Source organism: Patagioenas fasciata, chromosome 6, assembly GCF_037038585.1.
Source record: "Patagioenas fasciata isolate bPatFas1 chromosome 6, bPatFas1.hap1, whole genome shotgun sequence".
In the NCBI taxonomy this organism is placed as follows: Eukaryota; Metazoa; Chordata; class Aves; order Columbiformes; family Columbidae; genus Patagioenas; species Patagioenas fasciata.
This window is the reverse complement of record NC_092525.1, coordinates 46,286,011-46,357,680: the sequence shown is the minus strand read 5'-3', so window position 1 is coordinate 46,357,680 and position 71,670 is coordinate 46,286,011.

Here is a 71,670-nt window from a genome sequence, read left to right as displayed (position 1 = left end):
ACGGTCTCTCACACAGACAGGACGGTGGCCGCATGGAGCAGCGCTCCAGCCCCTGGCGGAGCTCGCGTGGCTGGGTGAGGGGACGGGACCCCCCCTCCAGCCTTGCTGCCTGCCAGGGAACCCCCTTCCCCTTTTCCAAACCTCCCGTTCCCCCTCAGCTCAATCCCCCTTTCCCAGCCAGAGGGAACCCGTTCTCTGCCCGGCCACCCCCATCTTGGGGTCACTTGTCCCTGGTTCCTGAGGTTCCGCCGAGAGGGCGTGGGGCGGGTTTGGGTCGGGCTGAGCCGAGGCCCGGCTCCCGGGGGGATGCTCTGCGGGGAACACCCCCGGCCCCAGGAGCACTGCTGCTCCGGTTTATTTTCATATTTCCCGCCCCTAGCACTGCGCCCCAGCAGTGAACCAGCAGACTGCAGGTACCGAAGGGATCTCCTCCTCCTCCCCACCCCTTAAGGGGCGGTAATCACTGCAGGAGTAAGAAAAGGATGCTGCAGGAGCTGGGGTTGCCTTCTACATCTGTTCAGAGCTGCGCCGGGGCTGCAGGGCTCTCTGGCTGTGATGGTGAGTGGAAACAACTTTACAACCTGTCAAGTCATAAAACTTCCCAACTCACAAGGTTATAAAGCAGGTATGTTCATTTCGACGTCGGGCGCAAGGGGGATCGTTCCACCGTTCATGCGCAACTTCTAACAATATGAGGTGTGTTTAAATACAGTAAGGTGTTACGTATTCATAATGACCCCAGGAACACCTCTACATATTCATAACTTTTCCCGCTTCTTATCAAAATGAGTCCCAGGTGATCATTTCCATAGTCTCCTCCTTGACCCCTCCCTGTTGCACCTGCACAGTGCTATCTGGTGGTCTTGAGGAGGGGTCTTTGGATGAAGGCTCCTTCAGCCTCGTCACAGTGACCTCTTTACCTTTGGCTCATTATGTTGAATGGACTGGAACCCAAGCTGCCAAGTCGATTGAAATCAGACTGGTTCCCCCCTTTTGCTGTAAATCTTCGTTATCTCATCTTCTCAAGTTTACATCTAGGTGCTGTAAAACCTCTTACCTTGGCATTCGACGAGGTTCTGTTTTTTCTTAACATAATGGGTTAGTTAGTTAGTTAGTTCCCTCTATCAGTTCCCCCTTTTTCGGGAAGGTTAGTAAGTTCTTGTACTAACATGATGATTTCCTATTTAACCTTTTCTCGGACCACAAGTAAGAAGGCTGCTTCGACAGGAGAAGACTTACCTTTCTCCCTCAAAGAACAAACAAATTCTCATGTTGAACAAAACATTCGTGTTGCTCTTCTGGGGCAGCTGATGACCAGGTGGCTGGTGCCCCAGCAGCAATGGCATCTGTTGGGCTGCAGCGGGAGCTCGCGCTCTTTGGCGTGGTGACCCCGCTCACTGCAGTTCCTAGCACTTTCCTTTTGGGTTTCTTCTTCCCAGTGCGATGGCCAGGTCCAGTTTGGTGTTATCTTTTAAAATCATTTAAAATCATTCTGCAAGTTTTCTACGATTCATTTGTTATCAACTAATTCTCTCTCTGCTTGCTGAAGTTTACTCCATTGTGCTTGTAAATCTGTGTAAGGTGATTTAATGACCTCTTGCTCAGTTTGCTTGTTGTTTGTGGCAGCTATCAATGCTGCTTCCAAAACAGCAGAGATCTCAAATCTGCTTTCTTTTGCCAAGTCCCTTATTTGCTCAGTTACAATATCTGGAGCCGACCAATGTCCAGAAGCCCTCCTAAGACCCTCAGGAGTCCGGCAAGCCTTATAATCTTTCAGTAAACTCAACATCAGGGAGCAGTCCAGGCCTGGCTTGACCCGGGATGCCATGACCCACTGCCGGAGAACGCGGCACAGACCGATCAGTCCTCCTTTAGAGCCTCTGGCTCCTATCCCGCCCGAACCGCTTCTCACAGAATATCCCACTTCTGACACCCAATAAACTGTCCCGTCCCAACAGGTGGGATGAGGGATGAGTTAACTCTTGGTTTCTCCTTAGCTCTTTGAGTTTTTCTAGTTTCTTTCTTATATCTCCCCAGGACTTTGTTACAAACTGGGGGGTCCACTCCAGGAGCCTGTTTATCCTTTGCTTTTTCCTTGGGTGAACTTCTCTTCATCCCAGAATTGTAGCATGATCCTCCCCAAGAGACTGTTGGGGGGTCCAAAATTCTCACGTGACCCCCTCACCAAGGGACTGTCAGGGGGTACCTCTGGCAGGTCACTCCCCTTCGACCTCTTGTGAGGATCAAACCCACAAAACCTGGCTCACAACGTGGGGCTCAAACCCACGACACAGAGTTCTTCACTCACTTTGTCCCTTCAGTGGCCAAGGCCCTCGCGGGGTGTTGGAAGCGCACTTAGAAGGACTCCACGCTCCCTTCGCAACCAGGTTGCGTCTCAGCCAACACCAGTCACACAGTCAAACTGCCCGACCCGGCGGTACTTACAGTCCACTTTTCCTGTCGGGACCGTCGTGCACTCTGGATTATGGGTAAACTGCAGTATTCAGGGGGAGTGAGCTTCTTTCTTTTGCTTTTGCTTTAATTTTGAATAACGTTGGTAGCTCTCCGCACACCCGAGTGCAAGGGCCACTGTTAATGTGGGGCGCCTCCCTTGAACCTGAGGTAACACAGAGCCATCCAGGGTTGTCACGTCGAGGTCACCAATTGAAATAAATAGCTTACACTTTTTCTATGGATAAACAACGTTTAATCCAATTCCTTAGTTGTATTCCTTAAATACGTGTTCATTAGAGCATAAGCAAAACAGCGCTGGGTGCGCGGGGATTCGCTCTGCCCAAGACATACATCTTTTAACAATGGGAAGTGTGATTAAATATAGTAAGGTGTTACATATTCATAATGACCCCAGAAACCCCTCTACATATTCATAACCTTTCCCCACTTCTTATTAAAATGAGTCTCAGATAACCATTTCCATAGTCTCCTCGTTGACCCTCCCCAGTTACACCTGTGCAGTGCCATGAAGATTGGAGAGCCGCGGGTCAAAGATGAGTCCTCATGGAGGGATGATTAATGCTCGTTTTATTACAATTCTGATTCTATTCTATAGGGTTAATCCAAGGTTCACGTGGTATATGACACAAGGTAATTAGTTACAACGTAATGTTCACCCGTTACAACAATAGCACGTCTTTGTTCTACAAAATAGCACGTCTTTGTTCTACAAGACAGCATACCTTTGTTCTACATCCTCTTTTCGTGTTTTACTTCTTAATAAGTTTCTTTCTATTGATTACCCAAGGACAAATCCTTGCTGTCCGACACGTACGCTGGGTTGTGCAAGTGGGACTGGAAAAGTACCAAGTGCCCTGTTTCTTCAAGCATATTCTCTACAGTGTCACTTGGTGATTTTGAGGAGGGGTCTTTGGATGAAGGCTCCTTCAGCTTCGTCACAGTGAACTTCTTACCCGTGGCTCATTATGATGAATTGGCTGGAACCCAAGCTGCCAAGTCGACCGAAATCAGACTGGCGCCCCCTTTTGCTGTAAATCTCGGCTGTCTTGTCTCCTGAAGGTTACAGCTGGGGCTGTAAAACTTCTTATCTAGGCATTCGATGAGGTTCTGTTTTTTTTTTTTTTTTTAACACAATTGGTTACATACAGCTCTAAACTGTAAAATTCATTATGTGGCTTAAAGTGTTAGTTTGTTAGTAGGCCCTTATAATGGGGTTGGGTAACCCTTAAAATGTTAGTTCCCTCTATCAATATAACTTCATAAACAAGTTTCATAACTTGTTACATAGAACTTAACCAGCTTTTCCTTTTTCCAGGTTCAGAGCCTGTGCCTCATTTGGTTATATCTGTAAACACTGAACATCTCCTCAGCAGGAATCACAACTGCATTTCTCACAGATCCAACTTTCTGCTATGCCCAAATTCACCACTTTATCCTACCTGGCCTCTCTCAGCTCTCAGTCGTACTCTAAATGCTCGTGAGGAGTGTTTGCAATACGAAGTGATGCAATTAACTCTTTGAGATACTTCCCACTGCTTTACTGAGAGGATGTAATTCACTAGGGGGGCCTTAAGAACAATCCTGCCAACGCTTTGCTAAGCTGGAGCAGAATGGAGACGCTGCTGCTGTGATACATTATCAGGTCTTGTCGGTCTCCCAACTCTCCTGAAATACGAAGCATGACACTAATGGGATGGTATAGTCTTCTTAATCAATCCAGCTGTCAGTCAAGTTCTGCCCCTTCCATACCCCCTTCCTTGGTGCCTTCCAAATAATGAGCATGCTAGCTGTGATAAAGAAAGGTTTCTAACTGCAGGAAAGAAATAAACTCGTTTTCAGACAGAGCTGTACAGCCACTGCAGACAAGGACACACAGGGCTCCACAGCTCTGCTTGTGTGGAAAAGCATCCCACTGCTGCTTCGCAGACAGACTTGGCTGAGCTGACACCAAGTCCTGCTGTGTCCCTGTCACCCGCAGAGTGCCCACATCCTCACCACACTAGCGGGCATTGTGACAAAGGTTCTATGTCAGCTGGGTGTGGCAGCCAAGCGCCCCCTAGAGGAGGGGGAGCCTGTCAGCCCTGGGCCTGTCACTGCCTGCTGTCCCCCCTGTCAGCAGTGAGGCCTCTGAAAAGTTTCCAAAACATCCCCAGACTTGGGTCCAGCATGGCCAAAAGTCTCCAAGAGACAAGTCTGAAAGAAGGATATGGAACAAAGGGAGAAAGTGAAGGGAGCAAGCCAAAGGGAGGGAAGAGGAAAATCTAGTGCCGGGCTGCAGGACTGAAATGGAGGAATGGAAAGACAAAAGCCAGGAAGCAGGAGAGTTTGAGAAAAGGAGAGAGGAAAGAAGAGACATGCAGCCAGACGAGGGCTTAGTGAGAGAGGCTGGCACAGAGAACAGGATGAGAAGGAAATAAGGCAAGGCAAGGCTAGGCCAAAGGACGTTTCCTTGCTTTATATTTTCTACCACATTCATCTGGAGACGAGCAGGAAAGCCATTAGACCTGATGGATTAGGCCCAAACAAAAACCCCGGCTACTTGAGACAGTAAGACTAAGCCTAAAATGCAAAGATCTCTCCATAAGGATGGTTTTTATACTCTACTTCCAAAATCTGCTGGCAGTACAAAAGAATAAGCGGCAGATCTCCTTAGGCTGAGTCACGGTGGTTTGCTCCTAAGACCTTGCATACCACGGGAATATTTCAGCATTTCTGCTCTGGTTTTCAGTGTATTACACCAAAACACCCACCTGATGACATCATTTCAAGAGCAACAGCAGCAATTTGCAGAATTCAGCTTCTTTGGGGAACTGAGAACTTGCTGAGCTGACACCAAGTCCTGCTGTGTCCCTGTCACCCGCAGAGTGCCCGCATCCTCACCACGCTAGCGGGCATTGTGACAAATGTTCTATGTCAGCTGGGTGTGGCAGCCGAGCGCCCCCTAGAGGAGGGGGAGCCTGTCAGCCCCGGGCCTGTCACTGCCTGCTGTCCCCCCTGTCAGCAGCGAGGCCTCTGAAAAGTTTCCAAAACTTCCCCAGACTTGGGTCCAGCGTGGCCAAAAGTCTCCAAGAGACAAGTCGGAAAGAAGGATATGGAACAGAGGGAGAAAGCGAAGGGAGCAAGCCAAAGGGAGGGAAGAGGAAAATCTAGTGCCGGGCTGCAGGACTGAAATGGAGGAATGGAAAGACAAAAGCCAGGAAGCAGGAGAGTTTGAGAAAAGGAGAGAGGAAAGAAGAGACATGCAGCCAGACGAGGGCTTAGTGAGAGAGGCTGGGACAGAGAACAGGATGAGAAGGAAATAAGGCAAGGCAAGGCTAGGCCAAAGGACGTTTCCTTGCTTTATATTTTCTACCACATTCATCTGGAGACGAGGAGGAAAGCCATCAGACCTGATGGATTAGGCCCAAGCAAAAACCCCGGCTACTTGAGACACTTAGACTAAGCCTAAAATGCAAAGATCTCTCCATAAGGATGGGTTTTATACTCTACTTCCAAAATCTGCTGGCAGTACAAAAGAATAAGTGGCAGATCTCCTTAGGCTGAGTCATGGTGCTTTGCTCCTAAGACCATGCATACCATGGGAACATTTCAGCATTTCTGCTCTGGTTTTCAGTGTATTACACCAAAACACCCACCTGATGACATCATTTCAAGAGCAACAGCAGCAATTTGCAGAATTCAGCTTCTTTGGGTGTAGTGGCAGAGCCCCCCCCCCGCCCCAGGGGGATGGGGTTGTCACCAGCCTGGCTGAGAGGTGAAGCCAGAGGCAAAAGAAACTAAAGGAGCACCATTAGAAGGTTATAACGAGTGAGCAATCGCCGGACAAATGCGTGCAGAGCGCGTGGACAGCACATGCAGCCTATCATGTTATTGTACAGCACGAGTTACAACCAATCACGTTGTTGTAAGGCGCGTGGACAGGGCAGCTTTGCTATAAAGCTAGCCCGGACCGACAATAAAGCGAACTCTGTGAACATCATATTGGTGTGTCAGGTTCCGTGGCTCGCATGGATAAAGCAACACTTCGGTGACCCCGACGTGATACTTCGTATCGAAGCAAGATCGCCGGAAGTGAAGACGCGAGGACGCCACCTCGGGGCGACACCAGCCCAGCGCTCAATCATAGCGGAAAGTAGGCCTACGAAGAAGCAGGTGGCGTGGGAAACACGGCATCCGTGGAAGAAAAAATAATAGTGAGAAGTATTCTGCAGCTGGCTGCAAGAACAGGAAGAATTTTGGAAAAAGACGCGGTGGAGCGCCTTTTACTATTCGCCCAGCGTAAGGGCTGTGTTCGTTCGACGGACGAATTTTTTTCTCCCGGTACATGGGAGGACATAGGGACCGAACTATGGGAAGCGGCTACAAGGGGGAACCGCGAGGCTTGCGATCTCGCCGGACCCTGGCGGGAGGTCAGGCAGCTAATGCAGGAAGTCTCAGAGGAGCCGGAGCTGTGTGCCGTCCCCTCGGAGCCGCCCGCTGCGAGCTGCCCACCCTCCGAGAACTCCGAGGAATCAACACCACTGGTATGTCCCGTATCAGATCTGGAGTTCTGGGGCGGAGAGCAAATTATACCCTCTGCGCCCGTTGTGCCATTGCCTGGCTCCGACGACGAATGGCAGCAACCGGCAAGTTTCAACAAGCCAGGACAAGTTAATCCAGCCGACATGCCTTTGCCGGAGGACCCGATGGAACACCAGGACGGAGCATCGCAGAATCGCCCTGACTTCCAGGAGGAGAGCCACGTGCAGAGCCTGAAGGACTTACTGAGACGGCAGGAGAGCCAGATGCAAGAAGTTCTAGAAGCTATGAAACGACTAGATGGCGGTAACAGTAAAACTTCGCGGTTAATAGCATATAAAAAGGCGTCAGATGCAATTAAGGACGGGCTGGAGGCAATTGGCAGGGAATGTGAAAAACGGGGAAAACAGGAAAGGGAGGGGGCGAAATTAGACCTCACTCCGGAGGAGCTCCGTATCAAAAGGGAGCGAATACAAAAATGGGCTAGACAATGTGTTGAAGATGGGATGTGGTCTGTAAGAGAAGCAGATGAATATTTGAGAGCACGATATGGAAAAGGGCTGGAGACTGGGTTAGCAGATCGGTTTGCAAATATGCGTCGACTTACTGATCCACAGGGAAACACAAGGGAATTGTATAGCAGTGATAATAATGATAATTTGGGTGCTGCCCCTGTGCATCAGGGTAGAGATATTCCTCGAGATCATTCTTATAATGCAGGGCAACGTTGGCAAGGGGTAATCAGAGATGCAACTATTGAAGGGATCATGTCACCTGGTAGTATTACAGCAATGCCAGTGCACATAGATAATAGAGGACAAAGGCAGTGGTCGCCTTTTGATTGGAAAACGGTTAAGCAATTGCAAAGTGCAGTTATGCAATATGGTATGGATAATAAGCATGTGATGCAGCTAATCAATTCATTTTTCAAGGGGCAAGTACTAACTTAAAGAGATATTAGGGCATTGATGGAGTTATTGCTTCCTCCAACGGGGTATTTGCTGTTCTTGGACAAGTGGCAGGGGAAAGTGGAATTGGCAGTATTAGAAAATGTTCGTTTACCAGCTGATGATCCGTTGCGGTTAGCGAGCATGGACCAGTTACTGGGTCGTGGGCAATATGCGGATGGTGCTACTCAGGCAGCACTCCATCCAAGGATTTTGCAGCAAACGCAAGGGCTTGCCTTGGCGGCAGTGAAAGAATTGCCAAATAGAGGTAACCCTGTGCCACCCTATTCTACAATAGAGTGGGATCCTGGGGAACCATATATGACATTTGTGGATCATTTAAAAGAAGTGATAGATGCCTCTCCTAACGTGACTCCAGAGGCAAAAGCTGCTGTGGGGAAAGATTTGGCTATGATGAATGCAAACACCCAATGCCAACAGATATTAGCCGGTTTGGGAAAAACTGCTTCTTTAGCAGAGATGGTGGAAGCTTGCACACAGGTACCAATTATGCAGCAGGAGGTAGAAAAAGCAAAAATACATGCTCAAGCCCACGCTGCGGCCTTGGCTGCAGCACGTAAGCCTGCAATGAAAGGTGGAAGCCCTTCTTGTGGCCTAGCATGTTTTACTTGCAAACAGACAGGACACATTAAAAGAAACTGCCCTCAATATGCTTAGTAGCATTGCAAAAATGGCATAACTGTCCAGTTAATCTGGTAACAGATTCTATTTATGTTGTGGGAATTGTACAAAGAATACATAGAGCGCTTTTGCAGCGAGTTTCCAATTCCTTGTTGTTTGAAGCATTGTTAGATTTGTGGAACGTATTAGATTATAGGACAGCACCAGTATTTATCATGCATATAAAAAGCCATACTAACGTACCAGGTGGTCTAGTAGAGGGAAACAGCATCATAGACAAACTTGTGGCAGTAGCAGATATATCCCCTTTTGAACAAGTCAGACAAGCTCACGAATTCTTTCATCAATCCTCAGCAGCACTCCGAAAGCAGTTTACAATTACAAAGGAACAAGCTCGAGCCATTATTGCAGCTTGTCCTGATTGTGCCCGCATAGTACCTCTCCAACAAAAGGGAGTAAATCCTCGGGGCTTGCAGCCAGGTCAGTTATGGCAAACTGATATTATTGAATTTGCACCATTTGGCAGACAAAAGTACATTCATGTCTCCATAGATACCTGTTCAGGACTGCTGTGGGCTACAGCCTTGACCTCAGCAAATACAAAGGCAGTAAAACATCATTTACTACAAGCTTTTGCTGTCATGGGTGTCCCTACACAAATCAAAACAGATAATGGTCCTGCATACCACTCTGACAGACTTGCAGCCTTCCTCACCCAGTGGAAGGTACAACACCTGTTTGGAATCCCTTATAATTCTACTGGCCAAGCAATTATTGAGCGTGCACACCGTGCATTAAAAAATCTTTTGTCTGTTTTGAAAAAACAAGGGGGAATTGGTGTGAGCCCAGAAGAGGTATTGATGAAGGCATTGTATGTGCTGAACTGGCTTAATCCTAAAAGTGAAACTGAAATGGAACCGGTTGTTATGCACCATATCAAAAATGTCAAAGATTTTCCCGAAAATGTGCCTAAGGTTAGTGTGTTTAATCCGACAACACAACAATGGGAAGGTCCTATGTCACTAATAACCTGGGGAAGGGGATATGCTTGTGTTTCTACAGGTAACCACAAAAATTCATGGATCCCAGCAAAGTGGGTGAGACCTTGGCTAGCTAACAGAGAAGAAACCGATTGCAGTGATGACAACCCTTAACCTCAGACATGTTATCGCTTTAAGCAACGAATGTAGCCAATGTTGAGAATACCACTTTGTAAAACAGAGCAGCAATTAATTTTTTCTTATTGGACATGTTCACAGTTATGAAGATTTCGATTGCATGTGTTGTTTGAACTTAAAAAGATAGAAGATTTGCAGAACAAGAAAATAACAGAAGATATTGGGTTTTTTGGGGTGAATGCCTTGTTTGGTTAAAAGGAATATTGAAAACAGGTTTGTTCTTGTTAATTGTAATTGTATTAGCCTTAATGTTCTTACCCTGTATTTCACACTGTATTTAAAGCAAGATATGGTGTATTGATAATATTAAATAAAAGAGGGGGAGATGTAGTGGCAGAGCCCACCCCCCCGCCCCAGGGGGATGGGGTTGTCGCCAGCCTGGCTGAGAGGTGAAGCCAGAGGCAAAAGAAACTAAAGGAGCACCATTAGAAGGTAATAATGAGTGAGCAATCGCCAGACACATGCGTGCAGAGCGCGTGGACAGCACATGCAGCCTATCGTGTTATTCTATAACACGAGTTACAACCAATCACGTTGTTGTAAGGCGCGTGGACAGGGCAGTTTTGCTATAAAGCTAGCCCGGTCTGACAATAAAGCGAACTCTGTGAACATCATATTGGTGTGTCAGGTTCCGTGGCTCGCATGGATAAAGCAACAATGGAACAAAGGGAGAAAGCAAAGGGAGCAAGCCAAAGGGAGGGAAGAGGAAAATGTAGTGCCGGGCTGCAGGACTGAAATGGAGGAATGGAAAGACAAAAGCCAGAAAGCAGGAGAGTTTGAGAAAAGGAGAGAGGAAAGAAGAGACATGCAGCCAGACGAGGGCTTAGTGAGAGAGGCTGGGACAGAGAACAGGATGAGAAGGAAATAAGGCAAGGCAAGGCAAGGCTAAACCGAAGGACGTTTCCTTGCTTTACATTATCTACCACATTCATCTGGAGACGAGCAGGAAAGCCATCAGACCTGATGGATTAGGCCCAAGCAAACACCCTGGCTACCTAAGACACTTAGACTAAGCCTAAAATGCAAAGATCTCTCCGTAAGGATGGTTTTTATACTCTACTTCCACAATCTGCTGGCAGTACAAAAGAATAAGCGGCAGATCTACTCAGGCTGAGTCACGGTGCTTTGCTCCTAAGACCATGCATACCATGGGAATATTTCAGCATTTCTGCTCTGGTTTTCAGTGTATTACACCAAAACACCCACCAGATGGCATCATTTCAAGAGCAAAAGCAGCAATTTGCAGAATTCAGCTTCTTTGGGGAACTGAGAACTTGCTGAGCTAACACCAAGTCCTGCTGTGTCCCTGTCACCCGCAGAGTGCCCGCATCCTCACCACGGTAGCGGGCATTGTGACAAAGGTTCTATGTCAGCTGGGTGTGGCAGCCGAGCGCCCCCTAGGGGAGGGGGAGCCTGTCAGCCCCGGGCCTGTCACTGCCTGCTGTCCCCCCTGTCAGCAGCGAGGCCTCTGAAAAGTTTCCAAAACATGCCCAGACTTGGCTCCAAAGTGGCCAAAAGTCTCCAAGAGACAAGTCGGAAAGAAGGATATGGAACAGAGGGAGAAAGCGAAGGGAGCAAGCCAAAGGGAGGGAAGAGGAAAATCTAGTGCCGAGCTGCAGGACTGAAATAGAGGAATGGAAAGACAAAAGCCAGGAAGCAGGAGAGTTTGAGAAAAGGAGAGAGGAAAGAAGAGACATGCAGCCAGACGAGGGCTTAGTGAGAGAGGCTGGCACAGAGAACAGGATGAGAAGGAAATAAGGCAAGGCAAGGCTAGGCCAAAGGACGTTTCCTTGCTTTATATTTTCTACCACATTCATCTGGAGACGAGCAGGAAAGCCATCAGACCTGATGGATTAGGCCCAAGCAAAAACCCCGGCTACTTGAGACACTTAGACTAAGCCTAAAATGCAAAGATCTCTCCATAAGGATGGTTTTTATACTCTACTTCCACAATCTGCTGGCAGTACAAAAGAATAAGCGGCAGATGTCCTTAGGCTGAGTCATGGTGCTTTGCTCCTAAGACCATGCATATCATGGCAATATTTCAGCATTTCTGCTCTGATTTTCAGTGTATTACACCAAAACACCCACCTGATGACATCATTTCAAGAGCAAAAACATCAATTTGCAGAATTCAGCTTCTTTGGGGAACTGAGAACTTGCTGAGCTGACACCAAGTCCTGCTGTGTCTCTGTCACGCGCAGAGTGCCCGCATCCTCACCCTGGTAGCGGGCATTGTGACAAAGGTTCTATGTCAGCTGGGTGTGGCAGCCGAGCGCCCCCGAGGGGAGGTGGAGCCTGTCAGCCCCGGTCCTGTCACTGCCTGCTGTCCCCCCTGTCAGCAGCGAGGCCTCCGAAAAGTTTCCAAAACATCCCCAGACTTGGGTCCAGCGTGGCCAAAAGTCTCCAAGAGACAAGTCGGAAAGAAGGATATGGAACAAAGGGAGAAAGCGAAGGGAGCAAGCCAAAGGGAGGGAAGAGGAAAATCTAGTGCCGGGCTGCAGGACTGAAATGGAGGAATGGAAAGACAAAAGCCAGGAAGCAGGAGAGTTTGAGAAAAGGAGAGAGGAAAGAAGAGACATGCAGCCAGACGAGGGCTTAGTGCGAGAGGCTGGGACAGAGAACAGGATGAGAAGGAAATAAGGCAAGGCAAGGCTGGGCCAAAGGACGTTTCCTTGCTTTATATTTTCTACCACATTCATCTGGAGACGAGGAGGAAAGCCATCAGACCTGATGGATTAGGCCCAAGCAAAAACCCCGGCTACTTGAGACACCTAGACTAAGCCTAAAATGCAAAGATCTTACCATAAAGATAGTTTTTATACTCTACTTCCACAATCTGTTGGCAGGACAAAAGAATAAGCGGCAGATCTACTTAGGCTGAGTCACGGTGCTTTGCTCCTGAGACCATGCATAGCATGGGAATATTTCAGCATTTCTGCTCTGGTTTTCAGTGTATTACACCAAAACACCCACCTGATGACATCATTTCAAGAGCAAAAGCAGCAATTTGCAGAATTCAGCTTCTTTGGGGAACTGAGTAATTGCTGAGCTGACACCAAGTCCTGCTGGGTCCCTGTCACGCACACAGAGTGCCCACATCGTCACCACGGTAGCGGGCATTGTGACAAAGGTTCTATGTCAGCTGTTGCTCTTCCGACCGGCAAGAGAGCTACAACGAAGCATGCCGAACGGAGAATATAGCAGCAGCTCATCTGTTCACACCTTGTTTCTGACTTGTGCTTGAACTCCAATACGTTTGTGCTTCTGTGAGATGAAAGACGTCCTTCTTCATATGTGGTTGCTCACACCGGTCCACTTGTTTGTGTATCCATTCAGTGCTGGGCTGCGGGGCATTCAGAAGTGTCTCTGTGGAGACGTCTGCATAGAGGCAGCTGTCAGAACACGCACACTCGATTTTTCACCAAAACATATGCAGACGCGTCCTTACCCTGTAGATTTGGATGGACCTAGTTCCCTGTGTTCGCAAGAGACAAGGGAATCGCATCTGTACGCACAGAAGCAATAGCGGACCGTTTCCCTTGGAGTGAACACGAAAGAGCCGTCTATACACTCGCAGACATGGGAACGTGCCTCAATGCGGTCACAGAGGCAGCAGCTTTTGAACAGAGGCTCTGGTGATTCTGGCACACTCCTGAAAGTCGCGCACACTGCTGTTCACTCGCTAAACTACCTCTTCGGAAACACGTCTCCGGTCCATGTACCGCTCAGATTTCTTCTCGTGTAACTGTGAACTGTGTCAGTGCGGGGAATCCGTCTCTGTTGAGCAGATGTCAATCGTGCCTCGCTTTTGCTTTGTTGCCTCTACCAAGATGATTTCCCGTTTCTCTCTTCACTGGAGCAGGCAGACACAGCCAACGCACAGCAAGTGTCAAGAGACACACTCCATCCGCTGAGCTCAACGCTTGTGCAGATGCACGTGTGCGACGAAGTCAACACACGTGCTTGTGGAGAGAAAGAAAGGGACTCCCAGGCGTGTGGAGCGACGGGGAGAAAGAGCGGGCGCTAAGGAACACAGAGTTTCAGGCAGACTGTCTCCACACAAACAGGCACCTGTCTGCAGGTATCGTAGATCTTGATTCTTGAACTTGAGGAAACACGCGTCTGAGCAAAACTCCCAAACGCTTCCAGGAAAGACACAGGCTCTCCCACAAGCACACAAGTGTTTGCCCTCAGCTATAGATCAGCGACAAGCTTGTGAAGAGATGCCCTGCTATTCTTTCGCCTTATGGCATCATGTGTTTCGTTTCTCTTGGAGATCGATTGCTAAGCGTCTTTCCTCGGGCGACTGTGAAGCATTTGCCACCGGAGGAGAAGTAGCACGGAGCAGCATTCAGTACTGTCTACGTCATGGCCCCTTATAAGACGGCGGCACTGGCGCACACACACACAGAGGAGACGGCGGCACTGGCGCGCACACACACAGAGGAGACGGCGGCACTGGCGCGCACACACACAGAGGAGACGGCGGCACTGGCGCACACACACACAGAGGAGACGGCGGCACTACTTAAAAACTTCAAGATGCTGGGAAGAAGTGCCAGTCCCTTAGACTGGAGGGGTACAGAGCACAGCTGCCGATGCAGCCCAGAACTACACCATAAAACACAACTGAGCAGAAACATCCAAAATGCAAAAACCATCCACGCTTTCAGCTGCTGATACAAGAAAACCAGGACCCGATTGGCGCTACGCCAACTGGCACCGGCGTTCCGGATCCCGGGATGGCGCCCGGGATGCCTGTCGGGTCCCTCAAGCGCGACGAGACCCCGGGACCGTCTGACAGGCACAATGCAAGCCTCCTGACCTGCAATACAACACTGACACTAGGCTGGAGCTGCCCTGCCCGGGACACGCTGGCATCGCACTGTGAAGTTCCCTGGACCCTTCGCCTGCCCAAAAGGGACTGTTCCTGGATCACCCTTGCCCCAAAGAGAACTTTACCCCCCTCCCTGCAGTTCCCAACCCCTTCCCAGCCCCCCAGCCTCCACTTATCTTTCAGAGGGCCAAGAGACTGAATCCATCTTCAACAGAGGAAAACACCACATGTGCTGATAGAGATCGTCCTGCATCACCAAGTTCCTCCTTGTCCTGGTTTTGTTAAAAAACAAGTTTCTCTTTTAGTGAATTTTTGCCTGTCAGCTAAAGCCTTCATCTTAGCTGCATTTTCCTGGAGAACCCAACACATGTTTTGGTTAAACCCAGCAATGGAATGCAAACTTATTGATAAGCACAGATGGACATCTCGCGAGAGGGGCAACGAGAAACTGATGATCGAGAGACTGACCAACGGTGTATAACATTCCATTCACGTGAATACTTCATATAAAAGTGGGAGATCACGAGGATCTCGGCCCCTTTTTTCCCTTTTTGACCTTTTTCCCTTTTTCCTCATGGCTGACATTAGGAGAGGACCTTGCTGGTCGTCCCTGTGAACTGAGGCCAGTGAGAGACTGAATCCAGCTCCGGTTGGCTACAGAGTCTAATCCAGGACTTTGGGTGCTGGCTCTGCAGTTGCTGAGACTTACAAGATTGGTTTTGTATATTTTGTATTATTTTCTCTATTCTTATCAGTAGCATTAGTAAAACATCTTTAACTTTTCCAACTCTCTTCTCTCTGTCCTTCTTTCCCTCCCAATCGCCTGTCCTGAGTGGGAAGGGGGGAGAGGGAGGGGCAAAAGGGGGAAGTGGGGGGGAGAGGAGGTTAACAATACATCTGCCAGGGTTTGATTGTCACCCCGCAATCCTAACCCTCGACAGATAATTGGCGCCCAACGTGGGGCAAGAGAAAGGAGTAAATTTGGAGATTTTTGGCTTTTCTACTGCTCTGACGTACCTTTCAATTTTCTTGGCACGGTGCCAACTCATAGAATTGTGATACTCGCGCGTCTGTTTGCTTTGGATATTATTTAGTGGTATTAAGGCAAAGTGAATTACATTGATTTAAAGATGTTATGGCAAAAGTTGTATCAGTTATTTTCTACATTGTGCTGGCTGATCCCATATCTGTGTGGGTGTTTCTTTCTGAATCGACGTATTCATTATATAACAACAAGAAACTGGACAGCGGTCATGATGATGCTGTGTGGTATGGCACTGGTTTATTTCATTATACTGCAGCCGCTAATGAATTTCTACTCGCTTCTGCTTTACCTTGAAAAACCTCCAGGAGAGATTAAAGAGCAGAATGGCTCTATATTTGCTAATTGGTCAAGCGAATCTTTAGAAAGGCTGACTAACAATACTTTTGTGTTTTCGCTAGGACAGTTTGCAAATGTTTTAGAGAACTTTGAATATCCTTGGCGCTTTGATAGAACTGTGCTGGTGTTATCTGGTTTGCTGAATGTGTGTCAGTTTGTGTTACTGTTAAGAGAAATGAGGTTCAATAGGAAGTTTGCGTCTCTTTTTAGTCCTGAGATTTGCGGTGCGTCTTCAGAAGCTTTAGCAAAAAGCACTCCTAGCCGCTCGAGAAAAGGCAAAACAGCCAAAGCTGCTGCTGCAGCCACTGCTCCCCCAACCGCGGCTTCACGAGCTGAAGCTACAGCTCCTCCGCAGAGCTCCTCTGCCAAGGTCGCTGCAGATAACGTTACCTCTCCAGCCTCAAAGGCTAACAAGGCAGCCCCTCCGTCTTCACACACTGGGCACTGTTGCTGCTGTAACCACAGCAATCACTGTGACAGTCATTCAGACTCTGAAAATGAATCAAATGATGGTGAACCCATATCAGCATCAGTTGCTGGTTGTAAGAAAGTCACTAGAAAGACCACCCGTGCAGCAGGTGATGGCACAGGGCCAACATCAACCCAAGGGGCATCATCAGGACAGGGAGGAGATGAAGTGACCACCACTCGGTCCTTTTCTCCAGGTGAGCTGAGAGATCTGCGAAAAGACTTCAGTCGTCGTGAAGGCGACAATATTTTAACCTGGCTGCTGCGATGCTGGGACAACGGGGCAGAAACAATTGAATTAGAAGGTGGTGAAGCCAGGCAGCTGGGATCTCTGTCAAAAGATTCCACCATTGATAGGGCAATTTCAAGAGAGTCTAATGCCGCTACTCTCTGGACCCGACTCCTGCAGCTATGAAAGTCAGATTTCCCTACAAGGAAGACTGTATATCCAAGTTAGGGAAATGGAATACTATGGAGAGAGGTATCCAGTTCCTGAGAGAATTAGCTGTGTGAGAGATCATCTATCTAGGACCAAACAGACAAGGGGGGACACACCAAGATAGAATCAATTGTACAAAATCTATGTGGCGCAGATTTGTACAAAGTGCACCACCTGCATATGCTAAGTCATTGGCAGGAATGGTCTGGTCAGCTAGAGGTGCACAAGAAATTAATGAAGTGATTGAGCAGCTCCGGTACTTTGAGGACAGCCTTGCTGGTTCTCTACGGGCTTGTGTCTCCGCTGTGGAGAAACTGTGTGAAAAATCTGATGACCGGTTTGAAAAGCTGTTGCAAGAAATCCAAGAGCTCAGAGCAGACTCGTACCGTTCACGACCTGCACAAACCTATGTTTCAGCTGTTAGGAGAAGGCGTTTCCAATCTCGAGAGAGAGGGCAGAGGCAGCCCACAAAAAGAGGTTCACTGTGGTTCTTCCTACATGAGCAGGGAGAAAACATGAATAAGTGGCATGGAAGGCCTACCTCAGAACTTCAGGAACGAGTACGTGAGATAAAAGGAAAAACTCCTAGGAAGGTGGCTGCTCCAGTTTACAAAAGGAGCAGAAGACATTCTGATGCTCTTGAAGGAACCTGTAATTCACACCCAGAGACTGTGCAAAACAGGAATTAGAGGTGCCCTGCCTCCAACCAGGTGGAGGAAAGGGATAACAGAGTTTATTGGACTGTACAAATACGATGGCCTGGTACAACACAACCCCAGGAGTACAAAGCTTTAGTGGACACTGGTGCTCAGTGCACAATAATTCCTTCTGATTATAAAGGAACGCAATCCATCAATATTGTTGGAGTGACTGGGGGATCCCAGGAGCTGACTGTTGTAGAGGTTGAAATGAGCTTAACTGGAAAAAACTGGCAAAAGCATCCCATTGTGACTGGTCCAGATGCTCCGTGCATCCTTGGCATAGACCACCTCAGGAGAGGGTATTTTAAGGACCCAAAAGGGTATAGGTGGGCATTTGGTATAGCAGCTGTGGACACTGAGAAAATTGAACAGCTGTCTGATTTGCCTGGTCTTTCAGATGACCCCTCTGTTGTAGGACTGCTGATGGTTGACGATCAGCAGGTGCCAATTGCTACCACGACGGTGCATCGCCGGCAATATCGCAGCAATCGAGACTCTTTGATTCCTATACAGAAGCCGATCCGTCAATTGGAAAGCCAGGGTGTGATCAGTAAGACCCGCTCACCTTTTAACAGCCCAATCTGGCCAGTGCGTTAGTCTAGTGACGAGTGGAGACTAACTGTAGGCTATCGTGGCCTGAATGAAGTTACACCACCACTGAGTGCTGCTGTGCCTGACATGCTAGAACTGCAATTTGAACTGCAGTCAAAGGCAGCCAAGTGCGATGCTACAATTGACATTGCTCATGCATTTTTCTCTATTCCTGCAGCAGCAGAGTGCAGGCCGCAGTTTGCTTTCACCTGGAGGGGCATCCAGTATACATGGAATCGCTTGCCCCAGGGGTAGAAACACAGCCCTACCATCTGCCATGGACTGATCCAGACCACGCTGGAGCAAGGTGAAGCTCCAGAACACTTGCAATATATTGATGACATCATCGTATGGGGCGACACAGCGAAAGAAGTCTTCGAGAAAGGTGAGAGAATAATTCATATTCTTTTGGATGCTGGTTTTGATATAAAACGAAGCAAGGTCAAGGGACCTGCACGAGAGATCCAGTTTTTAGGAATAAAATGGCAAGATGGCCGTTGTCAGATCCCAATGGATGTGATCAACAAAATTGCAGCAATGGCTCCACCTACTAATAAAAAGGAGACACAGACTTTCTTGGGCGTTGTAGGTTTTTGGAGAATGCATATTCCTGACTACAGCCACATTGTGAGCCTCTCTATCAAGTGACTCGTAAAAAGAACCAATTTGAGTGGGGCCCTGAACAACGACAAGCCTTTGAACAAATTAAGCGTGAGATAACTCACGCGGTGGCCCTTGGACCAGTCCGAACTGGACTAGATGTTAAAAATGTGCTCTACATCGCAGCCGGAGATAATGGACTTACCTGGAGCCTCTGGCAGAAAGCACCAGGAGAAACCCGAGGTCGACCCGTAGGTTTTTGGAGTCGAGGATACAAAGGATCTGAGGCCAACTGTACTCCAACTGAAAAGGAGATACTGGCAGCATATGAAGGAGTTCGAGCTGCTTCAGCAGTGATGGGCACTGAAGCACAGCTCCTCCTGCACCTCGACTGCCGGTGCTGAGCTGGGTGTTCAAAGGGACGGTTCCCTCTCCACATCATGCAACCAAAGTTACATGGAGTAAATGGATTGCACTGATCACACAACGAGCTCGAATTGGAAGTCCCAACCGTCCAGGGATATTAGAAGTTATTACAGACTGGCCAGAAAGCAAAGACTTTGGGATGTCTCCAGATGAGGAGGAAGTAAAACGTGCTGAAGAAGCACCACCATATAATGCGCTTTCAGAGACTGATAAGCAGTATGCACTGTTCACAGACGGATCCTGTCATCTTGTAGGAAAACATCGAAGGTGAAAGCTGCTGTGTGGAGTCCCACACGACAAGTTACAGAAGCCACTGAAGGACAAGGTGAATCCAGTCAGTTTGCAGCAGTGAAAGCCATCCAGCTGGCTTTGGACATTGCTGAACGAGAGAAGTGGCCAATGCTTTGTCTCTATACTGACTCATGGATGGTAGCAAATGCCTTGTGGGGGTGGCTACAGCAATGGAAGAAAAGCAACTGGCAGCGCAGAGGTGAAACCATTTGGGCTGCCACACTGTGGCAAGACATTGCTGCTCGGCTCGAGAGCCTGCCTGTGAAAGTTCGTCATGTAGATGCTCATGTGCCTAAAAGTCGAGCCACCAAGGAACATCGAAACAACCAACAAGCGGATCAAGCTGCTAAGATTAAAGTAGCTGAGGTGGACTTGGACTGGCAACATAAAGGTGAACTTTTCCTAGCTCGGTGGGCCCATGACGCTTCAGGGCATCAAGGTAGAGATGCAACATACAAATGGGCTCGTGATCGAGGGGTGGATTTAACTATGGACACTATTTCACAGGTTATTCATGAATGTGAAACTTGCGCCGAAATCAAACAAGCAAAACGGTTAAAACCTGTATGGTATGGGGGGCGATGGTTAAAGTATAAGTATGGAGAAGCTTGGCAGATTGATTATATCACACTTCCACAGACACGCCAAGGTAAGCGTTATGTACTTACAATGGTGGAAGCAACCACCGGATGGTTGGAAACATCTGCTGTACCTCATGTTACAGCCCGAAATACCATCTTGGGCCTCGAGAAGCAAGTCCTTTGGCGGCACGGTACACCAGAAAGAATTGAATCAGACAATGGTACTCATTTCAAAACCAGTATTATAGACAATTGGGCCAAAGAACATGGTATTGAGTGGATGTATCATATTCCATATCATGCACCAGCCTCTGGGAAAATTGAAAGGTACAATGGTTTGTTAAAAACTACACTAAAGGCACTGGGTGGTGGAACCTTTAAAAACTGGGATTCACATTTAGCAAAAGCCACTTGGTTGGTCAACACCAGGGGATCAACCAATCGAGCCGGGCCTGCCCAATCAGAAATTCTACGGACTGTGGAAGGAGATAAAGTCCCTGTAGTACACATGGAAAATATGTTAGGATAGGCAGTCTGGGTTCCTTCTGCCTCAGGCACAGGCAAACCTATTCGTGGGATTGTTTTTGCCCAGGGACCTGGCAGCACCTGGTGGGTGATGCTCAAGGATGGAGAAGTTCGGTGTGCACCTCAAGGGGATTTGATTTTAGGTGAAAATACTCAATACTGAACTGTACGATGTGAATTGCCGCACTAACAATGTTTAATAAGTGTCTTTCAGATCAAGACAATGGTGATGAAACCAGCGCTGGCTTCTTCGAGTGGCGCCCGACACCTTCTTCGAAGTTGGTGTCCTTAACCCACCAACAGGGGTCATGAGATGAACTTGGACCATTTTTCCTGCCCTGGGAGACTGTGGTGACAAAATGAACTTAATGAACTTTTCAAAGGATGGTCCACTGATTAATTACTCCTGTGTATATATGTACATATGTGTATATATATATATATATATATAGTAGTGATTAATTAGATTGTATTGATAGATTGTATTGATAAGGTTTAAGTATTCAGTGAATGTCATATTATAAGGGGTGGAATGTCCTGGTTTTGTTAAAAAACAAGTTTCTCTTTTAGTGAATTTGCCTGTCAGCTCAAGCTTCATATCAGCTGCATTTTCCTGGAGAACCGGACACATGTTTTGGCAAACCCAGCAATGGAATGAAAACTTATTGATAAGCACGGATGCACATCTCGCGAGAGGGGCAATAACAAACCGGTGACCAACTGTGTATAACATTCCGTCCACGTGAATACTTCATATAAAAGCGGGAGATCACGAGGATCTCGGCCCTTTTTTCCTCATGGCCGACATTAGGAGAGGACCTTGCTGGTCCTCCCTGCGAACTGAGGCCAGTGAGAGACTGAATCCAGCTCCGGTTGGCTACAGAGTCTAATCCAGGACTTTGGGTGCTGGCTCTGCAGTTGCTCAGACTTACAAGATTGGTTTTGTATATTTGTATTATTTTCTCTATTCTTATCAGTAGCATCAGTAAAACATCTTTAACTTTTCCAACTCTCTTCCCTCTGTGCTTCTTCCCCTCCCAATCGCCTGTGCTGAGTGGGAAGGGGGAGAGGGAGAGGCAAAAGGGGGAATTGGGGGGGGAGAGGAGGTTGACAACACATCTGGCAGGGTTTGATTGTCACCCCGCAATCTTAACGCTTGACAGGGACAAAGAGGGTCCTGGGATATCACAATGGGCTCTGGTGACAATGGGGTCCCCAGGATGTCACAATGGGCCCTGGGGACAACAGGCGGTCCTGGGATGTCACAATGGGCCCTGGGGACAAAGAGTGTCCCCAGGATGTCAGAATGGGCCCTGAGGACAAGTTGGGGTCCCCTGAATTTCACAATGGGCCCTGGGGACAAAGAGGGCTCCCCAGCACATCACAATGGGCCCTGGGGACAATGGGGGGTCCTGGGACGTCACAATGGGCCCTGGGGACAAGGAGGGATCCACAGGATGTCACAATGGGCCCTGGGGACAATGGGGGTTCCTGGGACGTCACAATGGGCCCTGCAGACAAGGGGCTGTCCCCAGGATGTCACAATGGGCCCTGGGGACAAAGAGGGGTCCCATGAATGTCACAATGGGCCCTGGGGACAAGGGGGTGCAGTGGATGTCACAATGGGCCCTGGGGACAATGGGGGGTGTCCAGGATGTCAGAATGAGTCCTGAGGACAAGGGGGGGTCCCCATGGTGTCACAATGGGTCCCCAGTGACAAGGAGGGGTCCCCATGGTGTCACAATAGGCCCTGGGGACAAAGTGGGGTCCAAGAATGTCACAATGGGCCCTGGGGACAAAAGGGGTTGCCATGGTGCCACAATGGGCCCTGGGGACAAAGGGGGGTCCTGGGATGTCACAATGGGCCCTGGGGACAAAGGGGGTGTCCCCATGGTGCCACAACGGGCCCTGGGAGCAAGGGGGTGGCCAGGATGTCACAATGGGTCCTGGGGAAAATGGGGGGTGCCCAGGATGTCACAATGGACCCTGAGGACAAGCGGGGGTCTCCATGGTGTCACAATGGGCCCCAGTGACAAAGGGGGTCCCCTGAATGTCACAATAGGTCCTGGGGACAATGGGGGGTCCTGGGACGTCACAATGGGCCCTGGGGACAAGGAGGGATCCCCAGGATGTCACAATGGGCCCTGGGAACAATGGGGGTTCCTGGGACGTCACAATGGGCCCTGGGGACAAGGGGGGGTCCCCAGGATGTCACAATGGGCCCTGGGGACAAAGAGGGGTCCCCTGAATGTCACAATGGGCCCTGGGGACAAGGGGGTGCAGAGGATGTCACAATGGGCCATGGGGACAATGGGGGGTCCTGGAACGTTACAATGGGCCCTGGGGACAAGGAGGGATCCCCAGGATGTCACAATGGGCCCTGGAGACAATGGGGGGTCCTGGGATGTCTCAACGGGCCCTGGGGACAAAGGAGGTCCCCAGGATGTCACAATGGGCCCTTGGGACAAGGGGGTGCCGAGGATGTCACAATGGGGCCTGGGGACAATGGGGGGTCCTGGGATGTCACAATGGGCCCTGGGGACAAGGGGAGGTCCCCAGGATGTCACAATGGGCCTTGGGAACAAGGGGGTCCCCCAGATATCACAATGGGCCCTGGGAACAATGTAAGGTCCTGGGCTGTCACAATGGACCCTGAGGACAACGGGGGTCCCCAGGATGTCACAATGAAGTCTTGGGACAAAGGGGGTCCCCAGGATGTCACAATGGGCCCTGGGGACCAGGGGGGGGTCCTGGGATGTCACAATGGGCCCTAGTGACAAAGGGGGTCCCTATGGTGCCACAATGGGCCCTGGGGACAAATGGGGTCCCCTGGATGTCACAATGGGCTCTGGGGACAAGGAGGGTCCCCAGGATGTCACAATGGGCCCTGGGGACAAAGAGCGTCCCCAGCATGTCACAATGGGCCCTGGGGACAAAGGGGTCCCCACGGTATCAGAATGGGCCCTGGGGACAAAGGGGGGTCCCCTGAATGTCACAATGGGCCCTGGGGACAATGGGGGGTCCTGGGATGTCACAATGAGCCCTGCAGACAAGGGTGGTACCCACGGTGTCACAATGGGCCCTGGGAACAAGGGGGGGTCCCCATAGTGTCACAATGGGTCCTGGGGACAAGTGAGGTCCCCAGGATGTCACAATGGACCCTGGGGACAATGGGGGGTCCTGGGGCGTCACAATGGGCCCTGGGGACAAGGGGGTGCCGAGGATGTCACAATGGGGCCTGGGGACAATGGGGGGTCCTGGGATGTGACAATGGGCCCTGGGGACAAGGGGAGGTCCTCAGGATGTGACAATGTGCCTTGGGAACAAGGGGGTCCCCCAGATATCACAATGTGCCCTGGGAACAATGTAAGGTCCTGGGCTGTCACAATGGACCCTGAGGACAACGGGGGTCCCCAGGATGTCACAATGAAGTCTTGGGACAAAGGGGGTCCCCAGGATGTCACAATGGGCCCTGGGGACCAGGGGGGGGTCCTGGGATGTCACAATGGGCCCTAGTGACAAAGGGGGTCCCTATGGTGCCACAATGGGCCCTGGGGACAAATGGGGTCCCCTGGATGTCACAATGGGCTCTGGGGACAAGGAGGGTCCCCAGGATGTCACAATGGGCCCTGGGGACAAAGAGCGTCCCCAGCATGTCACAATGGGCCCTGGGGACAAAGGGGTCCCCACGGTATCAGAATGGGCCCTGGGGACAAAGGGGGGTCCCCTGAATGTCACAATGGGCCCTGGGGACAATGGGGGGTCCTGGGATGTCACAATGAGCCCTGCAGACAAGGGTAGTACCCACGGTGTCACAATGGGCCCTGGGAACAAGGGGGGGTCCCCATAGTGTCACAATGGGTCCTGGGGACAAGTGAGGTCCCCAGGATGTCACAATGGACCCTGGGGACAATGGGGGGTCCTGGGGCGTCACAATGGGCCCTGGGGACAAGGGGGGGTCCCCAGGATGTCACAATGGGCGCTGGGGACAAAGAGGGGTCCCCTGAATGTCACAATGGGCCCTGGGGACAAGAGGGTGCAGTGGATGTCACAATGGGCCCTGGGGACAATGGGGGGTGTCCAGGATGTCAGAATGAGTCCTGAGGACAAGGGGGGGTCCCCATGGTGTCACAATGGGTCCGCAGTGACAAGGAGGGGTCCCCATGGTGTCACAATAGGCCCTGGGGACAAAGTGGGGTCCAAGAATGTCACAATGGGCCCTTGGGACAAAAGGGGTTGCCATGGTGCCACAATGGGCCCTGGGGTCAAAGGGGGTCCCCATGGTGCTACAATGGGCCCTGGGGACAAAGGGGGGTCCTGGGATGTCACAATGGGCCCTGGGGACAAAGGGGGTGTCCCCATGGTGCTACAACGGGCCCTGGGAGCAAGGGGGTGGCCAGGATGTCACAATGGGTCCTGGGGAAAATGGGGGGTGCCCAGGATGTCACAATGGACCCTGAGGACAAGCGGGGGTCTCCATGGTGTCACAATGGGCCCCAGTGACAAAGGGGGTCCCCTGAATGTCACAATAGGTCCTGGAGACAATGGGGGGTCCTGGGACGTCACAATGGGCCCTGGGGACAAGGAGGGATCCCCAGGATGTCACAATGGGCCCTGGGAACAATGGGGGTTCCTGGGACGTCACAATGGGCCCCAGTGACAAGAGGGGGTCCCCAGGATGTCACAATGGGCCCTGGGGACAAAGAGGGGTCCCCTGAATGTCACAATGGGCCCTGGGGACAAGGGGGTGCAGAGGATGTCACAATGGGCCCTGGCGACAATGGGGGGTCCTGGGACGTCACAATGGGCCCTGGGGACAAGGAGGGATCCCCAGGATGTCACAGTGGGCCCTGGGGACAATGGGGGGTCCTGGGACGTCACAATGGGCCCTGGGGACAAGGGGGGGTCCCCAGGATGTCACAATGGGCCCTGGGGACAAGGGGGTGCCGAGGATGTCACAATGGGCCCTGGGGACAATGGGGGGTCCTGGGATGTCATAATGGGCCCTGGGGACAAGGGGGGGTCCCCAGGATGTCACAATGGGCTTTGGGAACAAGGGGGTCCCCCAGATATCACAATGGGCCCTGGGGACAATGTAAGGTCCTGGGTTGTCACAATGGACCCTGAGGACAACGGGGGTCCCCAGGCTCTCACAATGAAGTCTTGGGACAAAGGGGGTCCCCAGGATGTCACAATGGGCCCTGGGGACCAGGGGGGGTCCTGGGATGTCACAATGGGCCCCAGTGACAAAGGGGGTCCCTATGGTGCCACAATGGGCCCTGGGGACAAAGGGGGTCCCCTGGATGTCACAATGGGCTCTGGGGACAAAAAGCGTACCCAGCATGTCACAATGGGCCCTGGGGACAAAGGGGGTCCCCACGGTATCAGAATGGGCTCTGGGGACAAAGGGGGGTCCCCTGAATGTCACAATGGGCCCTGGGGACAATGGGGAGTCCTGGGATGTCACAATGAGCCCTGCAGACAAGGGGGGGTCCCCATAGTGTCACAATGGGCCCTGGGCACAAGGGGGTGCCGAGGATGTCACAATGGGCCCTGGGGACAATCGGGGGTCCTGGGAACTCACAATGGGCCCTGAGGACAATGGTGGGTCCCCTGAATGTCACAGTGGGCCCTGGGGACAAAGGGGGGGTCCGCAGGATGTCACAATGGGCACTGGGGACAAAGGGGGGGTCCCCATGATGTCACAATGGGCCCTGGGTACAATGTGGGGTCCTGGGATGTCACAATGGGCCCTGGGGACAAGGGGGGGTCCCCAGGATGTCACAATGGGCCCTGCGGACAAAAAGGGGTCCCCTGAATGTCACAATGGGCCCTGGGGACAAGGGGGTGCCGAGGATGTCACAATGGGCCCTGGGGACAATGGGGGATCCTGGGATGTCACAATGGGCCCTGAGGACAATGGTGGGTCCCCTGAATGTCACAATGGGCCCTGGGGACAAAGGGGGGTCCGCAGGATGTCACAATGGGCACTGGGGACAAAGGGGGGGTCCCCATGGTGTCACAATGGGCCCAAGTGACAAGGAGGGTCCCCAGGGTGCCACGATGGGTCCTGGGGACAAGGGCGTCCCCCAGATGTCACAATAGGCCCTGGGGACAATGGGGTTGCCCAGGATGTCACAATGGGCCCTGGGGACAATGGGAGTCCCCAAGGTGTCAGAACGAGCCCTGGGGACAAAGTGGAATCCTGGAATGTCACAATGGCCCCCAGTGACAAAGGGGTTCCCCATGGTGCCACAATGGGCCCTGGGGACAAAAGGGGTCCCCAGGATTTCACAATAGCACTGGGGACAAAGGGGGGTCATGGGATGTCACAATGGGCCCTGGGGACAAGGGAGATCCCCATGGTGTCACAATAAGCCCTGGGGACAAAGTGGGGTCCTGGGATGTCACAATTGGCTCTGGGGACAAGGAGGGTCCCCAGGATGTCACAATGGGCCCTGGGGACAAAGGGGGGTCCTGGGATGTCACAATGGGCCCCAGTGACAAAGAGGGTCCTCATGGTGCCACAATGTGCCCTGGGGACAAAGGGCGTTCCCTGGATGTCACAATGGGCTCTGGGGACAAGGAGGGTCCCCAGGATGTCACAATGGGCCCTGGGGACAAAGGGGGTCTCCACGGTATCAGAATGGGCCCTGGGGACAAAGGGGGGTCCCCTGAATGTCACAATGGGCCCTGGGGACAATGGGGGGTCCTGGGACATCACAATGGGCCCTGGGGACAAGTGGGGTCCCCAGGATGTCACAATGGGCCCTGGGGACAAAGAGGGGTCCCCTGAATGTCACAATGGGCCCTGGGGACAAGGGGGTGCCGAGGATGTCACAATGGGCCCTGGGGAAAATGGGGGTCCTGGGACGTCACAATGGGCCCTGGGGACAAGGAGGGATCGCCAGGATGTCACAATGGGCCCTGGGGACAATGGGGGGTCCTGGGACGTCACAATGGGCCCTGGGGACAAGGAGGGATCCCCAGGATGTCACAATGGGCCCTGGGGACAATGGGGGCTCTTGGGACGTCATAATGGGCCCTGGGGACAAAGGGGGGTCCTGGGATGTCACAATGGTCCCTGGGGACAAAGGGGATGTCCCCATGGTGCCACAATGGGCCCTGGGAGCAAGGGGGACCCCAGGATGTCACAATGGGTCCTGGGGACAATGGGAGGTGCCCAAGATGTCACAATGGACCCTGAGGACAAGCGGGGGTCTCCATGGTGTCACAATGGGTCCCCAATGACAAGCGGGGGTGCCCATGTTGTCACAATGGGCCCTGGGGACAAACGTGGCTCCCCTCAATATCAAAATGGGTCTTGGGGACAAACTGGGCTCCTCGGATGTCACAATGGACACTGGGGACAACGGGAGGTCCCGGGACGTCACAATGGGCCCTGGGGACAAAGTTGGTCCCCACGATGTCTCAATGAGCCCCAGTGACAAAGGGGGGTCCCCTGAATGTCACAATGGGCCCTGGGGACAATGGGGGGTCCTGGGACGTCACAATGGGCCCTGGCGATAAAGGGGGTCCCCAGGATGTCACAATGGGACCTGGGGACAAGGGTCTCCACAGGATCTCACAATGGGCTCTGGGGACAATGGAGGTTCCCCAGGATGTTCACAATAGGCCCTGAGGACAAGGGGTGGTCCCCATGGTGTCACGATGGGTCCTGGGGACAAGGGGGTCCCCAGGATGTAACAATGGACCCTGGGGACAATGGGGGGTCCTGGGACATCACAATGGGCCCTGGGGACAAAGGGGGTCTCCAGGATGTCACAATGGGCTCTGGGGACAATGGGGGGTCCTGGGACGTCACAATGGGTCCTGGGGACAAAGAGGGGTCCCCAGGATGTCACAATGGGCCCTGGGGACAATGGGGGGTCCTGGGATGTCACAATGGGTCCCAGTGACAAAGGGGGGTCCCCTGAATGTCACAATGGGCCCTGGGGACAAAATTGGTCCCCACGATGTCTCAATGAGCCCCAGTGACAAATGGGGTCCCCATGATGTCACAATGGGCCCTGGGGACAAAATTGGTCCCCACGATGTCTCAATGAGCCCCAGTGACAAATGGGGTCCCCATGATGTCACAATGGGCCCTGGGGACAAGCAGGGGTCCTGGGACATTACAATGGGCCCTGGGGACAAGGTGGGGTCCCCTGAATGTCACAACGGCCCCTGGTGAGAAAGGGGGTCCCCAGGATGCCAAAATGGGCCATGGGGATAAAGTAGGGTTCTGGGATATCACAATGTGCCACAGTGACAAAGGGGGTCCCCATGGTGCCACAATGAGCCCTGGGGACAAAGGGAGGTCCCTAGGATGTCACAATGGGCCCCGGGGACTAATGAGGTCCCCACGGTGTCACAATGCGTCCTGGAGACAAAGGGGGGTCCCCTGGATGTCACAATGGGCCCTTGGGACAATGGGGTTCCTGGGATGTCACAATGGGCCCTGAGGACAATGTGGGGTCCTGGGACATCACAATGGGCCCTGGGGACAAAGGGGGTCCCCAGGATGTCACAATGGGCCCTGGGGACAAAGAGGCTCCCCAGGATGTCACAATGGGACCTGGGGACAAGGGGGTCCCCAGGATCTCACAGTAGGCTCTGGGGACAATGGAGGTTCCCCAGGATGTTCACAATAGGCCCTGAGGACAAGGGGTGGTCCCCATGGTGTCACAATGGGTCCCCAGTGACAAGGGTGGTCCCCAAGGTGTCACAATGGGGGTCCTGGGGACAGTGGGGGTCCCGGGACGGAATAATAGGCCCTGGGGACAAGGAGGGTCCCCACAGTGTCACAATGGGCCCTGGGGACAAAGGGGGTCCCCGCGGTGTTACAATGGTCCCGGGGGACAAATGGGGGTGCCCATAATGTCACAATGGGCCCTGAGGGCATGGGGGGGCTCCCCAGGGTGTCGGAATGGGTCCCCAGTGACAAGGAGGGTCCCCATGGTGTCACGATGGGTCCTGGGGACAAGGGGGTCCTGGGATGTCACAATGGGCCCTGGGGACAATGGGGGGTCCTGGGACGTCACAATGGGCCCTGGGGACAAAGGGGGTCCCCAGGATGTCACAATGGGCCCTGGGGACAATGGGGGGTCCTGGGACGTCACAATGGGACCTGGGGACAAGGGGGACCCCAGGATCTCTCAATGGACTCTGGGGAAAATAGAGGTTCTCCAGGATGTTCACAATAAGCCCTGAGTACAAGGGGTGGTCCCCATGGTGTCACAATGGGTCCCCAGTGACAAGGGGGGTCCCCAAGGTGTCACAATGGGCCCTGGGGACAATGGGGGGTCCTGGGACGTCACAATGGGCCCTGGGGACAAGGAGGGATTCCCAGGATGTCACAATGGGCCCTGGGGACAAGGAGGGATCCCCAGGATGTCACAATGGGCCGTGGCGACTATGGGGGGTCCTGGGACGTCACAATGGGCCCTGGGGCAAGGGGGGGTCGCCAGGATGTCACAAGGGGCCCTGGGGACAAAGAGGGGTCCCTACAGTGTCACAACGTGTCCTGGGGACACAGAGGGGCCCTAGGACCTCACAATCGGCCCTGGGGACAAAGGGGGGGTCCCCTGAAAGTCACAATGAGCCCGGGGAACAGAGGGGGTCCCCAGAATCTCACACTGGGCTCTGGGGACAATGGAGGTTCCCCAGGATGTTCACAATAGGCCCTGAGGACAAGGGGTGGTCCCCATGGTGTCACAATGGGTCCCCAGTGACAAGGGGGGTCCCCAAGGTGTCACAATGGGCCCTGGGGACAAAGGGGGGTCCTGGGACGTAACAATAGGCCCTGGGGACGAGGGGGGTCCCCACAGTGTCACAATGGGCCCTGGGGACAAAGGGGGTCCCCACGGTGTTACAATGGTCCCGGGGGACAAAGGAGGGTGCCCAGGATGTCACAATGGGCCCTGAGGACAAGGGGGGCTCCCCATGGTGTCACAATGGGTCCCCAGTAACAAGGAGGGTGCCCATGGTGTCACGATGGGTCCTGGGGACAAGGGGGTCCCCAGGATGTAACAATGGACCCTGGGGACAATGGGGGGTCCTGGGACGTCACAATGGGCCGTGCGGACAAAAAGGGTCTCCAGGATGTCACAATGCGCTCTGGGGACAATGGGGGGTCCTGGGACGTCACAATGGGTCCTGGGGACAAAGAGGGGTCCCCAGGATGTCACAATGGGCCCTGGGGACAATGTGGGGTCCTGGGATGTCACAATGGGCCCTGGGGACAAGGGGTTTAGGGGGTTGTGTTAGGGGTTTGGAGGATTAGGTGTTGCAGGATTTGGGGGTGCAAGGCCAGGGGAGCAGGATTTTGCGGGGCCTGATTTGGGGCTACAGGGTCTGTGGTTGCAGGTTCCAGGGGTGCAGGATTTGGGGGTTCAGGGTTTAGGGGTGCAGTGGTTTGGAGTGCAGTGGTTTGGGGTGCAGGGTTTGGGGAAGGAGGATATAGGGGTGCAGGGTTTAGGGTGCAGGATCTTGGGGTGCAGGGGTTTGGGGTGGAGGGCTTGGTAGGGCAGGATTGGGGGTGGAAAGTTTACGGGGTAGGGCTGGGGGTGCAGGATTTGGGGGTGAAGGGGTTGTGGGGTGCAGGGTTGTGGGGTGCAGGGATTGGGAGATCGTTACGTGGGGCTGGAGGATTTGGGGTGCAGGGTTTGGAGCAGCAGGATCTGGGGGTGCAAGATTGGGGATAGCAGGGTTTTGGGGAGCAGGGTTTAGGGGTCAGGCTTTAGAGGGACAGGGTTTGGGGGGCAGGGTTGGGAGGGATGATTTTGGGGTGCAGGGTTTAGGGCAGCACGATCTTGGGGTGAAAGGGTTTGGCGTGAAGGGTTGGGTAGGACAGGATTTGGGGTGCAGGTTTTTAGGGTGCAACTTGTGGGGGTCAGGATTTGGGGTACAGGGTTTGGGGGTGCAGGGTTTAGTGGTGCAGGGTTTGGGGGTGCAGGTCTTGGGGAGGCAGAATTGGGGGTGCAGGTTTTTGGAGTTCAGGGATTTGGGGGTGCAGATTTTGGGTGTTCAGGACCTGGGGGTGCAGGATTTGGGGATGTAGGTTTGGGGTGCAGGGCTTAGGGTTTCAGTATCTTGGGTTGAAGAGGTTTGGGGTGAAGGGTTGTGTACGGCAGGATTTGGGGGTGCAGGGCTTTGGGCTGAATGTTTGGGGGTGCAGGGTTCGCATGTTTAGGAACTGGGGGTGCAGGATTCGGGTTTGCAGGTTTGGGGAATTTTGCGGTAAAGGATTTGGGGTGCAGGGTTGGGGACGCAGGATCTGAGGGTGCAGCGTTTGGGGTGCAGAGTTAGGGGCTGCAGGATCTGGGGTGCAGGGTTTGGGGGGCACTGTTTTGGGGGGAAGAATTTGCGAGATGCAGGGTTTAAGGGTTTAGGATTTGGAGGTGTCGAATTTTGGGGTGCAGGAGGTGTGGGGTTTGGGGTTGCAGGATTTGGGGGAGAATGGTTTGGGGGTGCAAGACTTGAGGGTGCAGGGTTTGGGGGTTTGGGACATGGTGCTGGAGGATTTGGGGGTGCAGGATTTGGGGTGCAGTGTGTGGGGGTGCAAGATCTTGGGGTGTACGAGCGTTGGGTGTGGGATTTGAAGGACAATGATTTGGGGGTGCAGGGATTGGGGGTGTAGGGTTTTGGGGTTGCTGCGTTTGGAGATTCAGGATGTGGAGGTCAAGGTCTTGTGGAGGCAGAATTGGGGGTGCAGGTCTTGTGGAGGCAGAATTGGGGGTGCAGATTTTGGCTGTTCAGGACCTGGGGGTGCAGGATTTGGGGATGTAGGTTTTGGGGGGTAGATTTTGGGGTGCTGGCTTCGGCACATGGGTCTGGAGGATTTGGGGGTGCAGGGTTAAGGGGTTTAGGATTTTGGGGTGCACAGTTTAGGGTGCACGTTCTGGGCATGTATGATTTGAGAGTGCAGGGCTTTGGGGTACAGGATTTGGGGGGCAGGGTTTTGGGGTCAGGATCTGGGGGTGCAGGGTGTTGGGGAGAAGGATTTGGGGGTGCAGCATTTTGAAGGGCGGGGTTTGGAGGAGGGAGGTTTTGGGGGTGAAAGATTTGGTGGTTCAGGTTTTGGGGGTGCAGTGTTAAAAGGGTGGAGGATTAGGGGTGCAGGATTTGGGGGTTCAGGATGTGGGGGTGCAGGGTATCGGAGGGAAGGATCTGGGGCTTCAGGATTTGGGGGTGCACTGTTTGGGGGTGCAGGGTTTAGAAGTCAGGTCTAAGAGTGCAGCGTTTGGGGTGCAGACTGTGGGGTGCATAGGACTGGGGCACAAGATTTGGGGGTGCGGGGTTTCAAGGATCAGGATTTGGAGGTGTGGAGTTTTGGGGTGCAGGGGATGGGGTTGAAGGATCTGAGGGTGTACGGTGGTGGGGGAAGGATTTGGGGGTGAGAGATTTGGGGTGCAGGATTTGGGGGTGCAGAGTTTTGGGAGGCAAGGACCTGGGGCTGCAGGATTTGGGGGTTCAGTGTTTAGGGCAGCACAATCTTGGGGTGCAGGGGTTTGCAGTGAAAGGTTTGGTAGGCAGGATTTGGGGTGCAGGATTCTGGGGTGCTGGGTTTGGGGTACAGGATTTGGTGTTGCAGGGATGGGGTTGAAGGGCTTGGGTTTCCAGGCCTTTGAGGTGCAGGATTTGGAGGTGCAGGGTTTGGGAGGGAATTCTTTGGGGTGCAGGGTTTGGGGGCAGGTTTAGGGGTGTAGGGTATAGGACGGAAAGATTTGGGAATGCAGGGTTTGGGGTGCAGGTTTCGGGGTTCAGGAAGGTAGGGAGGGCAGGATTAGGGGGTGCAAGGTTTCAGTTGTAGGGTTAAGGGGTGCAGAGTTTGGTAGGGCCGAATTTGGGGTGCAGGATTTGGGGTGCAGGGTTTGGGAAGACAGGATCGGGAGTGGAGGATTTGGGGGTGCAGGATTGAGGGGCAGGGTTTTGGTGCAGGGCTTGGGGTCAGGATCTGGGGTGCAGGTTTGGGAAGAGTATTTTGGGGTGCAGGATTTTGGGTGCCGTGTCTGCGGGGCAGGTTTGGGGTGATCACTGCTGATCCGCACACACTCGCTCTCTCTGGTATTCACCTCCACTCCTGCTCCTCCACCTCCCCACTGTTCTCTCCATCTCCTCTCTTCTCGTTCCCACCACACTCTGCACACAGACCCGACCACTGAGAATGTTCCAGAACACGCTGATCCAAACCCCGCTGGGACCTCCGGGCTCCATGGCAATGTGAAAATTGAGTGTGCCACAGAATCCCTTTGGGTGTCAAACACCTTGAAGGTGCTGGAGTCCAAGCACAACCCCCCGGCACTGCCCACGGCCCTCAGGAGCTCCTGTGGAAACCCCTCCAGGGATGGCGGCTCCAGCCCTGCCCTGGGCAGCCTGTTCAGTGCCCGACAGCCCTCGCTGGGAGGAACAGCTCCCAGGCTCCAGCCAGAAGCTCACCCGGTACCGCTGGGGCCGTCTCCTCTCCTCCTGCCGCTCGTTCCCGGGCAGAGTCCCCGAAGCCCGCTCTCCGGGCGCTCTGCGGGCGGCTCCTGGCCCGGCCGCCCCCCCGCACTCCCGCTCTGGCTCCGCCCCAAGGCTCCGGCGGGAACGGCCGCTGCGTCCCGGTCGGCCAATCGCAGCTCGCCGCCACAGCCCCGCCCCCTCAAACCAGCCCTTGGCCCCGCCCCCTCCCCCCAGCCCCTCAGGAGGAGCCGCACCCGCTGGTGCTGAGTGCGGAGCTCAGCGCACAAAGAGCTGCACAGGGTGAGAGGGGCAGGGGGATTCGAGCTGGGATGAGCGCTGTTTGCAGACGGAACCAAGTGAGGCACGGGCTCTGCACCTGGAGAAAGGAAAAGGTGCAGTGATCATCCCAAACCTGCCCCGCAAACACGGCACCCAAAATCCTGCACCCCAAAATACTCTTCCCAAACCCTGCACCCCAGATCCTGACCCTAAGCCATGCACCAAAACCCTGCCCCTGCAGAGTGCCCACATCCTCACCACGGTAGCGGGCATTGTGACAAAGGTTCTATGTCAGCTGGGTGCGGCAGCCGAGCGCCCGCTAGGGGAGGGGGAGCCTGTCAGCCCCGGGCCTGTCACTGCCTGCTGTCCCCCCTGTCACCAGCGAGGCCTCTGAAAAGTTTCCAAAACATGCCCAGACTTGGGTCCAAAGTGGCCAAAAGTCTCCAAGAGACAAGTCGGGAAGAAGGATATGGAACAGAGGGAGAAAGCCAAGGGAGCACGCCAAAGGGAGCACGCCAAAGGGAGGCAAGAGGAAAAAGTAGTGCCGGGCTGCAGGACTGAAATGGAGGAATTGAAAAACGAAAGCCAGGAAGCAGGAGAGTTTGAGAAAAGGAGAGAGGAAAGAAGAGACATGCAGCCAGACGAGGGCTTAGTGAGAGAGGCTGGGACAGAGAACAGGATGAGAAGGAAATAAGGCAAGGCAAGGCAAGGCAAGGCAAGGCTAGGCCAAAGGACGTTTCTTTGATTTATATTTTCTACCACATTCATCTTGAGATGAGGAGGAAAGCCATCAGACCTTATGGATTAGGCCCAAACAAAAGCCCCGGCTACTTGAGATGCTTAGACTAAACCTAAACCACAAAGATCTCTCCATAAAGATGGTTTTTATACTCTACCTCCACAATCTTCTGTCAGTACAGAAGAACAAGCGGCAGATGTACTTAGGCTGAGTCATGGTGGTTTGGTGCAGAGACCATGCATATCATGGGAATATTTCAGCATTTCTGCTCTGGTTTTCAGTGTATTACACCAAAACACCCACCTGATGACATCATTTCAAGAGCAAAAGCAGCAATTTGCAGAATTCAGCTTCTTTGGGGAACTGAGCAATTGCTGAGCTGACAGCAAGTCCTGCTGGGTCCCTGTCACCTGCAGAGTGCCCGCATCCTCACCAGGGTAGCGGGCATTGTGACAAAGGTTCTATGTCAGCTGGGTGTGGCAGCCGATCGCCCACTAGGGGAGGGGGAGCCTGTCAGCCCCGGGCCTGTCACTGCCTGCTGTCCCCCCTTGTCACCAGCGAGGCCTCTGAAAAGTTTCCAAAACATCCCCAGACTTGGCTCCAAAGTGGCCAAAAGTCTCCAAGAGACAAGTCGGGAAGAAGGATATGGAACAGAGGGAGAAAGGCAAGGGAGCAGGACAAAGGGAGGCAAGAGGAAAAAGTAGTGCGGGGCTGCAGGACTGAAATGGAGGAATTGAAAGACGAAAGCCAGGAAGCAGGAGAGTTTGAGAAAAGGAGAGAGGAAAGAAGAGACATGCAGCCAGACGAGGGCTTAGTGAGAGAGGCTGGGACAGAGAACAGGATGAGAAGGAAACAAGGCAAGGCAAGGCAAGGCTAGGCCAAAGACGTTTCTTTGATTTATATTTTCTACCACATTCATCTTGAGATGAGAGGAAAGCCATCAGACGTAATGGATTAGGCCCAAACAAAAGCCCCGGCTACTTGAGACACTTAGACTAAGCCTAAACCAGAAAGATCTCTCCATAAAGATGGTTTTTATACTGTACTTCCACAATCAGCTGGCAGTACAAAAGAACAAGCGACAGACATACTTAGGCTGAGTCATGGTGGTTTGGTGCAGAGACCATGCATATCATGGGACTATTTCAGCATTTCTGCTCTGGTTTTCAGTGTATTACACCAAAACACCCACCTGATGACATCATTTCAAGAGCAAAAACAGAAATTTGCAGAATTCAGCTTCTTTGGGGAACTGAGCAATTGCTGAGCTGACAGCAAGTCCTGCTGGGTCCCTGTCACCTGCAGAGTGCCCGCATCCTCACCACGGTAGCGGGCATTGTGACAAAGGTTCTATGTCAGCTGGGTGTGGCAGCCGAGCGCCCGCTAGGGGAGGGGGAGCCTGTCAGCCCCGAGCCTGTCACTGCCTGCTGTCCCCCGTGTCACCAGCGAGGCCTCTGAAACGTTTCCAAAACATGCCCAGACTTGGGTGCAAAGTGGCCAAAAGTCTCCAAGAGACAAGTCGGGAAGAAGGATATGGAAGAGAGGGAGAAAGCCAAGGGAGCAGGCCCAAGGGAGGCAAGAGGAAAAAGTAGTGCCGGGCTGCAGGAATGAAATGGAGGAATTGAAAGACGAAAGCCAGGAAGCAGGAGAGTTTGAGAAAAGGAGAGAGGAAAGAAGAGACATGCAGCCAGACGAAGGCTTAGTGAGAGAGGCTGGGACAGAGAACAGGATGAGAAGGAAATAAGGCAAGGCAAGGCAAGGCTAGGCCAAAGGACGTTTCTTTGATTTATATTTTCTACCACATTCATCTTGAGATGAGGAGGAAAGCCATCAGACCTTATGGATTAGGCCCAAACAAAAGCCCCGGCTACTTGAGATGCTTAGACTAAGCCTAAACCACAAAGATCTCTCCATAAAGATGGTTTTTATACTGTACCTCCACAATCTTCTGTCAGTACAGAAGAACAAGCGGCAGATGTACTTAGGCTGAGTCATGGTGGTTTGGTGCAGAGACCATGCATATCATGGGAATATTTCAGCATTTCTGCTCTGGTTTTCAGTGTATTGCACCAAAACACCCACCTGATGACATCATTTCAAGAGCAAAAGCAGCAAGTTGCAGAATTCAGCTTCTTTGGGGAACTGAGCAACTGTTGAGCTGACAGCAAGTCCTGCTGGGTCCCTGTCACCTGCAGAGTGCCCGCATCCTCACCACGGTAGCGGGCATTGTGACAAAGGTTCTATGTCAGCTGGGTGTGGAAACGAGCGCCCGCTAGGGGAGGGGGAGCCTGTCAGCCCCAGGCCTGTCACTGCCTGCTGTCCCCCGTGTCACCAGCAAGTCCTCTGAAAAGTTTCCAAAACATCCCCAGACTTGGGTCCAAAGTGGCCAAAAGTCTCCAAGAGACAAGTCGGGAAGAAGGATATGGAAGAGAGGGAGAAAGCCAAGGGAGCAGGCCAAATAAAGGCAAGAGGAAAAAGTAGTGCGGGGCTGCAGGACTGAAATGGAGGAATTGAAAGACGAAAGCCAGGAAGCAGGAGAGTTTGAGAAAAGGAGAGAGGAAAGAAGAGACATGCAGCCAGACGAGGGCTTAGTGAGAGAGGGTGGGACAGAGAACAGGATGAGAAGGAAATAAGGCAAGGCAAGGCAAGGCAAGGCTAGGCCAAAGGACGTTTCTTTGATTTATATTTTCTACCACATTCATCTTGAGATGAGAGGAAAGCCATCAGACCATATGGATTAGGACAAAACAAAAGCCCCGGCTACTTGAGACACTTAGAATAAGTCTAAACCACAAAGATCTCTCCATAAAGATGGTTTTTATACTGTACCTCCACAATCTTCTGTCAGTACAGAAGAACAAGCGGCAGATGTACTTAGGCTGAGTCATGGTGGTTTGGTGCAGAGACCATGCATATCATGGGAATAGTTCAGCATTTCTGTTCTGGTTTTGAGTGTATTACACCAAAACACCCACCAGATGGCATCATTTCAAGAGCAAAAGCAGCAATTTGCAGAATTCAGCTTCTTTGGGGAACTGAGCAATTGCTGAGCTGACAGCAAGTCCTGCTGGGTCCCTGCCACCTGCAGAGTGCCCGCATCCTCACCACGGTAGCGGTTATTGTGACAAAGGTTCTATGTCAGCTGGGTGTGGCAGCCGAGCGCCCGCTAGGGGAGGGGGAGCCTGTCAGCCCCGGGCCTGTCACTGCCTGCTGTCCCCCCTGTCACCAGCGAGGCCTCTGAAAAGTTTCCAAAACATGCCCAGACTTGGGTGCAAAGTGGCCAAAAGTCTCCAAGAGACAAGTCGGGAAGAAGGATATGGAAGAGAGGGAGAAAGCCAAGGGAGCAGGCCAAAGGGAGGCAAGAGGAAAAAGTAGTGCCGGGCTGCAGGACTGAAATGGAGGAATTGAAAGACGAAAGCCAGGAAGCAGGAGAGTTTGAGAAAAGGAGAGAGGAAAGAAGAGACATGCAGCCAGACGAGGGGTTAGTGAGAGAGGGTGGGACAGAGAACAGGATGAGAAGGAAATAAGCCAAGGCAAGGCAAGGCTATGCCAAAGGACGTTTCTTTGATTTATATTTTCTACCACATTCATCTTGAGATGAGAGGAAAGCCATCAGACCTTATGGATTAGGCCCAAACAAAAGCCCCGGCTACTTGAGACACTTAGACTAAGCCTAAACCACAAAGATCTCTCCATAAAGATGGTTTTTATACTGTACTTCCACAATCTTCTGTCAGTACAAAAGAACAAGCGGCAGACATACTTAGGCTGAGACATGGCGGTTTGGTGCAGAGACCATGCATATCATGGGAATATTTGAGCATTTCTGCTCTGGTTTTCAGTGTATTACACCAAAACACCCACCTGATGACATCATTTCAAGAGCAAAAGCAGCAATTTGCAGAATTCAGCTTCTTAGGGGAACTGAGCAATTGCTGAGCTGACAGCAAGTCCTGCTGGGTCCCTGTCACCTGCAGAGTGCCCGCATCCTCACCACGGTAGCGGGCATTGTGACAAAGGTTCTATGTCAGCTGGGTGTGGCAGCCGAGCGCCCGCTAGGGGAGGGGGAGCCTGTCAGCCCCGGGCCTGTCACTGCCTGCTGTCCCCCCTGTCACCAGCGAGGCCTATGAAAAGTTTCCAAAACATCCCCAGACTTGGGTCCAAAGTGGCCAAAAAGTCTCCAAGAGACAAGTCGGGAAGAAGGATATGGAAGAGAGGGAGAAAGCCAAGGGAGCAGGCCAAAGGGAGGCAAGAGAAAAAAGTAGTGCGGGGCTGCAGGACTGAAATGGAGGAATTGAAAGACAAAAGTCAGGAAGCAGGAGAGTTTGAGAAAAGGAGAGAGGAAAGAAGAGACATGCAGCCAGACGAGGGCTTAATGAGAGAGGCTGGGACAGAGAACAGGATGAGAAGGAAATAAGGCAAGGCAAGGCAAGGCAAGGCTAGGCCAAAGGACATTTCTTTGATTTATATTTTCTACCACATTCATCTTGAGATGAGGAGGAAAGCCATCAGACCTTATGGATTAGGCCCAAACAAAAGCCCCGGCTACCTGAGATGCTTAGACTAAGCCTAAACCACAAAGATCTCTCCATAAAGATGGTTTTTATATTGTACCTCCACAATCTTCTGTCAGTACAGAAGAGCAAGCGGCAGATGTACTTAGGCTGAGTCATGGTGGATTGGTGCAGAGACCATGCATATCATGGGAATATTTCAGCATTTCTGCTCTGGTTTTCAGTGTATTACACCAAAACACCCACCTGATGACATCATTTCAAGAGCAAAAGCAGCAATTTGCAGAATTCAGCTTCTTTGGGGAACTGAGCAATGGCTGAGCTGACAGCAAGTCCTGCTGGGTCCCTGCCACCGGCAGAGTGCCCGCATCCTCACCACTGTCGCGGGCATTGTGACAAAGGTTCTATGTCAGCTGGGTGTGGCAACCGAGCGCCCGCTAGGGGAGGGGGAGCCTGTCAGCCCCGGGCCTGTCGCTGCCTGCTGTCCCCCGTGTCACCAGCGAGGCCTCTGAAAAGTTTCCAAAACATCCCCAGACTTGGGTGCAAAGTGGCCAAAAGTCTCCAAGAGACAAGTCGGGAAGAAGGATATGGAAGAGAGGGAGAAAGCCAAGGGAGCAGGCCAAAGGGAGGCAAGAGAAAAAAGTAGTGCCGGGCTGCAGGACTGAAATGGAGGAATTGAAAGACGAAAGCCAGGAAGCAGGAGAGTTTGAGAAAAGGAGAGAGGAAAGAAGAGACATGCAGCCAGACGAGGGGTTAGTGAGAGAGGCTGGGACAGAGAACAGGATGAGAAGGAAATAAGGCAAGGCAAGGCAAGGCAAGGCTACGCCAAAGGACGTTTCTTTGATTTATATTTTCTACCACATTCATCTTGAGATGAGGAGGAAAGCCATCAGACCTTATGGACTAGGCCCAAACAAAAGCCCCGGCTACTTGGGATGCTTAGACTAAGCCTTAACCACAAAGATCTCTCCATAAAGATGGTTTTTATACTGTACCTCCACAATCTTCTGTCAGTACAGAAGAACAAGCGGCAGATGTACTTAGGCTGAGTCATGGTGGTTTGGTGCAGAGACCATGCATATCATGGGAATATTTCAGCATTTCTGCTCTGGTTTTCAGTGTATTACACCAAAACACCCACCTGATGACATCATTTCAAGAGCAAAAGCAGCAATTTGCAGAATTCAGCTTCTTTGGGGAACTGAGCAATTGCTGAGCTGACAGCAAGTCCTGCTGGGTCCCTGTCACCTGCAGAGTGCCCGCATCCTCACCACGGTAGCGGGCATTGTGACAAAGGTTCTACGTCAGCTGGGTGTGGCAGCCGAGCGCCCGCTAGGGGAGGGGGAGCCTGTCAGCACCGGGCCTGTCACTGCCTGCTGTCCCCCCTGTCACCAGCGAGGCCTCTGAAAAGTTTCCAAAACATGCCCAGACTTGGGTCCAAAGTGGCCAAAAGTCTCCAAGAGACAAGTCAGGAAGAAGGATATGGAAGAGAGGGAGAAAGCCAAGGGAGCAGGCCAAAGGGAGGCAAGAGGAAAAAGTAGTGCCGGGCTGCAGGACTGAAATGGAGGAATTGAAAGACGAAAGCCAGGAAGCAGGAGAGTTTGAGAAAAGGAGAGAGGAAAGAAGAGACATGCAGCCAGACGAGGGCTTAGTGAGAGAGGCTGGGACAGAGAACAGGATGAGAAGGAAATAAGGCAAGGCAAGGCAAGGCTAGGCCAAAGGACGTTTCTTTGATTTATATTTTCTACCACATTCATCTTGAGATGAGAGGAAAGCCATCAGACGTTATGGATTAGACCCAAACAAAAGCCCCGGCTACTTGAGACACTTAGACTAAGCCTAAACCAGAAAGCTCTCTCCATAAAAGATGGTTTTTATACTGTACTTCCACAATCAGCTGGCAGTACAAAAGAACAAGCGGCAGACATACTTAGTCTGAGACATGGTGGTTTGGTGCAGAGACCATGCATATCATGGGAATATTTCAGCATTTCTGCTCTGGTTTTCAGTGTATTACACCAAAACACCCACCTGATGACATCATTTCAAGAGCAAAAGCAGCAATTTGCAGAATTCAGCTTCTTTGGGGAACTGAGCAATTGCTGAGCTGACAGCAAGTCCTGCTGGGTCCCTGTCACCTGCAGAGTGCCCGCATCCTCACCACGGTAGCGGGCATTGTGACAAAGATTCTACGTCAGCTGGGTGTGGCAGCCGAGCGCCCGCTAGGGGAGGGGGAGCCTGTCAGCCCCGGGCCTGTCACTGCCTGCTGTCCCCCCTGTCACCAGCGAGGCCTCTGAAAAGTTTCCAAAACATCCCCAGACTTGGCTCCAAAGTGGCCAAAAGTCTCCAAGAGACAAGTCGGGAAAAGGATATGGAAGAGAGGGAGAAAGCCAAGGGAGCAGGCCAAAGGGAGGCAAGAGAAAAAAGTAGTGCCGGGCTGCAGGACTGAAATGGAGGAATTGAAAGACGAAAGCCAGGAAGCAGGAGAGTTTGAGAAAAGGAGAGAGGAAAGAAGAGACATGCAGCCAGACGAGGGCTTAGTGAGAGAGGCTGGGACAGAGAACAGGATGAGAAGGAAATAAGCCAAGGCAAGGCAAGGCTAGGCCAAAGGACGTTTCTTTGATTTATATTTTCTACCACATTCATCTTGAGATGAGAGGAAAGCCATCAGACCATATGGATTAGGCCAAAACAAAAGCCCCGGCTACTTGAGACACTTAGACTAAGCCTAAACCAGAAAGATCTCTCCATAAAGATGGTTTTTATACTGTACTTCCACAATCAGCTGGCAGTACAAAAGAACAAGCGGCAGACATACTTAGGCTGAGACATGGTGGTTTGGTGCAGAGACCATGCATATCATGGGAATATTTCAGCATTTCTGCTCTGGTTTTCAGTGTATTACACCAAAACACCCACCTGATGACATCATTTCAAGAGCAAAAGCAGCAATTTGCAGAATTCAGCTTCTTAGGGGAACTGAGCAATTGCTGAGCTGACAGCAAGTCCTGCTGGGTCCCTGTCACCTGCAGAGTGCCCGCATCCTCACCACGGTAGCGGTTATTGTGACAAAGGTTCTATGTCAGCTGGGTGTGGCAGCCGAGCGCCCGCTAGGGTAGCGGGAGCCTGTCAGCCCCGGGCCTGTCACTGCCTGCTGTCCCCCGTGTCACCAGCGAGGCCTCTGAAAAGTTTCCAAAACATGCCCAGACTTGGGTCCAAAGTGGCCAAAAGTCTCCAAGAGTCAAGTCGGGAAGAAGGATATGGAAGTGAGGGAGAAAGCCAAGGGAGCAGGCCCAAGAGAGGCAGGAGGAAAAACTAGTGAGGGGCTGCAGGAATGAAATGGAGGAATTGAAAGACGAAAGCCAGGAAGCAGGAGAGTTTGAGAAAAGGAGAGAGGAAAGAAGAGACATGCAGCCAGACGAGGGCTTAGTGAGAGAGGCTGGGACAGAGAACAGGATGAGAAGGAAATAAGGCAAGGAAAGGCAAGGCAAGTCTAGGCCAAACGAGGTTTCTTTGATTTATATTTTCTACCACATTCATCTTGAGATGAGGAGGAAAGCCATCAGACCTTATGGATTAGGCCCAAACAAAAGCCCCGGCTACTTGAGACACTTAGACTAAGTCTAAACCACAAAGATCTTACCATAAAGATGGTTTTTATACTGTAGTTTCACAATCAGCTGGCAGTACAAAAGAACAAGCGGCAGATGTACTTAGGCTGAGTCATGGTGGATTGGTGCAGAGACCATGCATATCATGGGAATATTTCAGCATTTCTGCTCTGGTTTTCAGTGTATTACACCAAAACACCCACCTGATGACATCATTTCAAGAGCAAAGCAGCAATTTGCAAAATTCAACTTCTTTGGGGAACTGAGCAATTGCTGAGCTGACAGCAAGTCCTGCTGGGTCCCTGTCACCTACAGAGTGCCCGCATCCTCACCACAGTAGCGGGCATTGTGACAAAGGTTCTATGTCAGCTGGGTGTGGCAGCCGAGCGCCCGCTAGGGGAGGGGGAGCCTGTCAGCCCCGGGCCTGTCACTGCCTGCTGTCCCCCGTGTCACCAGCGAGGCCTCTGAAAAGTTTCCAAAACATGCCCAGACTTGGGTCCAAAGTGGCCAAAAGTCTCCAAGAGACAAGTCGGGAAGAAGGATATGGAAGAGAGGGAGAAAGCCAAGGGAGCAGGCCAAAGGGAGGCAAGAGAAAAAAGTAGTGCGGGGCTGCAGGACTGAAATGGAGGAATTGAAAGACGAAAGCCAGGAAGCAGGAGAGTTTGAGAAAAGGAGAGAGGAAAGAAGAGACATGCAGCCAGACGAGGGCTTAGTGAGAGAGGCTGGGACAGAGAACAGGATGAGAAGGAAATAAGGCAAGGCAAGGCTAGGCCAAAGGACGTTTCTTTGATTTATATTTTCTACCACATTCATCTTGAGAAGAGAGGAAAGCCATCAGACCTTATGGATTAGGCCCAAACAAAAGCCCCGGCTACTTGAGACGCTTAGACTAAGCCTAAACCACAAAGATCTCTCCATAAAGATGGTTTTTATATTGTACTTCCACAATCTTCTCTCAGTACAGAAGAACAAGTGGCAGATGTACTTAGGCTGAGTCATGGTGGTTTGGTGCAGAGACCATGCATATCATGGGAATAGTTCAGCATTTCTGCTCTGGTTTTCAGTGTATTACACCAAAAGACCCACCTGATGACATCATTTCAAGAGCAAAAGCAGCAAGTTGCAGAATTCAGCTTCTTAGGGGAACTGAGCAATTGCTGAGCTGACAGCAAGTCCTGCTGGGTCCCTGTCACCTGCAGAGTGCCCGCATCCTCACCACGGTAGCGGGCATAGTGACAAAGGTTCTATGTCAGCTGGGTGTGGCAGCCGAGCGCCCGCTAGGGGAGGGGGAGCCTGTCAGCCCCGGGCCTGTCACTGCCTGCTGTCCCCCGTGTCACCAGCGAGGCCTCTGAAAAGTTTCCAAAACATCCCCAGACTTGGGTGCAAAGTGGCCAAAAGTCTCCAAGAGACACGTCGGGAAGAAGGATATGGAAGAGAGGGAGAAAGCCAAGGGAGCAGGCCAAATAAAAGCAAGAGAAAAAAGTAGTGCGGGGCTGCAGGACTGAAATGGAGGAATTGAAAGACGAAAGCCAGGAAGCAGGAGAGTTTGAGAAAAGGAGAGAGGAAAGAAGAGACATGCAGCCAGACGAGGGGTTAGTGAGAGAGGGTGGGACAGAGAACAGGATGAGAAGGAAATAAGGCAAGGCAAGGCAAGGCAAGGCTAGGCCAAAGGACGTTTCTTTGATTTATATTTTCTACCACATTCATCTTGAGATGAGGAGGAAAGCCATCAGACCTTATGGACTAGGCCCAAACAAAAGCCCCGGCTACTTGAGATGCTTAGACTAAGCCTTAACCACAAAGATCTCTCCATAAAGATGGTTTTTATACTGTACCTCCACAATCTTCTGTCAGTACAGAAGAACAAGCGGCAGATGTACTTAGGCTGAGTCATGGTGGTTTGGTGCAGAGACCATGCATATCATGGGAATATTTCAGCATTTCTGCTCTGGTTTTCAGTGTATTACACCAAAACACCCACCAGATGGCATCATTTCAAGAGCAAAAGCAGCAATTTGCAGAATTCAGCTTCTTTGGGGAACTGAGCAATGGCTGAGCTGACAGCAAGTCCTGCTGGGTCCCTGTCACCTGCAGAGTGCCCGCATCCTCACCACTGTCGCGGGCATTGTGACAAAGGTTCTATGTCAGCTGGGTGTGGCAACCGAGCGCCCGCTAGGGGAGGGGGAGCCTGTCAGCCCCGGGCCTGTCGCTGCCTGCTGTCCCCCCTGTCACCAGCGAAGCCTCTGAAAAGTTTCCAAAACATGCCCAGACTTGGGTCCAAAGTGGCCAAAAGTCTCCAAGAGACAAGTCGGGAAGAAGGATATGGAAGAGAGGGAGAAAGCCAAGGGAGCAGGCCCAAGGGAGGCAAGAGAAAAAAGTAGTGCGGGGCTGCAGGAATGAAATGGAGGAATTGAAAGACGAAAGCCAGGAAGCAGGAGAGTTTGAGAAAAGGAGAGAGGAAAGAAGAGACATGCAGCCAGACGAGGGCTTAGTGAGAGAGGCTGGGACAGAGAACAGGATGAGAAGGAAATAAGGCAAGGCAAGGCAAGGCTAGGCCAAAGGACGTTTCTTTGATTTATATTTTCTACCACATTCATCTTGAGATGAGAGGAAAGCCATCAGACGTTATGGATTAGACCCAAACAAAAGCCCCGGCTACTTGAGACACTTAGACTAAGCCTTAACCAGAAAGCTCTCTCCATAAAAGATGGTTTTTATACTGTACTTCCACAATCAGCTGGCAGTACAAAAGAACAAGCGGCAGACATACTTAGGCTGAGACATGGTGGTTTGGTGCAGAGACCATGCATATCATGGGAATATTTCAGCATTTCTGCTCTGGTTTTCAGTGTATTACACCAAAACACCCACCTGATGACATCATTTCAAGAGCAAAAGCAGCAATTTGCAGAATTCAGCTTCTTTGGGGAACTGAGCAATTGCTGAGCTGACAGCAAGTCCTGCTGGGTCCCTGTCACCTGCAGAGTGCCCGCATCCTCACCACGGTAGCGGGCATTGTGACAAAGGTTCTATGTCAGCTGGGTGTGGCAGCCGAGCGCCCGCTAGGGGAGGGGGAGTCTGTCAGCCCCGGGCCTGTCACTGCCTGCTGTCCCCCCTGTCACCAGCGAGGCCTCTGAAAAGTTTCCAAAACATGCCCAGACTTGGGTCCAAAGTGGCCAAAAGTCTCCAAGAGACAAGTCGGGAAGAAGGATATGGAAGAGAGGGAGAAAGCCAAGGGAGCAGGCCAAAGGGAGGCAAGAGAAAAAAGTAGTGCGGGGCTGCAGGACTGAAATGGAGGAATTGAAAGACGAAAGCCAGGAAGCAGGAGAGTTTGAGAAAAGGAGAGAGGAAAGAAGAGACATGCAGCCAGACGAGGGCTTAGTGAGAGAGGCTGGGACAGAGAACAGGATGAGAAGGAAATAAGGCAAGGCAAGGCTAGGCCAAAGGACGTTTCTTTGATTTATATTTTCTACCACATTCATCTTGAGATGAGGAGGAAAGCCATCAGACCTTATGGACTAGGCCCAAACAAAAGCCCCGGCTACTTGAGATGCTTAGACTAAGCCTTAACCACAAAGATCTCTCCATAAAGATGGTTTTTATACTGTACCTCCACAATCTTCTGTCAGTACAGAAGAACAAGCGGCAGATGTACTTAGGCTGAGTCATGGTGGTTTGGTGCAGAGACCATGCATATCATGGGAATATTTCAGCATTTCTGCTCTGGTTTTCAGTGTATTACACCAAAACACCCACCAGATGGCATCATTTCAAGAGCAAAAGCAGCAATTTGCAGAATTCAGCTTCTTTGGGGAACTGAGCAATTGCTGAGCTGACAGCAAGTCCTGCTGGGTCCCTGTCACCTGCAGAGTGCCCGCATCCTCACCACGGTAGCGGGCATTGTGACAAAGGTTCTACGTCAGCTGGGTGTGGCAGCCGAGCGCCCGCTAGGGGAGGGGGAGCCTGTCAGCCCCGGGCCTGTCACTGCCTGCTGTCCCCCGTGTCACCAGCGAGGCCTCTGAAAAGTTTCCAAAACATGCCCAGACTTGGGTGCAAAGTGGCCAAAAGTCTCCAAGAGACAAGTCGGGAAGAAGGATATGGAAGAGAGGGAGAAAGCCAAGGGAGCAGGCCAAAGGGAGGCAAGAGAAAAAAGTAGTGCCGGGCTGCAGGACTGAAATGGAGGAATTGAAAGAGGAAAGCCAGGAAGCAGGAGAGTTTGAGAAAAGGAGAGAGGAAAGAAGAGACATGCAGCCAGACGAGGGCTTAGTGAGAGAGGCTGGGACAGAGAACAGGATGAGAAGGAAATAAGCCAAGGCAAGGCAAGGCTAGGCCAAAGGACGTTTCATTGATTTATATTTTCTACCACATTCATCTTGAGATGAGAGGAAAGCCATCAGACCATATGGATTAGGACAAAACAAAAGCCCCGGCTACTTGAGACACTTAGACTAAGCCTAAACCAGAAAGATCTCTCCATAAAGATGGTTTTTATACTGTACTTCCACAATCTTCTGTCAGTACAAAAGAACAAGCGGCAGACATACTTAGGCTGAGACATGGTGGTTTGGTGCAGAGACCATGCATATCATGGGAATATTTCAGCATTTCTGCTCTGGTTTTCAGTGTATTACACCAAAACACCCACCTGATGACATCATTTCAAGAGCAAAAGCAGCAATTTGCAGAATTCAGCTTCTTTGGGGAACTGAGCAATTGCTGAGCTGACAGCAAGTCCTGCTGGGTCCCTGTCACCTGCAGAGTGCCCGCATCCTCACCACTGTCGCGGGCATTGTGACAAAGGTTCTATGTCAGCTGGGTGTGGCAACCGAGCGCCCGCTAGGGGAGGGGGAGCCTGTCAGCCCCGGGCCTGTCGCTGCCTGCTGTCCCCCCTGTCACCAGCGAGGCCTCTGAAAAGTTTCCAAAACATCCCCAGACTTGGGTGCAAAGTGGCCAAAAGTCTCCAAGAGACAAGTTAGGAAGAAGGATATGGAAGAGAGGGAGAAAGCCAAGGGAGCAGGCCAAAGGGAGGCAAGAGAAAAAAGTAGTGCCGGGCTGCAGGACTGAAATGGAGGAATTGAAAGACGAAAGCCAGGAAGCAGGAGAGTTTGAGAAAAGGAGAGAGGAAAGAAGAGACATGCAGCCAGACGAGGGGTTAGTGAGAGAGGCTGGGACAGAGAACAGGATGAGAAGGAAATAAGGCAAGGCAAGGCAAGGCAAGGCTACGCCAAAGGACGTTTCTTTGATTTATATTTTCTACCACATTCATCTTGAGATGAGGAGGAAAGCCATCAGACCTTATGGACTAGGCCCAAACAAAAGCCCCGGCTACTTGAGATGCTCTAGACTAAGCCTTAACCACAAAGATCTCTCCATAAAGATGGTTTTTATACTGTACCTCCACAATCTTCTGTCAGTACAGAAGAACAAGCGGCAGATGTACTTAGGCTGAGTCATGGTGGTTTGGTGCACAGGCCATGCATATCATGGGAATATTTCAGCATTTCTGCTCTGGTTTTCAGTGTATTACACCAAAACACCCACCAGATGGCATCATTTCAAGAGCAAAAGCAGCAATTTGCAGAATTCAGCTTCTTTGGGGAACTGAGCAATTGCTGAGCTGACAGCAAGTCCTGCTGGGTCCCTGTCACCTCAGAGTACCCGCATCCTCACCACGGTAGCGGGCATTGTGACAAAGGTTCTACGTCAGCTGGGTGTGGCAGCAGAGCGCCCGCTAGGGGAGGGGGAGCCTGTCAGCCCCGGGCCTGTCACTGCCTGCTGTCCCCCCTGTCACCAGCGAGGCCTCTGAAAAGTTTCCAAAACATCCCCAGACTTGGCTCCAAAGTGGCCAAAAGTCTCCAAGAGACAAGTCGGGAAGAAGGATATGGAAGAGAGGGAGAAAGCCAAGGGAGCAGGCCAAAGGGAGGCAAGAGAAAAAAGTAGTGCGGGGCTGCAGGACTGAAATGGAGGAATTGAAAGACGAAAGCCAGGAAGCAGGAGAGTTTGAGAAAAGGAGAGAGGAAAGAAGAGACATGCAGCCAGACGAGGGCTTAGTGAGAGAGGCTGGGACAGAGAACAGGATGAGAAGGAAATAAGCCAAGGCAAGGCAAGGCTAGGCCAAAGGACGTTTCATTGATTTATATTTTCTACCACATTCATCTTGAGATGAGAGGAAAGCCATCAGACCATATGGATTAGGACAAAACAAAAGCCCCGGCTACTTGAGACACTTAGACTAAGCCTAAACCAGAAAGATCTCTCCATAAAGATGGTTTTTATACTGTACTTCCACAATCTTCTGTCAGTACAAAAGAACAAGCGGCAGACATACTTAGGCTGAGACATGGTGGTTTGGTGCAGAGACCATGCATATCATGGGAATATTTCAGCATTTCTGCTCTGGTTTTCAGTGTATTACACCAAAACACCCACCTGATGACATCATTTCAAGAGCAAAAGCAGCAATTTGCAGAATTCAGCTTCTTTGGGGAACTGAGCAATTGCTGAGCTGACAGCAAGTCCTGCTGGGTCCCTGTCACCTGCAGAGTGCCCGCATCCTCACCACTGTCGCGGGCATTGTGACAAAGGTTCTATGTCAGCTGGGTGTGGCAACCGAGCGCCCGCTAGGGGAGGGGGAGCCTGTCAGCCCCGGGCCTGTCGCTGCCTGCTGTCCCCCCTGTCACCAGCGAGGCCTCTGAAAAGTTTCCAAAACATCCCCAGACTTGGGTGCAAAGTGGCCAAAAGTCTCCAAGAGACAAGTTGGGAAGAAGGATATGGAAGAGAGGGAGAAAGCCAAGGGAGCAGGCCAAAGGGAGGCAAGAGAAAAAAGTAGTGCCGGGCTGCAGGACTGAAATGGAGGAATTGAAAGACGAAAGCCAGGAAGCAGGAGAGTTTGAGAAAAGGAGAGAGGAAAGAAGAGACATGCAGCCAGACGAGGGGTTAGTGAGAGAGGCTGGGACAGAGAACAGGATGAGAAGGAAATAAGGCAAGGCAAGGCAAGGCAAGGCTACGCCAAAGGACGTTTCTTTGATTTATATTTTCTACCACATTCATCTTGAGATGAGGAGGAAAGCCATCAGACCTTATGGACTAGGCCCAAACAAAAGCCCCGGCTACTTGAGATGCTCTAGACTAAGCCTTAACCACAAAGATCTCTCCATAAAGATGGTTTTTATACTGTACCTCCACAATCTTCTGTCAGTACAGAAGAACAAGCGGCAGATGTACTTAGGCTGAGTCATGGTGGTTTGGTGCACAGGCCATGCATATCATGGGAATATTTCAGCATTTCTGCTCTGGTTTTCCGTGTATTACACCAAAACACCCACCAGATGGCATCATTTCAAGAGCAAAAGCAGCAATTTGCAGAATTCAGCTTCTTTGGGGAACTGAGCAATTGCTGAGCTGACAGCAAGTCCTGCTGGGTCCCTGTCACCTCAGAGTACCCGCATCCTCACCACGGTAGCGGGCATTGTGACAAAGGTTCTACGTCAGCTGGGTGTGGCAGCAGAGCGCCCGCTAGGGGAGGGGGAGCCTGTCAGCCCCGGGCCTGTCACTGCCTGCTGTCCCCCCTGTCACCAGCGAGGCCTCTGAAAAGTTTCCAAAACATCCCCAGACTTGGCTCCAAAGTGGCCAAAAGTCTCCAAGAGACAAGTCGGGAAGAAGGATATGGAAGAGAGGGAGAAAGCCAAGGGAGCAGGCCAAAGGGAGGCAAGAGAAAAAAGTAGTGCGGGGCTGCAGGACTGAAATGGAGGAATTGAAAGACGAAAGCCAGGAAGCAGGAGAGTTTGAGAAAAGGAGAGAGGAAAGAAGAGACATGCAGCCAGACGAGGGCTTAGTCAGAGAGGCTGGGACAGAGAACAGGATGAGAAGGAAATAAGGCAAGGCAAGGCAAGGCTAGGCCAAAGGACGTTTCTTTGATTTATATTTTCTACCACATTCATCTTGAGATGAGAGGAAAGCCATCAGACGTTATGGATTAGACCCAAACAAAAGCCCCGGCTACTTGAGACACTTAGACTAAGCCTAAACCAGAAAGATCTTACCATAAAGATGGTTTTTATACTGTACTTCCACAATCTTGTGTCAGTACAAAAGAACAAGCGGCAGACATACTTAGGCTGAGACATGGTGGTTTGGTGCAGAGACCATGCATATCATGGGAATATTTCAGCATTTCTGCTCTGGTTTTCAGTGTATTACACCAAAACACCCACCTGATGACATCATTTCAAGAGCAAAAGCAGCAATTTGCAGAATTCAGCTTCGTTGGGGAACTTAGCAATTGCTGAGCTGACAGCAAGTCCTGCTGGGTCCCTGTCACCTGCAGAGTGCCCGCATCCTCACCACGGTAGCGGGCATTGTGACAAAGGTTCTACGTCAGCTGGGTGTGGCAGCCGAGCGCCCGCTAGGGGAGGGGGAGCCTGTCAGCCCCGGGCATGTCACTTCCTGCTGTCCCCCCTGTCACCAGCGAGGCCTCTGAAAAGTTTCCAAAACATCCCCAGACTTGGCTCCAAAGTGGCCAAAAGTCTCCAAGAGACAAGTCGGGAAAAGGATATGGAAGAGAGGGAGAAAGCCAAGGGAGCAGGCCAAAGGGAGGCAAGAGAAAAAAGTAGTGCGGGGCTGCAGGACTGAAATGGAGGAATTGAAAGAGGAAAGCCAGGAAGCAGGAGAGTTTGAGAAAAGGAGAGAGGAAAGAAGAGACATGCAGCCAGACGAGGGCTTAGTGAGAGAGGCTGGGACAGAGAACAGGATGAGAAGGAAATAAGGCAAGGCAAGGCAAGGCTAGGCCAAAGGACGTTTCTTTGATTTATATTTTCTACCACATTCATCTTGAGATGAGAGGAAAGCCATCAGACCATATGGATTAGGACAAAACAAAAGCCCCGGCTACTTGAGACACTTAGACTAAGCCTAAACCAGAAAGATCTCTCCATAAAGATGGTTTTTATACTGTACTTCCACAATCTTCTGTCAGTACAAAAGAACAAGCGGCAGACATACTTAGGCTGAGACATGGTGGTTTGGTGCAGAGACCATGCATATCATGGGAATATTTGAGCATTTCTGCTCTGGTTTTCAGTGTATTACACCAAAACACCCACCTGATGACATCATTTCAAGAGCAAAAGCAGCAATTTGCAGAATTCAGCTTCTTAGGGGAACTGAGCAATTGCTGAGCTGACAGCAAGTCCTGCTGGGTCCCTGTCACCTGCAGAGTGCACGCATCCTCACCACGGTAGCGGTTATTGTGACAAAGGTTCTATGTCAGCTGGGTGTGGCAGCCGAGCGCCCGCTAGGGGAGGGGGAGCCTGTCAGCCCCGGGCCTGTCACTGCCTGCTGTCCCCCCTGTCACCAGCGAGGTCTCTGAAAAGTTTCCAAAACATGCCCAGACTTGGGTCCAAAGTGGCCAAAAGTCTCCAAGAGACAAGTCGGGAAGAAGGATATGGAAGAGAGGGAGAAAGCCAAGGGAGCAGGCCAAAGGGAGGCAAGAGAAAAAAGTAGTGCGGGGCTGCAGGACTGAAATGGAGGAATTGAAAGACGAAAGCCAGGAAGCAGGAGAGTTTGAGAAAAGGAGAAATGAAAGAAGAGACATGCAGCCAGACGAGGGCTTAGTGAGAGAGGCTGGGACAGAGAACAGGATGAGAAGGAAATAAGGCAAGGCAAGGCAAGGCTAGGCCAAACGAGGTTTCCTTGATTTATATTTTCTACCACATTCATCTTGAGATGAGGAGGAAAGCCATCAGACCTTATGGATTAGGCCCAAACAAAAGCCCCGGCTACTTGAGACACTTAGACTAAGCCTAAACCAGAAAGATCTCTCCATAAAGATGGTTTTTATACTGTACTTCCACAATCAGCTGGCAGTACAAAAGAACAATCGGCAGACATACTTAGGCTGAGACATGGTGGTTTGGTGCAGAGACCATGCTTATCATGGGAATATTTCAGCATTTCTGCTCTGGTTTTCAGTGTATTACACCAAAACACCCACCTGATGACATAATTTCAAGAGCAAAGCAGCAATTTGCAGAATTCAGCTTCTTTGGGGAACTGAGCAATTGCTGAGCTGACAGCAAGTCCTGCTGGGTCCCTGTCACCTGCAGAGTGCCCGCATCCTCACCACAGTAGCCGACATTGTGACAAAGGTTCTATGTCAGCTGGGTGTGGCAGCCGAGCGCCCGCTAGGGGAGGGGGAGCCTGTCAGCCCCGGGCCTGTCACTGCCTGCTGTCCCCCCTGTCACCAGCGAGGCCTCTGAAAAGTTTCCAAAACATGCCCAGACTTGGGTCCAAAGTGGCCAAAAGTCTCCAAGAGGCAAGTCGGGAAGAAGGATATGGAAGAGAGGGAGAAAGCCAAGGGAGCAGGCCAAAGGGAGGCAAGAGAAAAAAGTAGTGCGGGGCTGCAGGACTGAAATGGAGGAATTGAAAGAGGAAAGCCAGGAAGCAGGAGAGTTTGAGAAAAGGAGAGAGGAAAGAAGAGACATGCAGCCAGACGAGGGCTTAGTGAGAGAGGCTGGGACAGAGAACAGGATGAGAAGGAAATAAGCCAAGGCAAGGCAAGGCTAGGCCAAAGGACGTTTCTTTGATTTATATTTTCTACCACATCCATCTTGAGATGAGAGGAAAGCCATCAGACGTTATGGATTAGACCCAAACAAAAGCCCCGGCTACTTGAGACACTTAGACTAAGCCTAAACCAGAAAGCTCTCTCCATAAAGATGGTTTTTATACTGTACTTCCACAATCAGCTGGCAGTACAAAAGAACAAGCGGCAGACATACTTAGGCTGAGTCATGGTGGTTTGGTGCAGAGACCATGCATATCATGGGAATATTTCAGCATTTCTGCTCTGGTTTTCAGTGTATTACACCAAAACACCCACCTGATGACATCATTTCAAGAGCAAAGCAGCAATTTGCAAAATTCAACTTCTTTGGGGAACTGAGCAATTGCTGAGCTGACAGCAAGTCCTGCTGGGTCCCTGTCACCTGCAGAGTGCCCGCATCCTCACCACGGTAGCGGTTATTGTGACAAAGGTTCTATGTCAGCTGGGTGTGGCAGCTGAGCGCCCGCTAGGGGAGGGGTAGCCTGTCAGCCCCGGGCCTGTCACTGCCTGCTGTCCCCCGTGTCACCAGCGAGGCCTCTGAAAAGTTTCCAAAACATGCCCAGACTTGGGTGCAAAGTGGCCAAATGTCTCCAAGAGACAAGTCGGGAAGAAGGATATGGAAGAGAGGGAGAAAGCCAAGGGAGCAGGCCAAAGGGAGGCAAGAGAAAAAAGTAGTGCCGGGCTGCAGGACTGAAATGGAGGAATTGAAAGACGAAAGCCAGGAAGCAGGAGAGTTTGAGAAAAGGAGAGAGGAAAGAAGAGACATGCAGCCAGACGAGGGCTTAGTGAGAGAGGCTGGGACAGAGAACAGGATGAGAAGGAAATAAGGCAAGGCAAGGCAAGGCAAGGCTAGGCCAAAGGACGTTTCTTTGATTTATATTTTCTACCACATTCATCTTGAGATGAGAGGAAAGCCATCAGACGTTATGGATTAGACCCAAACAAAAGCCCCGGCTACTTGAGACACTTAGACTAAGCCTAAACCAGAAAGCTCTCTCCATAAAACATGGTTTTTATACTGTACTTCCACAATCAGCTGGCAGTACAAAAGAACAAGCGGCAGACATACTTAGGCTGAGACATGGTGGTTTGGTGCAGAGACCATGCATATCATGGGAATATTTGAGCATTTCTGCTCTGGTTTTCAGTGTATTACACCAAAACACCCACCTGATAACATCATTTCAAGAGCAAAGCAGCAATTTGCAGAATTCAGCTTCTTTGGGGAACTGAGCAATTGCTGAGCTGACAGCAAGTCCTGCTGGGTCCCTGTCACCTGCAGAGTGCCCGCATCCTCACCACAGTAGCGGGCATTGTGACAAAGGTTCTATGTCAGCTGGGTGTGGCAGCCGAGCGCCTGCTAGGGGAGGGGGAGCCTGTCAGCCCCGGGCCTGTCACTGCCTGCACTCCCCCTTGTCACCAGCGAGGCCTCTGAAAAGTTTCCAAAACATGCCCAGACTTGGCTCCAAAGTGGCCAAAAGTCTCCAAGAGACAAGTCGGGAAGAAGGATATGGAAGAGAGGGAGAAAGCCAAGGGAGCAGGCCAAAGGGAGGCAAGAGGAAAAAGTAGTGCCGGGCTGCAGGACTGAAATGGAGGAATTGAAAGACGAAAGCTAGGAAGCAGGTGAGTTTGAGAAAAGGAGAGAGGAAAGAAGAGACATGCAGCCAGACGAGGGCTTAGTGAGAGAGGCTGGGACAGAGAACAGGATGAGAAGGAAATAAGGCAAGGCAAGGCAAGGCTAGACCAAACGAGGTTTCCTTGATTTATATTTTCTACCACATTCATCTTGAGATGAGGAGGAAAGCCATCAGACCTTATGGATTAGGCCCAAACAAAAGCCCCGGCTACTTGAGACACTTAGACTAAGCCTAAACCAGAAAGATCTCTCCATAAAGATGGTTTTTATACTGTACTTCCACAATCAGCTGGCAGTACAAAAGAACAAGCGGCAGATGTACTTAGGCTGAGTCATGGTGGTTTGGTGCAGAGACCATGCATATCATGGGAATATTTCAGCATTTCTGCTCTGGTTTTCAGTGTATTACACCAAAACACCCACCTGATGACATCATTTCAAGAGCAAAAGCAGCAATTTGCAGAATTCAGCTTCTTTGGGGAACTGAGCAATTGCTGAGCTGACAGCAAGTCCTGCTGGGTCCCTGTTACCTGCAGAGTGCCCGCATCCTCACCACGGTAGCGGGCATTGTGACAAATGTTCTACGTCAGCTGGGTGTGGCAGCCGAGCGTCCGCTAGGGGAGGGGGAGGCTGTCAACCCCGGGCCTGTCACTGCCTGCTGTCCCCCCTGTCACCAGCGAGGCCTCTGAAAAGTTTCCAAAACATGCCCAAACATGGGTCCAAAGTGGCCAAAAGTCTCCAAGAAACAAGTCAGGAAGAAGGATATGGAAGAGAGGGAGAAAGCCAAGGGAGCAGGCCAAAGGGAGGCAAGAGAAAAAAGTAGTGCGGGGCTGCAGGACTGAAATGGAGGAATTGAAAGACGAAAGCCAGGAAGCAGGAGAGTTTGAGAAAAGGAGAGAGGAAAGAAGAGACATGCAGCCAGACGAGGGCTTAGTGAGAGAGGCTGGGACAGAGAACAGGATGAGAAGGAAATAAGGCAAGGCAAGGCAAGGCAAGGCTAGGCCAAACGACGTTTCTTTGATTTATATTTTCTACCACATTCATCTTGAGATGAGGAGGAAAGCCATCAGACCATATGGATTAGGCCCAAACAAAAGCCCTGGCTACTTGAGACACTTAGACTAAGCCTAAACCAGAAAGATCTCTCCATAAAGATGGTTTTTATACTGTACTTCCACAATCAGCTGGCAGTACAAAAGAACAAGCGGCAGATGTACTTAGGCTGAGTCATGGTGGTTTGGTGCAGAGACCATGCATATCATGGGAATATTTCAGCATTTCTGCTCTGGTTTTCAGTGTATTACACCAAAACACCCACCTGATGACATCATTTCAAGAGCAAAAGCAGCAATTTGCAAAATTCAGCTTCTTTGGGGAACTGAGCAATTGCTGAGCTGACAGCAAGTCCTGCTGGGTCCCTGTCACCTGCAGAGTGCCCGCATCCTCACCACAGTAGCGGGCATTGTGACAAAGGTTCTATGTCAGCTGGGTGTGGCAGCCGAGCGCCCGCTAGGGGAGGGGGAGGCTGTCAACCCCGGGCCTGTCACTGCCTGCTGTCCCCCCTGTCACCAGCGAGGCCTCTGAAAAGTTTCCAAAACATGCCCAGACTTGGCTCCAAAGTGGCCAAAAGTCTCCAAGAGACAAGTCGGGAAGAAGGATATGGAAGAGAGGGAGAAAGCCAAGGGAGCAGGCCAAAGGGAGGCAAGAGAAAAAAGTTGTGCCGGGCTGCAGGACTGAAATGGAGGAATTGAAAGACGAAAGCCAGGAAGCAGGAGAGTTTGAGAAAAGGAGAGAGGAAAGAAGAGACATGCAGCCAGACGAGGGCTTAGTCAGAGAGGCTGGGACAGACAACAGGATGAGAAGGAAATAAGGCAAGGCAAGGCAAGGCTAGGCCAAACGAGGTTTCCTTGATTTATATTTTCTACCACATTCATCTTGAGATGGGAGGAAAGCCATCAGACGTTATGGATTAGGCCCAAACAAAAGCCCCGGCTACTTGAGACACTTAGACTAAGCCTAAACCAGAAAGATCTCTCCATAAAGATGGTTTTTATACTGTACTTCCACAATCAGCTGGCAGTACAAAAGAACAATCGGCAGACATACTTAGGCTGAGACATGGTGGTTTGGTGCAGAGACCGTGCTTATCATGGGAATATTTCAGCATTTCTGCTCTGGTTTTCAGTGTATTACACCAAAACACCCACCTGATGACATCATTTCAAGAGCAAAGCAGCAATTTGCAGAATTCAGCTTCTTTGGGGAACTGAGCAATTGCTGAGCTGACAGCAAGTCCTGCTGGGTCCCTGTCACCTGCAGAGTGCCCGCATCCTCACCACAGTAGCGGGCATTGTGACAAAGGTTCTATGTCAGCTGGGTGTGGCAGCTGAGCGCCCGCTAGGAGAGGGGGAGCCTGTCAGCCCCGGGCCTGTCACTGCCTGCTGTCCCCCGTGTCACCAGCGAGGCCTCTGAAAAGTTTCCAAAACATCCCCAGACTTGGGTCCAAAGTGGCCAAAAGTCTCCAAGAGACAAGTCGGGAAGAAGGATATGGAAGAGAGGGAGAAAGCCAAGGGAGCAGGCCAAAGGGAGGCAAGAGACAAAAGTAGTGCCGGGCTGCAGGACTGAAATGGAGGAATTGAAAGACGAAAGCCAGGAAGCAGGAGTGTTTGAGAAAAGGAGAGAGGAAAGAAGAGACATGCAGCCAGACGAGGGCTTAGTGAGAGAGGCTGGGACAGAGAACAGGATGAGAAGGAAATAAGGCAAGGCAAGGCAAGGCTAGGCCAAAGGACGTTTCTTTGATTTATATTTTCTACCACATTCATCTTGAGATGAGAGGAAAGCCATCAGACGTTATGGATTAGACCCAAACAAAAGCCCCGGCTACTTGAGACACTTAGACTAAGCCTAAACCAGAAAGCTCTCTCCATAAAGATGGTTTTTATACTGTACTTCCACAATCAGCTGGCAGTACAAAAGAACAATCGGCAGACATACTTAGGCTGAGTCATGGTGGTTTGGTGCAGAGACCATGCATATCATGGGAATATTTCAGCATTTCTGCTCTGGTTTTCAGTGTATTACACCAAAACACTCACCTGATGACATCATTTCAAGAGCAAAGCAGCAATTTGCAAAATTCAACTTCTTTGGGGAACTGAGCAATTGCTGAGCTGACAGCAAGTCCTGCTGGGTCCCTGTCACCTACAGAGTGCCCGCATCCTCACCACAGTAGCGGGCATTGTGACAAAGGTTCTATGTCAGCTGGGTGTGGCAGCCGAGCGCCCGCTAGGGGAGGGGGAGCCTGTCAGCCCCGGGCCTGTCACTGCCTGCTGTCCCCCCTGTCACCAGCGAGGCCTCCGAAAAGTTTCCAAAACATGCCCAGACTTGGGTCCAAAGTGGCCAAAAGTCCCCAAGAGACAAGTCGGGAAGAAGGATATGGAACAGAGGGAGAAAGCCAAGGGAGCAGGCCAAAGGGAGGCAAGAGAAAAAAGTAGTGCGGGGCTGCAGGACTGAAATGGAGGAATTGAAAGACGAAAGCCAGGAAGCAGGAGAGTTTGAGAAAAGGAGAGAGGAAAGAAGAGACATGCAGCCATACGAGGGCTTAGTGAGAGAGGCTGGGACAGAGAACAGGATGAGAAGGAAATAAGGCAAGGCAAGGCAAGGCTAGGCCAAAGGACGTTTCTTTGATTTATATTTTCTACCACATTCATCTTGAGATGAGAGGAAAGCCATCAGACGTTATGGATTAGACCCAAACAAAAGCCCCGGCTACTTGAGACACTTAGACTAAGCCTAAACCAGAAAGCTCTCTCCATAAAACATGGTTTTTATACTGTACTTCCACAATCAGCTGGCAGTACAAAAGAACAAGCGGCAGACATACTTAGGCTGAGACATGGTGGTTTGGTGCAGAGACCATGCATATCATGGGAATATTTGAGCATTTCTGCTCTGGTTTTCAGTGTATTACACCAAAACACCCACCTGATAACATCATTTCAAGAGCAAAGCAGCAATTTGCAGAATTCAGCTTCTTTGGGGAACTGAGCAATTGCTGAGCTGACAGCAAGTCCTGCTGGGTCCCTGTCACCTGCAGAGTGCCCGCATCCTCACCACAGTAGCGGGCATTGTGACAAAGGTTCTATGTCAGCTGGGTGTGGCAGCCGAGCGCCTGCTAGGGGAGGGGGAGCCTGTCAGCCCCGGGCCTGTCACTGCCTGCACTCCCCCTTGTCACCAGCGAGGCCTCTGAAAAGTTTCCAAAACATGCCCAGACTTGGCTCTAAAGTGGCCAAAAGTCTCCAAGAGACAAGTCGGGAAGAAGGATATGGAAGAGAGGGAGAAAGCCAAGGGAGCAGGCCAAAGGGAGGCAAGAGGAAAAAGTAGTGCCGGGCTGCAGGACTGAAATGGAGGAATTGAAAGACGAAAGCTAGGAAGCAGGAGAGTTTGAGAAAAGGAGAGAGGAAAGAAGAGACATGCAGCCAGACGAGGGCTTAGTGAGAGAGGCTGGGACAGAGAACAGGATGAGAAGGAAATAAGGCAAGGCAAGGCAAGGCTAGACCAAACGAGGTTTCCTTGATTCATATTTTCTACCACATTCATCTTGAGATGAGGAGGAAAGCCATCAGACGTTATGGATTAGACCCAAACAAAAGCCCCGGCTACTTGAGACACTTAGACTAAGCCTAAACCACAAAGATCTTACGCTAAAGATGGTTTTTATACTGTACTTTCACAATCAACTGGCAGTACAAAAGAACAAGCGGCAGATGTACTTAGGCTGAGACATGGTGGATTGGTGCAGAGACCATGCATATCATGGGAATATTTCAGCATTTCTGCTCTGGTTTTCAGTGTATTACACCAAAACACCCACCTGATGACATCATTTCAAGAGCAAAGCAGCAATTTGCAGAATTCAGCTTCTTTGGGGAACTGAGCAATTGCTGAGCTGACAGCAAGTCCTGCTGGGTCCCTGTCACCTGCAGAGTGCCCGCATCCTCACCACAGTAGCGGGCATTGTGACAAAGGTTCTATGTCAGCTGGGTGTGGCAGCCGAGCGCCCGCTAGGGGAGGGGGAGCCTGTCAGCCCCGGGCCTGTCACTGCCTGCACTCCCCCTTGTCACCAGCGAGGCCTCTGAAAAGTTTCCAAAACATGCCCAGACTTGGCTCCAAAGTGGCCAAAAGTCTCCAAGAGACAAGTCGGGAAGAAGGATATGGAAGAGAGGGAGAAAGCCAAGGGAGCAGGCCAAAGGGAGGCAAGAGAAAAAACTAGTGAGGGGCTGCAGGACTGAAATGGAGGAATTGAAAGATGAAAGCCAGGAAGCAGGAGAGTTTGAGAAAAGGAGAGAGGAAAGAAGAGACATGCAGCCAGACGAGGGCTTAGTGAGAGAGGCTGGGACAGAGAACAGGATGAGAAGGAAATAAGGCAAGGCAAGGCAAGGCTAGGCCAAAGGACGTTTCTTTGATTTATATTTTCTACCACATTCATCTTGAGATGAGGAGGAAAGCCATCAGACCTTATGGATTAGGCCCAAACAAAAGCCCCGGCTACTTGAGACACTTAGACTAAGCCTAAACCAGAAAGATCTCTCCATAAAGATGGTTTTTATACTGTACTTCCACAATCAGCTGGCAGTACAAAAGAACAAGCGGCAGATGTACTTAGGCTGAGTCATGGTGGTTTGGTGCAGAGACCATGCATATCATGGGAATATTTCAGCATTTCTGCTCTGGTTTTCAGTGTATTACACCAAAACACCCACCTGATGACATCATTTCAAGAGCAAAAGCAGCAATTTGCAGAATTCAGCTTCTTTGGGGAACTGAGCAATTGCTGAGCTGACAGCAAGTCCTGCTGGGTCCCTGTTACCTGCAGAGTGCCCGCATCCTCACCACGGTAGCGGGCATTGTGACAAATGTTCTATGTCAGCTGGGTGTGGCAGCCGAGCGTCCGCTAGGGGAGGGGGAGGCTGTCAACCCCGGGCCTGTCACTGCCTGCTGTCCCCCCTGTCACCAGCGAGGCCTCTGAAAAGTTTCCAAAACATGCCCAAACATGGGTCCAAAGTGGCCAAAAGTCTCCAAGAAACAAGTCAGGAAGAAGGATATGGAAGAGAGGGGGAAAGCCAAGGGAGCAGGCCAAAGGGAGGCAAGAGAAAAAAGCAGTGCCGGGCTGCAGGACTGAAATGGAGGAATTGAAAGACGAAAGCCAGGAAGCAGGAGAGTTTGAGAAAAGGAGAGAGGAAAGAAGAGACATGCAGCCAGACGAGGGCTTAGTGAGAGAGGCTGGGACAGAGAACAGGATGAGAAGGAAATAAGGCAAGGCAAGGCAAGGCTAGGTCAAAGGACGTTTCTTTGATTTATATTTTCTACCACATTCATCTTGAGATGAGAGGAAAGCCATCAGACGTTATGGATTAGGCCCAAACAAAAGCCCCGGCTACTTGAGACACTTAGACTAAGCCTAAACCAGAAAGATCTCTCCATTAAGATGGTTTTTATACTGTACTTCCACAATCAGCTGACAGTACAAAAGAACAAGCGGCAGACATACTTAGGCTGAGACATGGTGGTTTGGTGCAGAGACCATGCATATCATGGGAATATTTCAGCATTTCTGCTCTGGTTTTCAGTGTATTACACCAAAACACCCACCTGATGACATCATTTCAAGAGCAAAAGCAGCAATTTGCAGAATTCAGCTTCTTTGGGGAACTGAGCAATTGCTGAGCTGACAGCAAGTCCTGCTGGGTCCCTGTCACCTCAGAGTACCCTCATCCTCACCACGGTAGCGGGCATTGTGACAAAGGTTCTACGTCAGCTGGGTGTGGCAGCCGAGCGCCCGCTAGGGGAGGGGGAGCCTGTCAGCCCCGGGCCTGTCACTGCCTGCTGTCGCCCGTGTCACCAGCGAGGCCTCTGAAAAGTTTCCAAAACATGCCCAGACTTGGGTCCAAAGTGGCCAAAGTCTCCAAGAGAAAAGTCGGGAAGAAGGATATGGAAGAGAGGGAGAAAGCCAAGGGAGCAGGCCAAAGGGAGGCAAGAGAAAAAAGCAGTGCCGGGCTGCAGGACTGAAATGGAGGAAGTGAAAGACGAAAGCCAGGAAGCAGGAGAGTTTGAGAAAAGGAGAGAGGAAAGAAGAGACATGCAGCCAGACGAGGGCTTAGTGAGAGAGGCTGGGACAGAGAACAGGATGAGAAGGAAATAAGGCAAGGCAAGGCAAGGCTAGGTCAAAGGACGTTTCTTTGATTTATATTTTCTACCACATTCATCTTGAGATGAGAGGAAAGCCATCAGACGTTATGGATTAGGCCCAAACAAAAGCCCCGGCTACTTGAGACACTTAGACTAAGCCTAAACCAGAAAGATCTCTCCATTAAGATGGTTTTTATACTGTACTTCCACAATCAGCTGACAGTACAAAAGAACAAGCGGCAGACATACTTAGGCTGAGTCATGGTGGTTTGGTGCAGAGACCATGCTTATCATGGGAATATTTCAGCATTTCTGCTCTGGTTTTCAGTGTATTACACCAAAACACCCACCTGATGACATCATTTCAAGAGCAAAAGCAGCAATTTGCAGAATTCAGCTTCTTTGGGGAACTGAGCAATTGCTGAGCTGACAGCAAGTCCTGCTGGGTCCCTGTCACCTGCAGAGTGCCCGCATCCTCACCACGGTAGCGGGCATTGTGACAAAGGTTCTACGTCAGCTGGGTGTGGCAGCCGAGCGCCAGCTAGGGGAGGGGGAGCCTGTCAGCCCCGGGCCTGTCACTGCCTGCTGTCCCCCCTGTCACCAGCGAGGCCTCTGAAAAGTTTCCAAAACATCCCCAGACTTGGCTCCAAAGTGGCCAAAAGTCTCCAAGAGACAAGTCGGGAAAAGGATATGGAAGAGAGGGAGAAAGCCAAGGGAGCAGGCCAAAGGAAGGCAAGAGAAAAAAGTAGTGCCGGGCTGCAGGACTGAAATGGAGGAATTGAAAGACGAAAGCTAGGAAGCAGGTGAGTTTGAGAAAAGGAGAGAGGAAAGAAGAGACATGCAGCCAGACGAGGGCTTAGTGAGAGAGGCTGGGACAGAGAACAGGATGAGAAGGAAATAAGGCAAGGCAAGGCAAGGCAAGGCTAGGCCAAACGAGGTTTCCCTGATTTATATTTTCTACCACATTCATCTTGAGATGAGGAGGAAAGCCATCAGACGTTATGGATTAGACCCAAACAAAAGCCCCGGCTACTTGAGACACTTAGACTAAGCCTAAACCAGAAAGCTCTCTCCATAAAGATGGTTTTTATACTGTACTTCCACAATCAGCTGGCAGTACAAAAGAACAAGCGGCAGACATACTTAGGCTGAGTCATGGTGGTTTGGTGCAGAGACCATGCATATCATGGGAATATTTCAGCATTTCTGCTCTGGTTTTCAGTGTATTACACCAAAACACTCACCTGATGACATCATTTCAAGAGCAAAGCAGCAATTTGCAAAATTCAACTTCTTTGGGGAACTGAGCAATTGCTGAGCTGACAGCAAGTCCTGCTGGGTCCCTGTCACCTACAGAGTGCCCGCATCCTCACCACAGTAGCGGGCATTGTGACAAAGGTTCTATGTCAGCTGGGTGTGGCAGCCGAGCGCCCGCTAGGGGAGGGGGAGCCTGTCAGCCCCGGGCCTGTCACTGCCTGCTGTCCCCCCTGTCACCAGCGAGGCCTCTGAAAAGTTTCCAAAACATGCCCAGACTTGGGTCCAAAGTGGCCAAAAGTCTCCAAGAGACAAGTCGGGAAGAAGGATATGGAACAGAGGGAGAAAGCCAAGGGAGCAGGCCAAAGGGAGGCAAGAGAAAAAAGTAGTGCGGGGCTGCAGGACTGAAATGGAGGAATTGAAAGACGAAAGCCAGGAAGCAGGAGAGTTTGAGAAAAGGAGAGAGGAAAGAAGAGACATGCAGCCAGACGAGGGCTTAGTGAGAGAGGCTGGGACAGAGAACAGGATGAGAAGGAAATAAGGCAAGGCAAGGCAAGGCTAGGCCAAAGGACGTTTCTTTGATTTATATTTTCTACCACATTCATCTTGAGATGAGAGGAAAGCCATCAGACGTTATGGATTAGACCCAAACAAAAGCCCCGGCTACTTGAGACACTTAGACTAAGCCTAAACCAGAAAGATCTCTCCATAAAACATGGTTTTTATACTGTACTTCCACAATCAGCTGGCAGTACAAAAGAACAAGCGGCAGACATACTTAGGCTGAGACATGGTGGTTTGGTGCAGAGACCATGCATATCATGGGAATATTTCAGCATTTCTGCTCTGGTTTTCAGTGTATTACACCAAAACACCCACCTGATAACATCATTTCAAGAGCAAAGCAGCAATTTGCAGAATTCAGCTTCTTTGGGGAACTGAGCAATTGCTGAGCTGACAGCAAGTCCTGCTGGGTCCCTGTCACCTGCAGAGTGCCCGCATCCTCACCACAGTAGCGGGCATTGTGACAAAGGTTCTATGTTAGCTGGGTGTGGCAGCCGAGCGCCTGCTAGGGGAGGGGGAGCCTGTCAGCCCCGGGCCTGTCACTGCCTGCTGTCGCCCGTGTCACCAGCGAGGCCTCTGAAAAGTTTCCAAAACATGCCCAGACTTGGGTCCAAAGTGGCCAAAGTCTCCAAGAGAAAAGTCGGGAAGAAGGATATGGAAGAGAGGGAGAAAGCCAAGGGAGCAGGCCAAAGGGAGGCAAGAGAAAAAAGCAGTGCCGGGCTGCAGGACTGAAATGGAGGAATTGAAAGACGAAAGCCAGGAAGCAGGAGAGTTTGAGAAAAGGAGAGAGGAAAGAAGAGACATGCAGCCAGACGAGGGCTTAGTGAGAGAGGCTGGGACAGAGAACAGGATGAGAAGGAAATAAGGCAAGGCAAGGCAAGGCTAGGTCAAAGGACGTTTCTTTGATTTATATTTTCTACCACATTCATCTTGAGATGAGAGGAAAGCCATCAGACGTTATGGATTAGGCCCAAACAAAAGCCCCGGCTACTTGAGACACTTAGACTAAGCCTAAACCAGAAAGATCTCTCCATTAAGATGGTTTTTATACTGTACTTCCACAATCAGCTGACAGTACAAAAGAACAAGCGGCAGACATACTTAGGCTGAGTCATGGTGGTTTGGTGCAGAGACCATGCTTATCATGGGAATATTTCAGCATTTCTGCTCTGGTTTTCAGTGTATTACACCAAAACACCCACCTGATGACATCATTTCAAGAGCAAAAGCAGCAATTTGCAGAATTCAGCTTCTTTGGGGAACTGAGCAATTGCTGAGCTGACAGCAAGTCCTGCTGGGTCCCTGTCACCTGCAGAGTGCCCGCATCCTCACCACGGTAGCGGGCATTGTGACAAAGGTTCTACCTCAGCTGGGTGTGGCAGCCGAGCGCCAGCTAGGGGAGGGGGAGCCTGTCAGCCCCGGGCCTGTCACTGCCTGCTGTCCCCCCTGTCACCAGCGAGGCCTCTGAAAAGTTTCCAAAACATCCCCAGACTTGGCTCCAAAGTGGCCAAAAGTCTCCAAGAGACAAGTCGGGAAAAGGATATGGAAGAGAGGGAGAAAGCCAAGGGAGCAGGCCAAAGGGAGGCAAGAGAAAAAAGTAGTGCCGGGCTGCAGGACTGAAATGGAGGAATTGAAAGACGAAAGCTAGGAAGCAGGTGAGTTTGAGAAAAGGAGAGAGGAAAGAAGAGACATGCAGCCAGACGAGGGCTTAGTGAGAGAGGCTGGGACAGAGAACAGGATGAGAAGGAAATAAGGCAAGGCAAGGCAAGGCAAGGCTAGGCCAAACGAGGTTTCCCTGATTTATATTTTCTACCACATTCATCTTGAGATGAGGAGGAAAGCCATCAGACGTTATGGATTAGACCCAAACAAAAGCCCCGGCTACTTGAGACACTTAGACTAAGCCTAAACCAGAAAGCTCTCTCCATAAAGATGGTTTTTATACTGTACTTCCACAATCAGCTGGCAGTACAAAAGAACAAGCGGCAGACATACTTAGGCTGAGTCATGGTGGTTTGGTGCAGAGACCATGCATATCATGGGAATATTTCAGCATTTCTGCTCTGGTTTTCAGTGTATTACACCAAAACACTCACCTGATGACATCATTTCAAGAGCAAAGCAGCAATTTGCAAAATTCAACTTCTTTGGGGAACTGAGCAATTGCTGAGCTGACAGCAAGTCCTGCTGGGTCCCTGTCACCTACAGAGTGCCCGCATCCTCACCACAGTAGCGGGCATTGTGACAAAGGTTCTATGTCAGCTGGGTGTGGCAGCCGAGCGCCCGCTAGGGGAGGGGGAGCCTGTCAGCCCCGGGCCTGTCACTGCCTGCTGTCCCCCCTGTCACCAGCGAGGCCTCTGAAAAGTTTCCAAAACATGCCCAGACTTGGGTCCAAAGTGGCCAAAAGTCTCCAAGAGACAAGTCGGGAAGAAGGATATGGAACAGAGGGAGAAAGCCAAGGGAGCAGGCCAAAGGGAGGCAAGAGAAAAAAGTAGTGCGGGGCTGCAGGACTGAAATGGAGGAATTGAAAGACGAAAGCCAGGAAGCAGGAGAGTTTGAGAAAAGGAGAGAGGAAAGAAGAGACATGCAGCCATACGAGGGCTTAGTGAGAGAGGCTGGGACAGAGAACAGGATGAGAAGGAAATAAGGCAAGGCAAGGCAAGGCTAGGCCAAAGGACGTTTCTTTGATTTATATTTTCTACCACATTCATCTTGAGATGAGAGGAAAGCCATCAGACGTTATGGATTAGACCCAAACAAAAGCCCCGGCTACTTGAGACACTTAGACTAAGCCTAAACCAGAAAGATCTCTCCATAAAACATGGTTTTTATACTGTACTTCCACAATCAGCTGGCAGTACAAAAGAACAAGCGGCAGACATACTTAGGCTGAGACATGGTGGTTTGGTGCAGAGACCATGCATATCATGGGAATATTTCAGCATTTCTGCTCTGGTTTTCAGTGTATTACACCAAAACACCCACCTGATAACATCATTTCAAGAGCAAAGCAGCAATTTGCAGAATTCAGCTTCTTTGGGGAACTGAGCAATTGCTGAGCTGACAGCAAGTCCTGCTGGGTCCCTGTCACCTGCAGAGTGCCCGCATCCTCACCACAGTAGCGGGCATTGTGACAAAGGTTCTATGTTAGCTGGGTGTGGCAGCCGAGCGCCTGCTAGGGGAGGGGGAGCCTGTCAGCCCCGGGCCTGTCACTGCCTGCACTCCCCCTTGTCACCAGCGAGGCCTCTGAAAAGTTTCCAAAACATGCCCAGACTTGGCTCCAAAGTGGCCAAAAGTCTCCAAGAGACAAGTCGGGAAGAAGGATATGGAACAGAGGGAGAAAGCCAAGGGAGCAGGCCAAAGGGAGGCAAGAGGAAAAAGTAGTGCCGGGCTGCAGGACTGAAATGGAGGAATTGAAAGACGAAAGCTAGGAAGCAGGTGAGTTTGAGAAAAGGAGAGAGGAAAGAAGAGACATGCAGCCAGACGAGGGCTTAGTGAGAGAGGCTGGGACAGAGAACAGGATGAGAAGGAAATAAGGCAAGGCAAGGCAAGGCTAGACCAAACGAGGTTTCCTTGATTTATATTTTCTACCACATTCAACTTAAGATGAGGAGGAAAGCCATCAGACCTTATGGATTAGGCCCAAACAAAAGCCCCGGCTACTTGAGACACTTAGACTAAGCCTAAACCACAAAGATCTTACCCTAAAGATGGTTTTTATACTGTACTTTCACAATCAACTGGCAGTACAAAAGAACAAGCGGCAGATGTACTTAGGCTGAGTCATGGTGGATTGGTGCAGAGACCATGCATATCATGGGAATATTTCAGCATTTCTGCTCTGGTTTTCAGTGTATTACACCAAAACACCCACCTGATGACATCATTTCAAGAGCAAAGCAGCAATTTGCAGAATTCAGCTTCTTTGGGGAACTGAGCAATTGCTGAGCTGACAGCAAGTCCTGCTGGGTCCCTGTCACCTGCAGAGTGCCCGCATCCTCACCACAGTAGCGGGCATTGTGACAAAGGTTCTATGTCAGCTGGGTGTGGCAGCCGAGCGCCCGCTAGGGGAGGGTGAGCCTGTCAGCCCCGGGCCTGTCACTGCCTGCACTCCCCCTTGTCACCAGCGAGGCCTCTGAAAAGTTTCCAAAACATGCCCAGACTTGGGTCCAAAGTGGCCAAAAGTCTCCAAGAGACAAGTCGGGAAGAAGGATATGGAAGAGAGGGAGAAAGCCAAGGGAGCAGGCCAAAGGGAGGCAAGAGAAAAAACTAGTGAGGGGCTGCAGGACTGAAATGGAGGAATTGAAAGATGAAAGCCAGGAAGCAGGAGAGTTTGAGAAAAGGAGAGAGGAAAGAAGAGACATGCAGCCAGACGAGGGCTTAGTGAGAGAGGCTGGGACAGAGAACAGGATGAGAAGGAAATAAGGCAAGGCAAGGCAAGGCTAGGCCAAAGGACGTTTCTTTGATTTATATTTTCTACCACATTCATCTTGAGATGAGGAGGAAAGCCATCAGACCTTATGGATTAGGCCCAAACAAAAGCCCCGGCTACTTGAGACACTTAGACTAAGCCTAAACCAGAAAGATCTCTCCATAAAGATGGTTTTTATACTGTACTTCCACAATCAGCTGGCAGTACAAAAGAACAAGCGGCAGATGTACTTAGGCTGAGTCATGGTGGTTTGGTGCAGAGACCATGCATATCATGGGAATATTTCAGCATTTCTGCTCTGGTTTTCAGTGTATTACACCAAAACACTCACCTGATGACATCATTTCAAGAGCAAAGCAGCAATTTGCAAAATTCAACTTCTTTGGGGAACTGAGCAATTGCTGAGCTGACAGCAAGTCCTGCTGGGTCCCTGTCACCTACAGAGTGCCCGCATCCTCACCACAGTAGCGGGCATTGTGACAAAGGTTCTATGTCAGCTGGGTGTGGCAGCCGAGCGCCCGCTAGGGGAGGGGGAGCCTGTCAGCCCCGGGCCTGTCACTGCCTGCTGTCCCCCCTGTCACCAGCGAGGCCTCTGAAAAGTTTCCAAAACATGCCCAGACTTGGGTCCAAAGTGGCCAAAAGTCTCCAAGAGACAAGTCGGGAAGAAGGATATGGAACAGAGGGAGAAAGCCAAGGGAGCAGGCCAAAGGGAGGCAAGAGAAAAAAGTAGTGCGGGGCTGCAGGACTGAAATGGAGGAATTGAAAGACGAAAGCCAGGAAGCAGGAGAGTTTGAGAAAAGGAGAGAGGAAAGAAGAGACATGCAGCCATACGAGGGCTTAGTGAGAGAGGCTGGGACAGAGAACAGGATGAGAAGGAAATAAGGCAAGGCAAGGCAAGGCTAGGCCAAAGGACGTTTCTTTGATTTATATTTTCTACCACATTCATCTTGAGATGAGAGGAAAGCCATCAGACGTTATGGATTAGACCCAAACAAAAGCCCCGGCTACTTGAGACACTTAGACTAAGCCTAAACCAGAAAGATCTCTCCATAAAACATGGTTTTTATACTGTACTTCCACAATCAGCTGGCAGTACAAAAGAACAAGCGGCAGACATACTTAGGCTGAGACATGGTGGTTTGGTGCAGAGACCATGCATATCATGGGAATATTTCAGCATTTCTGCTCTGGTTTTCAGTGTATTACACCAAAACACCCACCTGATAACATCATTTCAAGAGCAAAGCAGCAATTTGCAGAATTCAGCTTCTTTGGGGAACTGAGCAATTGCTGAGCTGACAGCAAGTCCTGCTGGGTCCCTGTCACCTGCAGAGTGCCCGCATCCTCACCACAGTAGCGGGCATTGTGACAAAGGTTCTATGTTAGCTGGGTGTGGCAGCCGAGCGCCTGCTAGGGGAGGGGGAGCCTGTCAGCCCCGGGCCTGTCACTGCCTGCTGTCGCCCGTGTCACCAGCGAGGCCTCTGAAAAGTTTCCAAAACATGCCCAGACTTGGGTCCAAAGTGGCCAAAGTCTCCAAGAGAAAAGTCGGGAAGAAGGATATGGAAGAGAGGGAGAAAGCCAAGGGAGCAGGCCAAAGGGAGGCAAGAGAAAAAAGCAGTGCCGGGCTGCAGGACTGAAATGGAGGAATTGAAAGACGAAAGCCAGGAAGCAGGAGAGTTTGAGAAAAGGAGAGAGGAAAGAAGAGACATGCAGCCAGACGAGGGCTTAGTGAGAGAGGCTGGGACAGAGAACAGGATGAGAAGGAAATAAGGCAAGGCAAGGCAAGGCTAGGTCAAAGGACGTTTCTTTGATTTATATTTTCTACCACATTCATCTTGAGATGAGAGGAAAGCCATCAGACGTTATGGATTAGGCCCAAACAAAAGCCCCGGCTACTTGAGACACTTAGACTAAGCCTAAACCAGAAAGATCTCTCCATTAAGATGGTTTTTATACTGTACTTCCACAATCAGCTGACAGTACAAAAGAACAAGCGGCAGACATACTTAGGCTGAGTCATGGTGGTTTGGTGCAGAGACCATGCTTATCATGGGAATATTTCAGCATTTCTGCTCTGGTTTTCAGTGTATTACACCAAAACACCCACCTGATGACATCATTTCAAGAGCAAAAGCAGCAATTTGCAGAATTCAGCTTCTTTGGGGAACTGAGCAATTGCTGAGCTGACAGCAAGTCCTGCTGGGTCCCTGTCACCTGCAGAGTGCCCGCATCCTCACCACGGTAGCGGGCATTGTGACAAAGGTTCTACCTCAGCTGGGTGTGGCAGCCGAGCGCCAGCTAGGGGAGGGGGAGCCTGTCAGCCCCGGGCCTGTCACTGCCTGCTGTCCCCCCTGTCACCAGCGAGGCCTCTGAAAAGTTTCCAAAACATCCCCAGACTTGGCTCCAAAGTGGCCAAAAGTCTCCAAGAGACAAGTCGGGAAAAGGATATGGAAGAGAGGGAGAAAGCCAAGGGAGCAGGCCAAAGGGAGGCAAGAGAAAAAAGTAGTGCCGGGCTGCAGGACTGAAATGGAGGAATTGAAAGACGAAAGCTAGGAAGCAGGTGAGTTTGAGAAAAGGAGAGAGGAAAGAAGAGACATGCAGCCAGACGAGGGCTTAGTGAGAGAGGCTGGGACAGAGAACAGGATGAGAAGGAAATAAGGCAAGGCAAGGCAAGGCAAGGCTAGGCCAAACGAGGTTTCCCTGATTTATATTTTCTACCACATTCATCTTGAGATGAGGAGGAAAGCCATCAGACGTTATGGATTAGACCCAAACAAAAGCCCCGGCTACTTGAGACACTT